Here is a 72089-nt window from a genome sequence, read left to right as displayed (position 1 = left end):
ATTTGCCTGAGGTCAACGTGAATTCACAGGACTAGAAAATAATTTGCCTGATGACAACGTGAAATCATAGGCCTAGAAAACATAAATGCAAAAGACAACGTGAATTCATCGGCCTAGAAAAGAAGTTGCGCAAGACGACGTGATTTAATAGGGTAGATATTAAACTGCCTGGGGACAACATGAATTTTAGGCATAAAACATAATTTGCATGAAGACAATGTGATTTCGAATGACAACGTGAATTTATAGGCTTAGAACAACTTGAATCGGCCTAAAAATAATGTTCATATGAAACAAGATAGACAATAATTTGACAGAGGACATATTGCATTAAGACAATGTAATTGTAAATATAACGGAATTTGATAAGACTGTCATCAAAGTGAGAAGGGTTAAGGCTATAAAACCAGGTTTAATCGGCAACACTCCTTTTGCGTTAATTACTGTTTTTCAGGGGTATCATTTGCGCCAACTTTTGTTTTCTCAAATGTATCAATTTGCGCCAGTTTTCGGAACTCATTTGCGCCAATTTATCTGAACACATATTGATCGTACATATTAAAGATTAATATATATTTAGTATCATTTTTGTCTGAGTGGAAATCTTGCACATACGCTGTGTCTAAAATACTCCGGCAAATTTTTTTCGGACTCGATGGTATCTAACATCCGGCACAATGACGGAACACCAATAGACAGAATAAAGATAGGTTTCTCCTTATTTTCTTATTTTTTTTATGATATCGAATATATATACATATACAACTATTTTCTCTTGTGAGATACAATATTTTCTAGAAACGTTCTATACATGTATTAACGGAGAAATAAGTAAAAATGCACGCCAAAATGACGAATTGAGTGAACCTTGCCTCGAAATTGTTTAATTTCTCGTTACATTGTTCACATTGTACGGAAAGAAAGGTAGATACTGACACGGAAATTGCAAAACTAGTCATTATGAGCATCCCAATACTTGTATTTTTGTGTATGGAAGGAAAGAAATGGGTCATGTCAAATTAAAATACACCGGTTTTGTCAATGTTTACCACCCGGTTTTGTCATAGTTTTCACAATGCATAACCCATTTGAAAATGCCTGTACCAAGTCAGGAATATGACAGTTCTTGTCCATTCGTTTTTGATGCGTTTTGTTATTTGATTTTGCAATAAGATTATGGACTTTCCGAATTGATTTTCCTGTAAGTTCAGTATGTTTGTGATTTTACTTTTTTCCGTAGGGAAAAGTGAATTCATAGGTCTAAAAAGTATGAATTTGCATATATAAGGCAACGTGAACTCTCATGCCTCGAAAATAATTTGCCTGAACACAACGTGGCTTTAAAGGGATATAATTGAGCATGAATTTATTGTATTCTATTCTATTAACAGCAGTTTATTGGAAAATAAAGGATACTATGTATGTAGTTAAATGTACAAGTTAACTTATAGGTGTATGGTTCAAAACTTTTGTTTACAAAATTATTTATGTAAACCAATACCAGTTATTTATAAGACATGTATTACCAAAATAAGACTTTGTGGTCATGACTTAGCTATAGAATGTGGTCGCTATTCTGCACAATCTAATTAATCAAAGAGCTGATAGCTTTGAGGTGGAAGAAGGTGAATAAAAGGTAATTTGAATTACCATAAAAGCAGCCCCACTAACTCAGGCTGCTTTGTTCCATTTATTGTTTTTGAGATACGGAGGGACATATGAACCACCCCCTCTTTTTTTCTTCAAAAAAACTAAATATCACTAAAATAAAATTTTGAATCAAAACCAAAAAGTATACAGATCTTAAGATTAATATAACAAAGAAGTGTGTAAAGTTTTAAGCAATAATCATAAATTGTTTTTGAGATACGGCGCGACATGTAAAAAAACCCTCCCCCTTTTATACAAAATACAAAATAACTGAAAAATAAAATTTTGAATCATCACCAAAAAAGTATACAGATGTTTAGATTAATATAACTAAGAAGTGTGTAAAGTTTTAAGCAAAGAAGAAGAAGAAATCAAATGTCCTGAAATATTTATGTGAATTATTATCTTCCATCCATAGTTTGTCTTTACTTGTTTAAATGTAGTAAACAAATTAACATCCATTTAGACCATTATTTACATTTTCACACAGGCAGACTAATTTGGCTATAAATAGATGTCTGTGTAGAATCTCTAATCTAAAATCGTAATTGTTATAATTTTATTTCTTTAAATAATCAAATTCAAATTTATGAAAATAATCATGATTGATAAAATAGTATTGCATAAAGTTTACGTTTTCGGAAGACTATTTATGTTTAGGTCATGGTTCTAGAGGCTTCTTCACATATTTGTAAACAAACCAATATGGCCGCCACACATGATAACCTTTGCACATGTGCAACAAATAATTCTGACAAAAGTCAGATTTTTCTTGTCAAAAGGGATTTGTATTTATATTGCAATAAATTATTCAGAAGGAGGTACATTCAGTTTAGATTATATATCTTATTCTATGAGCATTTAGAGTTTAATCAAAATTCTCCCAACAGCAACGTACTACTCTTGTCAACTAAGTCTTGAATAATTTTATAAAAAGATTCAAACCATTTGAAGTAGAAGGGCATCTAATTCACATGACAAAGGAAAACAATGAATAAAGAAAACAATTTAATAAGAAGTAGATCCTTTCTATTTATTAAAAACTAAATCTTCTTGTCTACAAATTCGTAACTTCAAGGGCGAACATGTAAATAGGGCGAGTTGTCCCGATACCAAATTCAAGCATGCGTACTTCAAATATCTACAGTAAAAACATCCGGTTACAAGTAAACAAATAACGTTCATGTAGATGAGATGAAATTTAATAATTTACATAAATAAAAGGGCACATAGTTGCGATAGTGATTGTTTTTCAATCCTAATTTACAAATTAAATGATTCAGATGCTTAATCATGTGTAAAAATCGGTGTCAGGAATCAGAAGTTGTTATGAAATTGTAATACACAGAAACGAATGCGGCATACGGAGAATTCAATGATTTTAAAGTCGGCACCATTGGCCTTCAGAAGACTTGAAGTCTTCTTCCACCAAAAACCGATCTCTCATCGCTACCGTTTTCTGATATGTCGCGTGGGAGATCTAACGAAACCCGCTTTGGGGTCAAATGCGAGTGACCTCGTAGGTGTGTCTTTATCGGCCAATGAAATTGAGTCTTCCACGATCTTGAAAGTTTGTCGTAAGGTAAAGGGATGTAACTCATTTTATTTACGACGAAATTGTCAGTCAAAATAATTCATAAACTTTTTTGATTGGCTTATAAATAGGTCGTCAACTCATTTGCATATCGTTATAAATTCATAACTTCTAGTGCACTCACATGTGACCTCAAAGCGGGTTTCGTTAGATCTCCCACGCGACATATCAGAAAACGGGAGCGATGAGAGATCGGTTTTTAATTAGATTGTATTCTGCAATTACCTTCTGCTATCTATGTATACTTTGTGTAGTTTAAATGTTGTATGCCAATAGTTGTTATGACTTTGGTAAATAAAGATATAGATAGTATCAATGCATTACATTAAATCACTAAATCACTATTTGTTCTATTATATTCCATCTTTCAAACTATCAAGCGTTCAATTTGTTTTACTATAACTTAGCTTAGATATGGGAAGATGTATCATGAGTGACAATGAGAAACTGACTCTCAATCCAAGTAACAATTTATAAAGGTAACCATTATAGGTCAACGTATATATATACGGCCTTCATCACAGAGCCTTGGCCCACATCGAACAGTAAGCTATAATGGGCCCCAGAAATTACTAGTGTAAAACCATTCAAACAGGAAACGGTCTAATCTATATAAAAGCGATTCTATCACTGCAGCAAGTGTGATACGCTGTTTTCGCTATAACTGTTGAGTTAAAACCGTGACATCGCGTTGATTAATATATTATAAGAAAAATAATCAACCGGTTAAGTATAAATCGAAAAAGAATTAGAAATATATACATGTTTAGTCTTAGTTGCATGATTTTTTTTATTAGTTGTTAGTGGCTTTGAACTAGCTGTCAGATAACTGCGAGTACTCTCAGATCTGTTCATTGTGTCTTTTTGAGTCGGGATGTATAAGTACCGGGCCACGTCCACTTGTATTTTTATCAATCTGATGAGTTAAGCCTTTTTCAACTGATTTTTATAGTTCGTTCTTATGTTGTACTGTTTTACCACTGTCCCAGGTTAGGGGGAGGATTGGGATCCCGCTAACAAGTTTAACCCCGCCACAATATTTATGTATGTGCCTGTCCAAAGTCAGGAGCCTGTAATTCAGTGGTTGTCGTTTGTTTATGTGTTACATATTTGTTTTTCGTTCATTTTTTTTTTACATAAATAAGGCCGTTAGTTTTCTCGTTTGAATTGTTTTACATTGTCTTATCGGAGCATTTTATAGCTCACTATGCGGCATGGGCTTCGCTCATTGTTGAAGGCCGTACGGTGACCTATAGTTGTTAATGTCTGTGTCATTTTGGTCTTTTGTGGATAGTTGTCTCATTGACAATCATACCACATCTTCTTTTTTATATGTACATGTATATTTTTTTTATTTTTTTTTATTTTAATATTTCATGATAGAATAATATCACATTCTTAATTAAATTTCCTGACTCATATGGTCTTGTCTTTCTAGAGAGTCAATTAATTTTCTGAATCTGTCATCAGTCAGAGCTGGTTTATCCGTCATAGTTTTTTCTCTCTGAAGCAATTTTGTTCTTCTCTTTTCAAAACCAAGAGCTGAACTTAAATCGTTCAATGTCTTATCTGTTTTCAATAATAATCGCATAGGTAGTGACATTGTAAGTTTCAATAAAAGTTCATCTGTGGACAGCTTTTCTGTCGAATTAAGTAACTTGATCGTTGAATTTCGTCTCGCTTCATAATCTCTCATCTTACTTAATTCAAGTTTAATATCATCCGTCAACGACGTATTTGTTTCTCCCATTAATTTCATTAACATAGAATGATCATTTTCATCCTGATCTGCAAGCTCTAAATTTTCCCTTACGGGCATAGAAATAGTTTCATTGTCATTTATATATGATCCATTACTGTTTTTGTTTTGACCAGTTGTCAGTAAGCTCAGTTCATTTTCTTCTGTTTTCTTTTTCCTTTTATTCTTTATATTCCTTCCATCCTTATCTTTGTCAGTTAATTGTTTCTTGTCTTTACATTTTTTTTTCACGTCACAATTTGTGTAGTTCGCCTCGGTAGTTGTTTCTAAAGGAATCAGTATTGGGTTAGGCTTGACTTCTTCGTTTGCACTTCCATGTCTCATGACTGGCGATTCTGACAATACTGGAGTGGGGATAAGATTGGACTGTTTTTGTAGCTCTATAAGTGTTCTTTGTTTCTTAAGCTTTTTCTTTGGTTTGTTACTCTTTGGTCGAATGCGTTCAACAATTTTTGGAAACAAAGCACTAGCCATTGTTGATATATCTCCCTACAACATATCAATATCAAATTGTTTATTATAGTGACATCTGTTTTATAAAAGTAAACACTATATCAATAACCGGTTGTAATTACATGTATCAGCACCCGGCCCTTTGGACCTATAAGTCACTTTAGACATGCCAAAATCTGCTATGAAATTTTAATAAAGCGAAAATGTATTTTATATTCATGATAGTTGACTTAAGTTGTATTTGTATTATAATTTAAGATTAATTTTTTTTTATAGTCTCTCATAACTCTTTATGTAGTGGCTCTTGTTGTTAATTTGTGTTTTAAAAAGCTGTATATTTTATATGTAACAAGTGGTGAGACTTTAATAAAGTATTTGTATTGTCTTGTCTTGTCTGTATACATACAAAAATTAAATCATTTACAGAAAGAACAAAATTTAATACTAATGTGATACTAACTGATATATTCCATGTAAATGATAATATATATAAAAAAGCAGATGTGGTGTGAATGACAATGAGACTACAAGAGATAAGTCTGTAAATACAGGTTACAAGTGTTTGCGTTCATTTTTTTTTTTTTATATATATTCTGCAATAGCACGAATTTGTTCATTTAAGTTTGATTGAAACCCTCTTAAAAGTTGACATCTCGAAAAATATTTTCGCAAAGAAAAACACCTAAAAAACCTAGTCGGCATTCCAATTATTTGCGCATGTCTTGACAAATTAATACATGTCCCTTGTAATTACGTTCTAATAACTGCATCTGTGTTTACATATTTCTCTATTAAAGGTTTAGATGAAAGCAATTTATAATTTGTTTTTAGTTATTTGTTTGCGCATTCTCTGTTTTGTTTTATACTGGGATTTTAATGTACACTGTTCAAGGCGTGATGATACAATATTTTTTGTAATTTTAAGTTTGTCATTAAATCATAATATATAATTTCCTTGTATTGAATGTCAATTGGCTAGATACAAACCTTGTTGCCGTTGGATTGGTTAACAGATCTTGAATTTGAAGTTGGAGTATTTGCAGACGAAGGAATTTCTGGCAGTGAAAAGGTTTTCTCCTTTCTTGGGCTTTCTTTCTCATTTCTTAGTTTTGCAAACCTACAATATTTCAACAAAATTACAGTTTTCTAGACAACGAGGATTATCATGGAAAGGGTTAAATGTACAATTTACAATATCTTTTGAATTTAAGACGGAAAATACTAAAACTCTGCATTGCAGTGTTTTTTTAGTGACATTTGTATCTTGTGTCGAATGCTGTCAAATGTGTTTTGCTGCTAATCCATCGAGCATGTAGCGTTTAAAATAATAGCGATGTCTATTATTGTTGGGTTTGCCTCATGTCACAGTTTGGTAACATTCTAAGGGGAAAAGACACGCACACAAAAAGAACATTATCGTCAGCAAGACAGGTACAAAGTGATGTATTTTCCTTGGAATAAAATGCTAAGTTTTGTAGCTGACCTAAAGCATCATCCAAATGAACTCAACAATCATGGATCTAAATGAAATATCTGTAACTGAACAATGTAGTTAATGGTAAGTGGTGAAAGAGAGATAACTTCGACAAAAAACGTCATTTCATGTTTTGGGATTTGATCGGATAGTTGAAAAGTTTGTGTGCGTGGATTATAACCATATAATTACATTGAACATGTATTGTTTTTCGTTCAATTGTAATTTGTGAATCTTGATGCTCGTATATTTTGCCGCAAGATCATCACTTGTGCAGTGCACTTGGTACCGTTACTATACAAAAGGTTTGATTTTTCTATTTCATAAACGCAACCAACTTAATTGCGAGTTCAGGGAAGATCACCATTCATAACTTAAAATTTGTTCTTTTATAGCGTATTTAATTAAAAATAATTAAAAAGTTTAAAAAAAAAAAAATTAATAAACGTATGTTGTTCAAAGGTGTAATTAATGTTTATAATTTAGGTCAGTAGCGTATTAAACTTGAAATCGGCGATATATAAAACTCTTCCCATGTATATAGTAAGTCACTTAGATGAAGAAATCAGTGGATATTCCAATAGCGCATATTTATGCATATGAAAAATGAATATTATATACATGGGAAGAGTTAATTAAACATTTTGTAGACTTTTACCAACCGATTTGCCGAGTCCATCTACAATGCCGTCCGAACTGCGTTTGTGGCAAAAGACTTGCGAGTCAATGCTTTCAAAACCAGAAACTGTAGCCGGTGCTCTGAAAGTATGTTGCAAAACAGACTTTCCAAATATTTCTGTTATCTTAAAAATCATAGCTACCATGGGGGTGACGAGTTGCGAATGTGAGCGATGCAACAGTGAGTTATCACTTTTAAAAACCTACCTGAGAACAACTATGGGACAATCGCGTTTAAACGGACTTGTGTTGATGCATGTGTGCACTACAGTTTGGAACTAAACATAACACAAATTATAGATAACTTTGCAAGAAAACACCCGCGACGCATGATTTTGAATGACCTGATAAACGACTCTTTGTTAAATTAGTAAATTTTGAACAATTTTACGTAGAACTATTTTTTACCGATTCGGAACATTTTAGCTAAACTTTTTTTACAGCTTGCCTAATTCAGATGACAGTTGAATGTTGTGCTATTTTAGATTGCAAGATATTGTATACAGTCTTAAATAAAAATCAGTTTTACATGTCTTTAAACTCCTTTACCTAGGAATATGTGCATTGCATGGTGTTGTCCAAATTCATGATCTTCCATAATGTCGAAGGTATTTTTTAACCTTTTTCATACCATTCAATATTTATTTGGGACCATCCCCAAATTTTTTTCTGGATCCGCCACTGATATTCATGTTTAAAGCAAGCACAAACACATGAAAATTATAGAGCATTTATGTACCTTAATTCGTCGTTGTCATCAAAAGCCTTCTCGATGAAGAATTTGCGCTGTTTCCAGAACATTTCTGAAGCCCGTAGTTTTTGTTCCTTGTCTAACTTTTTCAATTTCTTCTCCAACGTTTTATCATCGAACGGATTTTTATTTGTGATAGCATTTCCTATAAAGAAAAGTCGTGTAAAAATGTGACGTGCATCAACAATAACAAAAGTCAATTAAACATAAAGTTGCCTAATAATCAAAATATTTAATAATAGATAACAAAACAATTAGTTAATTAACATCTATTGTAAACATTAAATGAGAGTGCAAGATACAACGAGTCATTACCATGATTACGTTACGTTCCTTATTATAGCTAATATTAACATTCTTACAAAACTACGAAGTCAGGTACATTGAAACTTAATGTTGAAGTTGGTTGCTTCTCTGATATACCAAGAGAAATGCGTCTTTGTGTTGATAATGAATTCCATTTTGTATCGGTATGTCCAGCACAAAGAATATTGTTTTTGCCACGCTATAATTGTGCATGGCCTAATATTTTTTAACTATCTTGTTTGTTGAAAGCTTATTCTAGATATCTGACAATTAAGCTCTGTAACTATTTGAAGAGTGCACGGAAAACTAGATCTGGTATTATTGGTTAGTTACAACATGTGTGTTCTTATTGTATTCAATACAGGACAATCCTATGTTATAAGTCTTTTGTCACAGTATGTATATTTTATGTATTGCCATAGCATGTTATATATAATTTTGCAAATAAAATACTGTTTAATGTGTTTTTTTAAAGCACTATCATAATGTATAGATATAGAATAACAACGTAGGCTACAAAAATGTGAAACACACAATATTTTATAATATATTAGTACAACAACAAGGATCTTTGGGAATTATGTAGACGGCGAGAACAGAAAAGTAAAAAACTTGAGCATATACAATTCTTGAGGCTTCAAATTACGAATTCAAGTTAAAAAAAATACTAAATTGATAACTAAACTAATCCTGCGAAAAATTATGATTTTATTTTATGTATATCCAATTGGTGAACTTGTTCAGCTAAATCTCTGTGCACTTTAAATGTATCAAAAACAAAACTATAAACCCTACAACTAGGATAATTTAGTTTTATACAAATATAGCATAGCAAAACTACAAGAATGACTTAGATTATGATGATATAAACTATATCTACAAGTAATTAAAACTATAACAAAATCTGCAACAAACAAACAACCTACCATACTGTGACTTGCAGAAACTATTAAGTATTGCCTGCATTTGACCTGCATCCGCCAATTTTGAAGACGTTTTCTTTTTCTTAACTGCTGTACTTGCTTCCGTGGTCATTTTTCTCTATCTAGGTATTTTGAATTTTGACAAATAAAACTTTGTTAACATTTAAAAGTCGGTTGATTTAATTACAATATATTGAATAATTACAACTTCTATTATCAAGTAATGCTAATCCTACTTAATAACGTTTTCTAAATCTCATTAAACGGTAATCTAACACATTTTTTTTTATAAAGTTGTTGATATAAACAGTATAATAGTAAACATGGAGATATATGGAATTTCACCATAGAGACTTATTGAATAATATTCTATAATACTTTGTTCATGCTAATTGTCTCCCTTTATTAAATATTTGAAAGTATTTACGTTACGTAATACTATTTTTATTGTGAGTCTTTAAATTCAAATTCAAATTCTTTATTTCCTAATCATAGGACCCTTTTAGGCATTAAAAAATTTAACACGATAATTCACACTTTCATACCAATCTTTCTCCCTCCGCTCACGTCTTTATGTTTAGTATGTATACATGACCGTATTCTGGTAAAAGCTTTATTCCCGTTTATACCCCTTTATTTCATGTTTTTATGAGATAAAAGTGATTGTCCCGCAACAAAATTATTTTAAATATTCATTTTAACTGTAATTGGTTATGCAATATTAAATCAGAATTAACTAGTGGCTTGATCATACAAGTAGTATAGTTGACATCAATTTTCCTGATATATGGAAAATGATGTGTTAAAAAATTAACCTGTTAAAATACGTTTTAATTAATGAAAGTAGCATTTCTTAGTCTCGAAAATATATCATTAATATAAAAATAAGGAGATGTGGTAGGATTGACAATGTAATGTTTGTTTAATATATTAACAGAGACATATATGTCTCTGATATTAATAAGGTATTTTTAAAATTGCAATATTAATCACATTTATGTCATCTTCAGTCAAACACTGAACTAAATATTCACACTACCCAAAACTGATTACACACACACACACACACACACACACACACACACACACAGTCTCTCACACACACACACAGTCTCTCACACACACACACAGTCTCTCACTCCATTGCTAACAGAGCTGATGTTTAGAGTAATGCCTCAGTATGTTCCGTACTGGACACGCATTAGCCACTGGACATTAAGCGACGAAATATCAATCACCTCGAGGAATAAAATAAAATTATTTGTTTTCCATAATGTGTATTCCGCACAAAGAAAAATAAACAGTTTTCATTCAGCTCTAATTCGTTAACGGACTCCGTAGCCACATATAGGGTTAGAGTTGTTTTGTCACAATCTCTTGACTGGTAATGACGTCTTAAACTAAATCCAATGGATGTTTTATGTGTTCTGCTTGATTATTTTGTCTTAGATGCATGATTTTTTTGGGTTGGTATTGGCTTTGAACTAGTCAATTTCAGTGGTTGTCGTTTGTTGCTGTGTAACATATTTGTTTTTCGTTCATTTTTTGTACATAAATTAAGCTGTTAGTTCTCCCTATTAAATTGTTTTACATTTTTCATTTCGGGTTTTATTCTTGACTGTGTAGTCCGAGATTACTCTGGCGTCCACAGCCCCAGCTTGTCTGGCAAAACAGCCGTTGGACGTCAGAGTAATCTCGGACTAGACTATGTGGTACGGGCTTTACTCATTGTTGAAGGCCGTACAATGACATATAGGTGATTATTTCGGTGTCATTTGGTCTCTTGTAAAGAGTTGTCTCATTGGCAATCATACCACATTTTATTTTTTATATATGACGTTGGTTTTCTAGTTTTCTCAATTCAATAATTCACATTTTTTTTCATATCGGTGACTTTTAAAGCCGACTATACATGTATGGTTTTTCTCATTATTGAAGGCTTTATGGTATACTATCATTACTCGCACCAATTTCATTTGAACTTTGGTGAAGAGTTGTCACATTGGCAATCATATATCACATCTGCCTATTTCCATATTAGAAACAACTGGCAACTATATGGAATAACTACACAAAACAAAGGACCAAGGACAGCATACGACCTCGAAGTATAGCGCAAAAATATTTCTAAAATAACTCAAGTACCACCACACTAAACATCTACAGTATACTGAATTATCTCATGGAATAGTAAGCATCGAACGATGTAACAATCATCCAATCAAAAGACAGAGGACTACGACGAACAATGAAGAGACATTTTATAAACATCTCAACCCTAAAACCAGAGATTTCTCTTACTAATCCAAACTGATCGTTTAAAACGTAAAAAAAAAAGAACAACAGATTATGGAGTCAGTTTTCCACTTAGTTACATTTTCTGTGTAAATCGATTATATCAATGCAAAGTGCTGCCGAGAAAAACTTTATTGGAAAAGAAATGTTTTAGAGATATAAGAAGATATGGTATGAGTGCCAATGAGACAACTTTCCATCCAAGTAACAATTTATAAAAGTAAACCATTATAGGTCAAGGTACGACCTTCAACATGGAGCCTTGGCTCACACCGAACAGCAAGCTATAAAGAGCCCCGAAATAACTAGTGTAAAACCATTCAAACGGAATAAAACAACGTGTATAACATATAACAACGAAAAACGAGGACACCTGAACTACATAAACAGACGCCAACCACTGTACATCAGATTCCTAACTTAGGAGAGGTGCAAACATTTGAAGCGGGATTAAACGTTTTAATGGTATCAAACCGTCTCCCTTTTCTGAAACAATAGTATAACATCACAACACAGAAAGACACACTATAAAATATCAATTGGAAGGTTTAACTTAAAACGTAGAATTGAACGGGGAATGCATCAAAGAGACCACAATCCTATTAAAGAGCAGAAAACAACCCAATGATCTTCAGTGCAGCCAGAAAATCCAAAAGCAAGGGCGATATACAGCTGGCCGCTGAACAATAATTTACTAGTATACTGGTTCAATGAAATGGACTTCACTCTAAACTCCGAAACATACCGGTATATAAAATTTATACTAGTATATTATATTGACAGCAGAGCATTTTGAGCGAGCGAGCGAGTTGCTTTCTCCAAGTTGTAACATGTTTGCTGATAACTCAGAATCAATTCGCCCCTCAGAATTTAACGGACTTTGGGTTATCTAACTGTTTGTACATAATGATAAGAATAAAGTTTCGTGTACGCTTTTGGAAATATTGCACATAATGTTTTAGATTCTGAAACGGTAAATTGAACAACATATTTTAAGTGGTATTCGTTAAAGTTGAAATTATGCCTTCGAATGTTTTACAGACCGTTTCTCATAATTTGATTTACCGATATGGAATATCTGTGTCAAAGATACAAGATAAATTCCTCTCGTCGGAGCTCCAATTGATGGCCCATTTTTAAACGATTGTGGTGTTAGGGAATGTGACTTATCACCAAAATGTGGCTTGCCCTTAACAGCACAAAGGGTGCCAATAGTTGGAATTGCTTATCTGTACGTAAGAGCTGATTAATTTTCATCCCAAAGTGTTTGTGGGGTTCCTGTTGCTCCCTGATCAGTTATCTGTGTAATGTTGGTTTTTGTTTTTGTTTGCCTATACATTTGTTTTTGAATGAAAAGCACTAGAAAATGATTAATAATATACTGATTTATATCACTACAATATAACAGTTATTACGTAGAGGTTGAATTTCCTGTCATTTATTCATCATCCACACACGAACTTGTCTCAGGAAAAAATATATCTCTGTACATTACCCTCAGTTTCAGGTATATAGATGGGTTTTTTTCTGAAACAAGTGCTTTTGACCATTCACAAGAACTTGCGATCATCCGATGTTCAGTACTTCAGTACTTTGATTTGCACTTAACAGTACATATATGTGTAAGATATATAGAAATGCTTAAATAGTAGTATTAATGTTACGATGGCATTTCTCTTGTAATATTGAAAAAAAATCATTGCATTTCATTTTTTTTTACGAATATGAGCAGTATGTTATTTTCAATACAGTATAATTACTACAAATTTTGAATTGTTGATTTAAGTACCACTCAGAGAATATGATATTAGCATCAAAGTAAACAGGAAGACACAATTTACATACTCTGGTTACTAGTAAAACATGCAGTAAACTAGTTATAATTTTCACTTCTCAACTATGGCATATAATATTTTACATAACACTCAGCAAGAAGGCTGCAATTTACAACTTATCAAAACAAACGAAGAGAAAATAAATAAGATGAAGTTTGGTACAGCATTTCTTCAAACCAAACCTGTGGAAAAGTTACTATGCATTGGTATTAGTGTTGGAATATTAATAATATTGGTCTTCTTCTTAGCAATAGGCATAGTCATATACTATTCTGGGAGATGTCATGGTACTACGTTGACTGATACTCAACTGAGACAGATGATGGTAGCTATCAACCAGGAGTCGCCTGATAATTCAGACAGACCTAAAGAGTCTACCTCGGAAAGTGAAGTAGATACTGGATTTGATAGTACGACACACGATACAACCCGAGATACTTCTTTGACCAGAACAATTGGCGGTAAGCTCATTGTCATTTTGTACGAGAAGTGAAATCAATTAAATGAATTTCACAACAATTTAAAGTAGAATTCAATTAAAATATCAATTTCACGATACAAAAAATACAAAACAAAAAAAAAAACAAATAAAAGAAGTATAGATATATCAATAAAATTACGACAAAACACATATTGAGTGAAGAACCAATTGTTCCCTGGATAACACACCAGCACATACATGTATACAACCATGATAAAGGAATGAATGACTGATTGCTTTAAACATTTCTTAATGTTCGGTGGGAAAATACTTATTTAGAACGAGAACAACTTAATCATAGATTCAATAAATTGATTCTGCGCACTGATTCGACTGTGATAAAAGCTGGAAACGGCAAAATGGTCACTGGTATGTTGGGTATGGATTGGAATTTGCCTTGCCACAGACCACATATGGAACCATAAATGAGTTGTTGCAGCAAGGTATATTTACCTTCAAGATCGTAGCACCCTCCCTTCATGAAGTTGTTGAATTATCCTTCCTCATTCCGACCGTTCCAGTGGCACGTATTTAAGCATCCTGCACAGCCAATCGGATGCTACAAAGTAGGGGTATAAGTGGTGGATGGAAGAAGTCAAGGAACTACCATTCAAGTTAGGCGTTCAGGTTAAATCACGAAAGATCGGAGCCTAATATACAATACACTTTCATCGTTTCAATATACATTTGACTTCAATTATTGTATATATTTTCTATGTGGTTCTAGGTCCGACATACATAAGATGGGGAAGGACAATTTGCAGGAATGACACAGAATTGGTTTACGATGGTAAGTTGTTTTAACTACGTGTTGCGTCAATGCGTGAATTCAAGTGGTGAAACGAATTAATGCTAGACATTTTATAAAATTTCAGAGTACTATATGTTACCTTTTTTTTTTGAAGACTCATTTTGAGTTGGATTCTTACGTGTTAGCTCATTATGTAGTTAATAGCCAACATTCGTCATTGACCAACCTTGCTATTTCCACGAACTGCGTGGACTTGCTTGATGGAAAAACAGAAAATATCCGATAGTGTTAAATTATATCGACAACACCCTCATGCGCTCAAAGGTGACATGCTCCTACGTGACAATTTGGACGGTTTTAACATGTACTACTGTGTCGGTTAAAAGCTCATATGTTGTCTCTGTGTGTATACCTTGCCGACTCTGAATAAAGCTTAAAGCTGCTACTCAGTTTGCCAAAAGAAATAAGTTGGACAAAGTGAATACAAGCTTATGTGTTCAATGATTTGAAATTCCCTATGCATACTGGAGATATATTTCCCTGAGTTTAAAATATATAAGTTATAACGTATTAAATGAAACCACGTAAACTTAATTCTAATTTCTTAATGACTTCCGAGTCCTTATAGCGCCTTTCATTATTTCATTGGTAAACATTACATTTCCTTTTTAAGGAGCTGTGATTGAACTTTATACCATAGTAATTATGTCAAGGGGTATGTTTCTCTACAATAAAACTACTGATTGAAACCCATGCAGTTTTCCTATATTAGATAAGACAAATAACCTGATGCATTTTCAAGTGTATAGGTTTGGTCTACAAGTATATAATTTATTTTGCTGAAAAAGGCAAATAAGATTTGACACAAGTTTTACCAACGTATGAAGTCTTCTCCTTTACACAATTGTAACATATACTTATCACACTGACAGCATTCACAGTTGAGAATATCTACTTTAAATTGCAATAACACGCACTACGAGATAAAAAAAAAACAACCAACATGCACCATCAATACAAATTGAGGGAAAAAAAAAAACGATCAATCGTTCCTAAAATCAGACTCAGTGCATATATTCCAAAAAAAAAATAAAATGAAACGTGTCCTCAAGGTCCCGAGGATCGAACATCATAAATCTAAATGCGCAATGTGACAGTTCAACATGTCCAAATGAAATGCAAAATTTTCAAACATGATAAAATTACAATAATAGTCCAAAGTTAAGTCAGGTGAAAGTAGTTTACAGTATCTTATTTGTATCTGTAGGTTACTCAGCAGGGAAGAAATGGGATAAATATGGTTCAGGTTCAAACTACTTGTGTCTAACGAAAATTCCAGAATGGGGAGATCTACAAACTATCTATACTATAAGTGAGCTGTATGGAGTGGAAATAGATGCTCCCGATGTAGCAGATAGTTTAGAAGTTCCTTGTTCTGTTTGTCGACTTTTATTCCGGTTCTCATTGGTGATGATTCCTGGACGGAAAACATGCCCTAAGGATTGGACCGTTGAATACTGGGGATATCTGATGTCAGAGTCATCACTGTACAAGAACAGAATGAGTACTGAATACGTGTGTGTAGACAACGAATGGGAGCACTATGGGACTACAAATAATGACAATGCAGTTTGGTATTTTACTAAAGGAATGTGTGGTTCACTTCCGTGTCCACCTTATATCAATGGTAAACTATTGGCATGCGTGGTTTGTTCGCGGTGATTGACTTTGTATTGGAGTATGCAAATGTTCAGTTAAAAACTACACAAAAAAAAGTCATACTATACATATACACGTTTTATAAAACAATGTTGAGAAGGGTAATTATCTAACAACTATACTATACTAAGTTGTTTCTGTAATGGACCATATAATTTAGTTTGTCAATACATAGGTGTAGCGTGATTGACATCTAGCTTGAAAGACTTCCGCTCTATTGTAAGGTACTGTCTGGGACTTTTATTGACCTTAGACTTGTTTTTGGGTCTATATCAAAGGCATCAATGTGCGTTTAATGAAAATAGCAATCCATGCGCTGTGTCGTCGCTTTTTTGCAATGTTTTTGTAGTGATTTTGTGTAATGAACAGATTGATTGATTAATTGACTGATGTTTGCTTTAGTCCAGTGTCAAATATTTCATACATGATAAGATAGTATACTCAAGGTAAGACGATGTCATGAATGGATACTTCATATTTTTTTGTTCTATTATTTACTAATTTTTTACTTATGTTTGATATCATTCCAAAAATGGAAGCATTTTAAAACTTTTGAGCCAGATTTAGAGAAAAAAAACATACCAAGATTCGACATCTCCAAATACAAGAAAATCAGTTGTGTCCTAGGGTCTTTGTTTTCAGTCGCTTTGCAAGTTATCATGCTCTAAGTACAAATGCTTAACTTTTTCAATATTTGCATTTTGACGAACTATCACAAAGACAAATGTTAAGAAATTAAAAAAAATAGCATGTAACGATATTACATGTGAAAAATGTTCTGATTCGTTTTGACCTCACCAATTTAAAAAAAACCAAAGAAGATCAAAACCAAATACTTTCTTATTCAATACAAAAAAAAAAAAAAAATATCAAATATTGTTGATCTGTCAATTATGGCTACTGAAAAAATATTCGAGAGATCCATGGATTCAATACACTTACACACAATTTATTACATGGAAACTAGAAAAATGCCCCCTTTTGGGCTCCCAATTCCTGAACAGTTTGGGACAATAACCACAAAACTCAATCAAAACCTTCCCTTTGTGATATTGAATGTTGTGGTACAATTTCAGAGATTTATACACACAAGTTATTTTCCTGCAACTACAAAAATGATTTTTATTGCCAATAATTCCTAAACTGTTGGAACCATTACCCCAAAATCAATCCCAGACTTTTTTTTTGTGGTATTGAACCTTCTGGTAAAATTTCATAGAGATCAATCCCTTTCACTAAAGTTATTGCTTGGAAGCTAAATTTGTCTTCGGACAACGATTGCATATCATTATTACTTATCCTCATCACTCCTAGTGGAACATTAGGATCACCACAAGATTTCGCCATCCAGATCTGTATTTAGCCTTTCTTTTAGCTTATCCCCAAGTCATATCAAGCTCCTTCAGTTCTGCTTCAATTGTTCGACGCCCAATGGTTTAAGGTCTTCCTCTCTATCTCTTTTCCATGTGCGTCCACCTGAGAGTTATTCTAGTTATATTGGATGCAGGCATCCCGAGAACATGCCCCAGCCATCTGAAGCGCCTCTGTCAATTTTTTTTTCAGGATACATTTGAAATTTCAGTTTGGCCAGAATATTTTGCAAATTCGTCTCAGAGAATTGTGGTGGAAACTTGAGAACGATCTCATATCTGTTTGTGTTACATATATGGATTTAAAAGATCTGACATTACTGTTATATATTATCATTATACCTTATCATTGTTTTCCTGTTGTATTGTATGGACTTCAAAATGGGTCATGGTCTTTGAAATGCAGATTACCACAGTTCCTAAATAAATTTAACTACCTGTCGGATTAATGTGCCCTCAGGTTTTAGACCCAAGTTTGATGTTGTTTTCAGTCACATTTCTTGAGTCTTTTTTTTTGCATTCAATTCTAGTAAAATTTTACTATATGATAGCAAAATCATTTTTGCGGTCATATAAAATGAACGCTTTGTGAACATACATATTGATCATTTGTTTCTGGCCTAAAACAAAATGTGCATGTGTGTTACTTAGAGACCTATCATTATTTCTGGTTTTCAGAGAAAATGTATAGCTTCCATAGACCACAAACCTGTATATGCATTTAGGATTGTTAAAGCCATAAATTTCATCAAAAAGTTATAACTTAGTTGTGCCAACTGTAACAGCTAGGAACAAAAACATCATCTTGGAATGCAAATTAACATAAATTGAAATAATGTGGTATGATGTAATACTAGTAAAGGAAAATTTATTAAATAATTTTAATTTGTTTATTTGATTTAAAAAGTCAATCACCAGAATCTCACAGTATCTGAGTAAATATTAGCATAAAGCATGGAACAATATATAGATATCAAATAACAATAACACATAAAACAATGACAAGTGCCACCTTAAGGTTCAGCATAATATTCACAGCATAGTGGATGCTCATTTCATATGATAATGGGACAGAAGGAATTTTTTTGGAGGATTGGATATTTATATTCCTTTTATACTCTGCATGGGGTTTTTTTCTGCAGCTACCTTGCAAGAAAATCTATTTTCTGCATTTTGTGTTTCAAATTGATTCCTTGTTATCCTGTTGTTGGTAAGAATTATTTATTTCATTTCTTTTACAATGTCAGAATATTAATTTCAAATTCCTCCTGGTCCCCTCCAGACAATCAAAAAGTCCTCCATAAGTCTATGTTAATATACTACAAGTTGACACAATATCAGTAAAAATGCGAAGTACATATTTTTGCCAATTTATAACACAATACAAGTCAAATAGATGCATAGATGGACTTGAAAAGCTTCAAAACTTAAGAAGGATAAATAACAAAACAATAATATAAAAAAAAAATATAATGTAAATGTCACTTCAACAATAAAACATGGAATCAGTCTGAAAGTTTTACTTCTATAAATTAAAAGAGCACCTTCTAAATGTTCATAGTGGTAAAACATGTGAGGTAATCTATGATAGGACGGATGGAATCTCAAGACCAAACTTAACAGTGTAATCTTTCAATATATAAATTAGAGGACGTGGTTTGATTGCCAATTTGACAACTCTGCACAAGAGACCAATGACACAGAAATTAACTATAGGTCACTGTACAGCCTTCAATAATGAGGAAAACATGAACTGTATAGTCAGCTATAAAAGCATATTCCAGAGGAAAATATGCTAAATTGTTTGAATACTAATTACTAAGCTATTTAGTTCTAGCTTTTATTGTTCTATCTTTCAGGCACCACATCCTGTTTGCTGTTACTTTGGATTTTAAATATGTTAAACAAATCTAATTTTTTCGTCATATATTTCTCCAATACTATTGACCATAATGATTTCATATATAGTCAGTAGATTTCTCTAAATAAAAGCAGGGCCTGTTAATTATGATATTTATGAACACTGATTTAAAAGGAGTAGGTCCGGTAAGGACCGATTTTGGCTTCAAATTTCAGTTTCATCTGACGAAAGATTTTGAACACTTTTTAAACACTTAAGTGTCTATTTTATATGATTCAATTAATTTATATGAAAGATTTTAACTTATTCAGTCATTAAAAACGATGCGATTCAAGCTAAAATATGAAAAATATACCAAACATGCGAAAAAATGTCACTTTTCAGTTGGTTTTTGTCAAAAACGAAAGTGGCCGCATCCGTGTTCGTCCTCAATCTTTATATATGTTATGTATTATCATAAAATACAACTTCCATTTCAATATTTTGGATGAACACGGATGCGGCCACTTTCGTTTTACACGGAAACCGTCTAAAATTTAAGTAAAATGCTGGAATTGTTAAAATTTCAGTAATTTAGCATGACTTAATGATGCTAGTAGTATCCAATATATGTGCATTGTATTGACAAAAACAGCCCATATTTATGTAGCAGAACCATACTACTATCCAATAAATAACTAAAGTTTACATTATAACAATTTTGTAAAATTGCAATATTTTGGGGCCAAAAAGGGGTCTTAATGAACCTACTCCTTTGGCAACTTACCTAACAAAATAAAAAAGTGACAGTTTAAACAATTTTGGTATATCAAAAAAATTCTGAATAAAAGAAAATGCACAAAGGATAAATTAAGACAAACATTTAAAATATGTAAAACTTTAAAATCAATATATATAAAAAATAATGAATAAATATTCAAAAATATAAATAATATAGTCATAACAAAAATCCCTTAAAGACCAAACAGCATATTGTTTAAGGGCTTTTGGAAGCACCACTTAAATTATCATAAAAAATCATTAAGACTTAATTTGTTTGTTTTTTGTTTTGCTCACCAAAAAGTGTCAGATTATCTTGTCAAATGGTGCACTTTAAATTAGTTTCTAAATTAAATATGATTTTCCTCAACACTTTAGGCAAGAAAACAGGGATGATTTGATTATAACTGGTTATTATTTTTAATCAAATGTGCAGATAATAAACTAATATTTAGTTTAGGGTCAACAAATGTGTGTAACACAGGAGAGCCTTAACAACTCGTCTGAGACATTGTTTATACAAATCTATGATATAAGTAATATTCATAAAATTAGGCAAGAATTGTACAAATGAGAGTGCTAATGATGCAATTTTCCATACAATCAATATTTCCAAGGGCATAACTCCTTCAAAATATTTGGAACTGCTCTGATGGTTCAAATGGGTCCAAGACATTGCTGATATCATCTAATAGTATACATTTCAAAACTATCTGACAAGAATTGTACACATGACAGTGCCAATGATGCACTTTTTCATATGATTATTTTTTCCAAGGGGCATAACTCTTTTGAAATTGATTGATTGGCATTGATTTCAAACTCCTCTGATATATTGTTGATATGAAAATATGATATAAGTAAAGTTTCATAAAGTCTGACAGGAATTGTACAAACCAGAGCACTAACAATGCTATTTTCTATATAATTAATGTTTCAAAGAGGCAGATTCTTTTTTCAAAATGATTAATCCTTACTAATTTTCGAACTTCTCTGAGACATTGTAATGATATTAATCTAGAATATAGAGTTCAAAAAAATATAGCAAGAATTGTGCATGTGAGAGCACTAATTATACCGGATAGATGGATGAAGGGACTGACTGATAGACAGATGGACATCACAGGGGTAAACAAATGATATAAAACATATATCATCTTTTCCAAAAGGTCTGTGACATTTAATTTTTAATAATATTCATTATACCTACCAGTGAAAATTGACATTTATTAAATTAGAATATAATTCGTGTTAACTAGTTCTCATCGCAAACATCTAGGTGATCTAGAAATAAAAACATCCCTAGGATGTCCGATCACCTTACCTGTGTAATACACACCACTACAGGTAAATATACAGGTATCTCATCAGTTTTAATTTTTGCGAGCTAGCGAACAGATGTTCTCGTCGCTGCAAAGTTTTCAAAAAAATTAGAAATTTAGTTTGTTTCTATTGAAGACTTTCTTTAAATAACAAAGTTTTAATAATATATCGTTTAAATTGAAAATTTAAATACATATGAGTATGGAATCCGATCTCGAGGTGCACGAGATTTCGGAGGAGGTAAACAAAGATACGCCATCTTTTTTACCGGCAAGTAAAGATATGTCCAGAACCAAGACCACTGGTAAGACGAAGAAAAAACCGTCAAAGTCAACTGCATTGCAGCAGGAATATGACAACAAGATAAAAGGTTTGCAAGACAATTTTGACAGTAAATTTGATACATTATTTAGCATGATGCAGTCGTTAGCCAATGTTAGAGGGGCAAATAACGAGAGTATAGTTCAGAATAGGGATACGCAAGGTATGCCCAGATCTGAAACTAATCCAGATTCAAGGGGTCAGAATAGAGAAACACAAGGTTTGCTCAGATCTGACACTCTTAGACCCATTATTCCACTAGTTTCGAATCTAGACGATGATTTGGGTTCTCCTAGAATTTCTAGGAATATTGATTTCGACGCAAGGTCGGAAATTTCTATCCATGTTAATCCGATAGAAAGGGATATACTTGGTGACATTCGCTCTGACAATGAGTCAGATAATGAGAGCGAAATTAGATTTGAGCAGTCAACAGGTCGTGTTGCTAGAAAAGGTGAAAGGTTTATGAAACATGTACAATTAAAATCTGTTTCAAATGATGTTAACAAAGATGTTGAGTTAAGCTCAGACAATATTACTAGACATAATGTTTTGTCAGAATTGTTTAGTGAGGATATTGCCTCAAGCAATGATAAAGGTAGTGTTGGGTTGATTATGGATCAGGCTCAAGTCACTATTTTGGAAAACTCCTGGCGGTGTCAGCACCCAGAGAAACTTTCCGCTTATAGAGAGGAATCCAGGAGTTGTTTTCCTGTGCATGATAGTGCTGTAGAGTTCTTGCAAGTTCCTAGTCTGGACGACTTGCTAGAGCCAATGATGAGAAAGAACCATGGGCCAAAGGCAGTAAAGTCATGGGATACTGGCCATAGGCAATTCTATACACAGCCTTTAAAACAAATTGAAAAACTTTCATATCAAGGACAAATGGCGTCTCGAATGAATGTGATTTCAGGCATGTATATGCAACAGACAATGGGTTCTTTGCTTGGGAAGCTTGAAAATTCTCCATCTTTAGAGCATGAGGAGAAAGAATCATGTTGTCAAATTGTGAAAGATTTGTTCTCAATGTCAACTAAGTCTTTGGACCAGTCGGGTAGGACTGGTGCATTCTTTCATTTAGTCAGACGTAAGGCTGCATCACATGAATCAGGTCTTGTGAATTTGTCTGATATAAAAGACAAAACTCAATATTTGCCTCTATCAGGAGAAGGTGTTTTTGGGAATGGTCTTAAGACATGCCTTGAAAAGCGCAAGGAACAAAAAGATCAATTGAATGATTTATTACCTGAACTAGGTCAGGGTAGGAAGAGAAGGGCAGATTTTGACCGAGATTGGCAAAATAAAACTCCCAAGTTCAATGTTGAGCATAATACTTTTAATGCCAATAAGACTAGAGGCTCAAATAACAATAGGTTCAATGTGCCTAAGACATCAAATAGTGGGAGACAGCCACAAAGAGACAATCAAGGCTATAAGGGTCCTGCAAAAGAGTCAAATAAGGACAAGACCAACAAAACTGGTCATAGTAGCTGGGGGTCTTTTCGGATCCCCAGAAAGAACAACAGTTGACTCAAAGGTAGGCTCATGTTTAATGATGTGTACAGAGATTCCGGTAGGGGGGCGTCTAAAATATTTTCTTCAAAATTGGAAAATGATAACAACAGATCAGTGGGTACTTTCTATAATAGAGGAAGGTTACAAACTGGAATTTCTTCAAAGACCTGCATGGACAGACATCAAGAAAACAATACTATCTCACAAAAACGCAGATATATTTTTGGCAGAAATAAATTCTTTATTAGAAAAAGATGCTATAGAAAAAGTATTTTTTCCGGAATCTCTCACAGGTTTTTACAGTACACTATTTCTGGTGCCAAAGAAAAACGGGAAAATGAGACCTGTGACAAATTTAAAACCATTAAATGCACATCTAAAGAAAGTCCATTTCAAGATGGACACAATGAGCAAAGTCATAAATCTAGTGAAACCAAAAGATTGGGCAATTTCAATAGATCTGAGCGATGCATATTTCCATGTACCAATTTTTCAGAAACATCGTCCGTACATGAGGTTTTGCATAGCAAATCAATGTTATCAATGGAAAGCAATGTGCTTTGGCCCAACATGTGCTCCTCGAATTTTTACAAAACTGGTGTCAGTAGTAGCTGCATATTTGAGAACTCAAAATATCAGAATGTCAGTATATTTAGACGATTGGTTGATAGTCAATCAAAACCAACATCAATTAGTTCAGGATCGTCTGAAATGTCTCAATCTGTTGGTTTCACTAGGCTTTATGATAAACATAGACAAATCGAGCCTAGTTCCAAGTCAAGTGATAACTTACTTAGGGGGAGTTTTTCATTTAGACAAGGGCCTAGTTTATCCAACAATGGAAAGGATAGAAAAAATACAGATATTACTAGGAAAAATGCTTTCAGGTCAGAATTTGGCTCTAGATTTTTTGAAAATTTTGGGGATGATGGCATCATGCATCGAATTGATTCCCAATGCTCGTCTGTTTATGAGACCCATCCAACTTCATTTGTTAAGTTTTTGGAGACCAGTCAGCAAAAATATGTTGGCACGTGTTCCATTGACACAACATCTGAAATCCCATCTTTTATGGTGGAAAAATTCAGCCAACACGCTGAAAGGCCGATATTTGCAATTGCCGAAAATCAATGTGACCATAACGACAGATGCTTCAATGAAAGGTTATGGGGGTCATATGAGAAAACAGATTTTTCAGGGAGTTTGGAACTCAGAACAGAAACTTTGGCACATAAATTGTTTGGAAATGAAAGCTGTAACTTTGACAGTTCAGCATTTTCTGAAAATTTTGAAGGGAAAATGTGTTCTGATAAGGAGCGACAACACAAGCGTAGTGCAATACATAAATCGTCAAGGGGGGACGAAATCACCAAATTTATGTTACTTGACTTGGGAGCTATGGCAGATAGCAATTCAAAACAACATAGTATTGAAAGCAGCCCATATTATGGGCAAGAAGAATGTTTTAGCAGATCATTTGAGTCGGGAAAAGGTTTGTCCGACAGAATGGTCTCTGAACAAGTCAATAGTGCAGCAGATATTTCAGATATGGGGAACTCCTTTGATAGATTTGTTTGCGTCATGGGAAAATCGCCAGACAGAAATCTTTTGCACTTGGATTCCTCATCCCAATGCTTTGGCCTTGGATGCTCTGACAATTCCTTGGGAGAACATGTACGCGTATGTGTTTCCCCCAATTTGTCTGATTCCAAGGATATTGCAATATATGAGGCAGTTCCACTGTCAGATTATCTTGATTGCGCCCCAGTGGCCAAGGAGACACTGGTACACAGAGATTTTACAGTTACTGATAGCATGCCTAATAAGACTACCAGTAATGGACAATTTGTTGTCTCAGTCCAAAATGAAAATGTTTCATCCAAATCCAGAAATATTAAATCTGACAGCATGGCTTCTTTCGACAGACGTTTTAAAACAGAGGCATTTTCTGAATCAGCAAGAACATTGCTCTCAGCTTCATGGCGCGATGGTACAAAAAAGGACTATTCCTCAAAATTCGAAAAGTTTAATAGCTGGTGTGGTGAGAGACAAATTGATCCATATTCAGCAAATTTAAATCAGATTGCCGATTTTTTGGCTTATTTATTTCATTCTGGTTTGCAATATAGGACAATAGCAGGTTATCGATCTATGTTATCTGCAGTGTTACCTCCAGTGCAAAATTTTCCTGTCGGCCAACACCCTAACATAGTTAGAATTATCAAAGGTGTTTTTAATTCTAGACCTCCAAAGGTTAAAATTCTGCCTGAATGGAATTTAGAATTATTGTTACTGGCTCTTGAGAAGAAACCTTTTGAGCCTATGCAAGAAGTTGATTTAAAGCATGTAACTTTAAAAACAGTGTTTTTAGTTGCCATAACTACATTCAGAAGATGTAGTGATTTGCAAAGTCTCCGTATTGATGACAAGTCAATGAGAGTTCAAAGTAAGGGTATTACTTTTGTAAGACATGGCTTAGCCAAGCAAGATAGACAAAAACATTTTGGAGAAAAATTATTTGTTCCCAGTTTTCCAGAGAAAACTTTAATAGATCCAAAAAGAGCTCTTTCAGTTTATTTGGATAAAACTAAGAATTTTCGGGGAAAGTTGAGTGAATCAGAAAGAATTAAGCTTTTTCTGGGAATAAATGAACCGCACAAACCGGTATCAACAGCAACTATTTCAAGTTGGATTGTACAGGCTATTAGAATAGCTTATAATGATGACAATATGAAAGTTAATGCACATTCCACACGTGCTATAGCTCCAAGTTGGGCTTTGTACAAGGGAGCTTCTTTGAAATCAATTTTAGATTCTGCCGACTGGGCAGTTGAATCAACTTTCGCAAAGTTTTATTTGCGAGATTTTGTTGCCAATAAAGTTTTAGAATAGGATATAAGCATACAAATTCATTTATTTGTATGATATTTTATTTGTATTTGCAGTATAACATGTAGCTGTATATAGATGTAAATAGTGGGTTGTTTGTTATGGTTGTAGTATTTTATCCTGTTGGAAAGATATTTGTTTGTGGATTTTTCTTGAAGAGAAGGAAATTCATCCACCACCGTTGAATGAATTCAACACTGCTTTGGAATCAGTGAGTATTCTAATTTAATAAATGTCAATTTTCACTGGTAGGTATAATGAATATTATTAAAAATGGAACAATTTGTTCCCAAGTTGAGATTTTTAATAATAGAGTTATACCTACCAGTGAAGGGGCCACCACCATCCCCCAGATGAATTTCGAGATACATGTAAGTGTAGATTGAAGGAACATGACAAAAATCAAAACTGATGAGATACCTGTATATTAACCTGTAGTGGTGTGTATTACACAGGTAAGGTGATCGGACATCCTAGGGATGTTTTTATTTCTAGATCACCTAGATGTTTGCGATGAGAACTAGTTAACACGAATTATATTCTAATTTAATAAATGTCAATTTTCACTGGTAGGTATAACTCTATTATTAAAAATCTCAACTTGGGAACAAATTGTTCCATTTTTAGGACTTTGTTTGATAGAGTATACAAATTTCTGTATATTATTTTAATTATACCTGGAATGTTTTCACCTTTGGTGGGAATCAAATAAACCATAGTTTTAAAAGATTAATGAAAACACTTAAAAATGTAAAAGATCTTTTATTCAATTTCAAAATAGAATCATGTTTCTAGGTTTATTTCTATAGACAAGCTAGAATTTGTTTTACATTTAAAGTAAAAAAAAAATACATAACTTTTATTTTTGGAAAAACAACATTGAGGTTGCTATAGAGACACAATGAAGTCAATAACCCCCTATTATAAATCACAGTTTGATAAGATTGTATAAATTTTTGCTCAAATTGTGAAAAACATGGACACAAAAATTTTAATAAAAATCCCATGCAGAGCTGAGGTGGCTGTTTGATCTTTAAAAGGAATAAAAAAATATATCACAGATCTTTGTAAAAATAACTTGTTATTAGATGAAGAAAAATAACACCCACAATAAATAAAAAGAAAATATAAATATCATAAATGACTGCATGCCATCATTTAATGATCCAGTACATACAATCAAAAGTAATCTCTGAAATGTGAAAACTGTCTAAGAAGAAAGTGTCTTATTGAGGTTTAGACCTATGTATTACCATATCTGTTACACCTTTCAATAAAGAGAGAAAGAGTCAAATATTTGATGTAGAATTTCCCCTGATATCATGTCTCTTGTAAGAGAAACTTCTTATTCACTGAACACCATATACCATAATATGATGTAATAATGAACCATTTGTATAAAATGTCATGCATATCTCCATTATCCACTTTAAATCTGGCATAACTGCTGCATTAGTGTGTGTAAGCATTGTATGTACATTATACAGTTGAAATTAAAGAACCTTAGTGAGCATGCTCACATACCCCACGTCCCCACATTGTCATTGGAGAAATTAAATAAGTGTAAGAAAAAAAAATTGTATAAGAAAAATTAATTTCCTGCCAATATGCACATCTAAATAGTATGTCCTTATTATCTACAAAATTTCTTGAAATTCTGTTGTGTGGTTTCAGAGGAGTTGAGATGACAAACTGTTGCAGAAGTACATTGAAGCAAATAAGTTTAAAGGGGTGTAACTCCTAGAAAAAAAATTGAATCACAATTTCCCGTCGATATGCACAACTACATAGTATGTCCTTATTATCTGAAAAGGTTTCGTGAAATTCTGTTGTGTGGTTTGAGAGGAGTTGCGATGACAAACTGTTGCAGTAGTTCATTATAGTAAATAAGTTCAAAGGGGCATAACTCCTAGAAAAAAAATTGAATCGCAATTTCCCATCGATATGCACAATTACATAGTATGTCCTTATTATCTGAAAAGGTTTCGTGAAATTCTGTTGTGTGGTTTGAGAGGAGTTGAGATGACAAACTGTTGCAGAAGTACATTATAGTAAATAAGTTCAAAGGGGTGTAACTCCTAGAAAAAAAATTGAATCGCAATTTCCTGTCGATATGCACAACTACATAGTATGTCCTTATTATCTGAAAAGGTTTCGTGAAATTCTGTTTTGTGGTTTGAGAGGAGTTGCAATGACAAACTGTTGCAGTAGTACATTAAAGTAAATAAGTTCAAAGGGGCGTAACTCCTAGAAAAAAAATTGAATCGCAATTTCCTGTCGATATGCACAACTACATAGTATGTCCTTATTATCTGAAAAGGTTTCGTGAAATTCTGTTGTGTGGTTTGAGAGGAGTTGCGATGACAAACTGTTGCAGTAGTTCATTATAGTAAATAAGTTCAAAGGGGCATAACTCCTAGAAAAAAAATTGAATCGCAATTTCCCATCGATATGCACAATTACATAGTATGTCCTTATTATCTGAAAAGGTTTCGTGAAATTCTGTTGTGTGGTTTGAGAGGAGTTGAGATGACAAACTGTTGCAGAAGTACATTATAGTAAATAAGTTCAAAGGGGTGTAACTCCTAGAAAAAAAATTGAATCGCAATTTCCTGTCGATATGCACAACTACATAGTATGTCCTTATTATCTGAAAAGGTTTCGTGAAATTCTGTTTTGTGGTTTGAGAGGAGTTGCAATGACAAACTGTTGCAGTAGTACATTAAAGTAAATAAGTTCAAAGGGGCGTAACTCCTAGAAAAAAAATTGAATCGCAATTTCCTGTCGATATGCACAACTACATAGTATGTCCTTATTATCTGAAAAGGTTTCGTGAAATTCTGTTGTGTGGTTTGAGAGGAGTTGCCATGACAAGAAACAGGACTGACGGACAGATGGACTGACGGACTGACTGACGAACGGACTGACGGACAGATGGACGGGTCAAAAACATTATACCCTCCGCAACTCGTTGCGTGGGGTATAATAAACGAACTTTAATTTTGCTATATGTTTTTAGTAACTGAATGTAGTTGAACTATAAATATAAAGCATAAAAAACTGACTGTCTGAATATTTCTACAAATAAAGAAATTAAAAGTATATTATGAAAATCAAGTGTTAACTTTTTTAACCAATCCTTTGAACAACCAAATAAAAATGTAGAATTCTAAATGCCATATTTAATAGACATATACATATTTAGAGTACATATGTAAAGCATCCAGTGCAAACAATACATAAAAGGCATTTTCAAAATCAATTGTAATAAGGTCCAAACTTAATAAAACTTAAAAGATCTCTTTCTCATAACAAAAAAATACAACTGTGCAACAGACACAACATACATTATACATCATGATTACAAATTGTAGTACATTGTAACATTTTGTTAGGGTTATATATGGTATTGAAAGGCAAGACCCAAGTCCAGTAAAGTAATACAAAAATAAAAACAAAATTGTAATATAAATGTTATATCAGCCATAAACCATAAAATTGTTCTGAAAGTTTCACTTCTTTAAAACAAAGGACAAATAGTTCACAATATAGATCAATATTCATGGACTTCATTTATTCACATACATGTACATTTGGTTCAATACAATAGGAAATCAATCCCACTGATATCTTTGTAAAATAGCCTTAACATGCTGACAACTTTGTTGAATAGTTTCAAAAGCAAACAATCAATTATTATTTTGATTTGTAGACAAAAAAGAAGACATTCAAAATATAAATTAAAAATAACCCTTTACAGGTCTCATTTGAACATAATCATGTATTCTGGATAGGCCTGACAATCATGGAAAATAACATACATAGCTGGATTTGAGGTGTCATTCACAACACAATCATATACAATTTGTGGTCCACTCTTTAGCGGAGGAGTTCTCATTCCATAACCTCCAATGGTATATTCTCCTGTCAACACTTTACATAGGTACATTCTTTTGTTCCCATTAGAGTCTGGTACTGAATATGTGCCTTGTGCAGAATAACTGGCATCTCTAGCAAAATACACACCGTCACCATATGCTGTAGCTATAGGAATACAAAGTAGACAATTTACTCAAAGGTATGTTCAGAAAAAAAATCCATCATTGTTCGCAGTAAGTAACCGGGACCTGTTAGTTTTCAAATGAGGTGTGTGTATTTGGTTGTATTAGGGGTGTTGAGCAATGTTTTATGGTATGCCAAAAAACAAATAAAAAAGCATCAAAGGCCATGTTGGTAGACCAAACTCTTCCAATATTGTATTCTTTTATGTTTATATTATCCTATTTCTTTGAAGTTTTTTTATTAATATTTTAAATACCAGTACTAGTATTGATTTTTTTTATTTGCATAATGAATTATATTATAATTTAAATAGTTATTTTTATTGTCAGTCTTTTTCCATTTGACAATGAAATTATTTGTCTATGTTTTGATTTAACCAATTGTATATTCTTTTTTTTTATATTACTTGAATGTGTGCTTTCCCATGAAAACTTGAAAAATTATCAATAACAAAAAAGTCATTATGGTACCATTACAAACCTTTCTATTGGGTAAATCATATAGAATGCACCAAATTTAACTAGTGGTTGAAATTTTAAGTTTTCCAATTACTGCATTCATTATTATGTTAATGCTCAGAATCACTGTGAACAATTGTATTTAATACTGTTGAGATTTTAAGTAAGAATTTAAACTGATGAGTTAATTTGCATTTATTGCAAAAAAATTGGTTCCAGTACAAATACTAACCATTTTTACCACAATAGCCTCTATTAAAGCCAAATCTATTGATACTGTCCATAGCATCCTTGGCAAATCCATGCCACAGTGAATTTTCATTCTGATGACCAGGTGGATTGGTACTATCAATAGACTTCTTCTTGGCTACATATTGTTGGTAAAGGGTTTTGTTTTGAATTCTGTGAATCTAAAAATTATTCATTCAATGAATGTGAAATGCAAAATTAAAGAAAAAAAATATGTACCAATGGGACATAATGTCCAGCTCACATATAAGTTTACATCATTAGGAACATGCAAACCAAAGTACAAGCTGATGTATGACCCTAATGTCATAGTAAAATTGAGAATAGAAAACAAACAACTTCAAATCCAGAACTATAGATGGACAGACTGACTGATATCATAATAATTTTATCTAAGGTACGGCATATTGCTCATCAACATAAATTTTCTAGTTTAACTAATTCTTTTAAATATATATATTACTAATTTTTGTATATTTTTGTTAAATTGTAACACGATTTCTATATCAACTATTTTCCTGCATTAAACTTTCTTTCGATACAGCAAATTCAACACTTGTACTAATGTGCATGCATAGTAAACATTTCAATTATTAATATCATTTGAAAAGCTGATTCAACATTTCGAGAATTTAAGATTCCTAAATTCAAGCTTGAATATGAAAAATTTCTCAAATATGCCACAAAGCTTCCTTTTTTTTATTTTAATTGGAATTGCAAGCATTCATGTTCAGTCTCAACATTTATATATGTTATGTATCATCATCAAATAAAACATTTTTTTACATATTAAGACTGAACACAAGGGTGGCCAATTCCATTTAAGACAAAAACATGTCTATAAATAAGCACAGATACTAAAGTTGTGAAGATTTCAGTCATTTTGTATGAAATAATGATGGAAGTATTTGATGCATGTGCATTGTTAAAAATAGACAATATTTATGTTATAAAAGTATTTTTCTTTCTAATAATTATCTTAAATTTACATTTATAACTAGTTTTTAAAATGCTACATTTTGGGGCCAAAAAGGGGTCTTAACAGTCCTAGCCTTTAGTAACTATGTTTATATAAAGATATATATAGGAAGGTGTGGTATGAGTACCAATGAGACAACAATCCATCCAAGTAACAATTTATAAAAGTAAACCATTATATGTTAAGGTACAGCCTTAAACACCGAACAGCAAGCTATAATAAGCCCCAAAAATTATTAGTGTAAAACCATTCAAACCAGAAAACCAACTGTCTAATCTATATTAGTCTTGCAACAGGTTACAAAAGTGAGACATTGTTAACCATTTAATATTTTTCAAATTCTTTACTTCTAGTATTGCGACAATCTCCTCTATTGGCCATTCAGGTCATTGACCAGAAGTAGAATAAGCATTCATTAAACCCTTAATATTTTTTACCTCAACTATTTGTCTTTGACTTCCTACACTTGAAAGGAATTTCTTGGACACTATTTGGAATTCATTTGTACTTGGTATCAGGGTAACAACTCTGCAGTTCTCTTTATCATCCATTAATTCCCAATCATCTGGAATCTTAAATGTAGTATCTGAAAAATGAATGGAAATTTCAAAATATTGTACTGAAAGTCCTTAAAATTGATTGTCCATTTTTTTCAAGAATAGTCACTCTTTGATGGTATTTCCTAGTATAATATTCGAAACATAAACATCTTTTGCACACAACATTAAAATTGTTTTTTGTGTTTCAACAATATGTACAGATCCAATAACATGAATTGTTTGGGTTTTTTTTGCTTTTAAAAAACTAAAAAGGAACAAACATAAATCTTTATTATTTAAAAATTAAATGATTTTTACTGGTCAATTTTGTAAAAACCTAAAACCTTACACATTTTCTAATTCTACACAAATGGGGAGGTACCGGTATTTCTGAAAAGAATTGAAAAACAATTTAAAATCCCACCTTTTCCACTGATTTTAGACTTCCGTAGAACCTTTACTCGATCATTCTTGTCATTTTTTGCATACTCTTCCATATCAGTAAAGTCAATGATAAACTTATTGCCATCTTTATCAGTGATACTTGATGAAGATTTCAGGTTCTCAAAGTCCTGTTCAAGCTGCAGGTTTGTTTTTGCAGGGTATTCTACTAACTCATCCTTATCGCCTTTCTTGCTGCATATGTAGTACCACTGTACACTCTCAGAAACTAGGTTTGCTTTAAGACCTGCCAGTCTATCTTGTTCTGCATCTTTAACAACCATGTTAGCCTTTTCCAAAGCTATTGATAAATTAACTGTGAAACCTTTCAATATAATTTTTTCTGATTTTTTATCAACCTTAATTTCAACACCACACAAAGCTTCTATTTTCTTTAATTCATCATCCTGAAGAAAAGAAAAAAAGTTAAATGAGTTTTTCATTATAACAAAACAAACAATTTAATACTACACTTTACTAAACCAAATTGCACAATCCTTTAAAAGAAATTCTAAAAAAGAATTTTCAAACTATAAACAAACAGGAATGAAATTGTCTCCAATAAATTTCAAAGTCGTCTTATTTTTTTCACTATGTGAATTTAGATTATTTTGTAGAAACAAATAACCCTTGACCTTGCTTTCTTTGACTATGCCGGATAGGTGTCTCATTGCCAGTCATAAAATTGAGAATTGAAATGGGGAATGTGTCAAAGAGACAACAACCCATCCATAGAGCAGACAACAGTCAAAGGCCACCAACGGGTCTTTATTTTATATCAACACAAACAAAGATGACAACCCCAAACAAAGCTATTGCATAGAAATTTTGTTTGTTTACGCCCACCCCCCCCCCCCCCCACCACCCCCCATTAATATGCATTCATTTCTAAGCATAAATGAAAATGTTAAATACTGCATTGTGTTTTGTCTATAAAATTGTCAATGCCTAAAGAATATGGCAACCATGGCGTTGAGATACTGGAACAATGGACATTAAATATAACCAACTGTGCAAGACCCTAATGGTTAGTCAAGGTCATAAAAAAACATCCTTAGGCTAGTCAACAAAAATAATTCAAAGCCAATTGGGAGCTTTAAACACAATAACTTTTAAATTACCTGTTCTTTTCTAAATTCCTTAAGTACTTTTCCAGCTTTGATTTCCTTGTCCTTGATCTCAGCAGAAATATTTTTCGCCAGAACTTTAACTGCTTTGTCTGTATCTGACTTCACTTTACCAAATATAACAAACTTGACATCAGACAACGCTGGAGCCTTTCCTGTATCTGTTTCCTTTAGTTCCCTTTCTATCCTTGTCTTACTCCTAGGACCTTAAAAATATATTTAACTGTGTAAGAATAAAACATATCTTAAATCTTTACAAAAACTACTTGTATATGTTTTACTTGACTGAATTCTAAATTTTATTTCCAGTTTAATCTTTAGCTGTATTATATATGCTATATATATAGTGTATTCCAGCAGATTTCTCTTTCCTTAGCATCAATACTTTTAAAAAAAGTAGATTCAGAAACTATTGTGAGGTTTTTTCATGCAAATAACTTTGTGTCTATTGCAAAAATTAGAACTCACAACCTGATATCTGATACAAACATAAATATCTGTATGCAGCTTTTCCTGAAATCTCAAAAATTAATCTCACAGTTATGTTAATTTTCCAAACATCAAATAATAAATGTACACAGCAACATCTGCATTAATAGTATGACATATGGTATAAAGAACTGAAATGTTTGCTGCAGATCTAAAAGTTTGCAGGAAGCCTTTGAATAATGTTTGTAGATGTTTGCAGCTAATTGAATGTCACACATGTACAGTAAGTTTCATATGTGCATGGACCCCTGGCATGGACCATAAAATACACATTATATAAATATAGAAAGATGTGGTATGAGTGCCAATGAGACAAATCTCCATCCATTTATAAAAGTAAACCACTATATGTCAAGGTACGACCTTCAACATATATATGCATGGAGCCTTGGCTCACAGTGACCGAACAGCAAGCTATAAAGGGCCCCAAAAATTACTAGTGTAAAACCATTATGTTCATTTACTATCTATTAAGAATATAACATTTTTATTTCATATCATTAATTAAAATTTTATTATCCATGGGAAAGATATACAGTAAAACCTGTACATTGTATAAACAGGCCGGCTACGGGACTATGAAAAAGGGCTGGTTTGGACAGTGAGTCAGTGAGCCGGTTTATTCAGGTTTCCTTTTTGACCGGAAGTAAATGACTTGTAACGTCCGATATTTTGAATGTAAAAGTTCTCTCTGATTGTCAATTATATCTGATAAATCAAAATACTTTCACTTTGTTTTTCATTGTTTGCATTTGCATCATAGTATTCGCGTTGTTTGGAGTGTGAGACGAGAGTTTTGATTTACTTCCAGGATCGTTAATTTGAAACATTTGAATGCCGATTAAAAAGCCAGAATATTATCAAACGTAATGTCATCACTATCGAAACATTGTCATACAGTGTACAATACCCATTGATTGTTGTCATCCGGGTGTTTTTCATTAGCAGGGTCATTGGTTTAGGGGTTCACAACAGGGAACCCAGGATTTCAAAATCACGATGTAAATTTCTTAATATCCAAGTTACAACGTAAATTCAATCCGAGATATATTCGGTGTGTCTTTTTGTTTAATTGACATGTTTATAATGTTTTAATAAATAATACAGCTCACTACTGTACGATTGTAAGTTCACAGTTTAACACCTGACTAATTGATTATCCTGAAAAGCCATATCGTATAAACAATTATGTTTTGATTGCATATAGATCATTGAAATTAATTAGACAAACCGGTTTTGACAGGTAATAATTAATGTAATTAAGAGTATTGGGACTGCATAATAAGACCAGAATTCGGAATAGACAGGGTCCGGTTTACAAAGGGTATTTTAACAAAGACGTAGAAGGGAAATACATGGGACTTTAATTTTTGGCCGGAATGGACAGGAAACCGGTTTATTCAGGGTCCAGTTTCCTCAGGTTTGACTGTAATAATGAAAATTCCTGTTTGATATGTTTGTATTTCTTAGAAAAGAGGAGAATTGAGAATTTATAAGCTAAGGGCGATCTTTCAATCAAATATCACTGTGGCTATTCCAAAATTTGACTCAATGATCAGTGTTGTTTTTTGTTTTTGTTACTTTATACCATATTTCATGTTAACTACTTTTATCAAACATATTTCAGGTTGACATTTTGCTGTAAAATTGATTTTGGCTATAGTATTTTTGTAATCTTTGACAATTTCACCAAAATACCATGTTGACCGTGTCCTATTAACACTCTATGTAAAAGTTGTTGGTGAAATTTTGAAATGATTAATATTTGTTGAAAATCTCATAAATTTTACCCAATCCCATATCTGCCACAACTTTATCTCCATACTGAGCAGGCTCTGCATTAATCTGATCTCTACATTTTCCTGTGGCATCAATGAATGATTTGAGCATACTATTTTCATATATTACTACATGTACTTCTTGTACATGTTGTGGACGGTATTGACTTATTACACCTAGCATGTCTGTAGCTACTTGATACACAGAAACATTGGCATTGGCTGTCCCTGGAGAAAAAAATCTTGTAAGGTTAATGTCAGTAAATATAGCTTGTAAGAGGGGTAATAACAACACTCTTCTTTAAAAGGCTCACTTTGAATAAAATATAAGTAAGAAAAATAGCTCATGTATATGGAAATAAGATACAAGATAACTTAGAATATGCCAGACAATAATTCAGATTTATACCTCCTGAAATTTTTGGCTTTGTACATGTCGCCACCATTGTCACAAGCATAGCATTATTTTGAATTGCTTTCTGTCACATCAGATTCTTTGTGTTCTGTCCATAGTCAGTAACCTATGAAAAATGATTATTATTGATTGCCCTCTGTTCTGTTTACAGTTTGGTTTTATTTGTTTAGAATGAGTTTCTCTTTGAATATTTTCACATTTTGTAATCTGGGGACCTTTTACAGCTTTTTACTATGCTGTTGATAGTCTTGTCCTTTGGTTATCATTGGACAGTTGTATCATTGGAAATCCAAGCGAACCAAATCCCTTTTTTCCCCTTCTGTTGTCTTTAAAATTGGAACTAGAATCTTGTACTGGGCTTTATATTTTTTTTATGGGAAGGACTGAAAATTTCCTTTCACAGGGTTATCACATTAAGGTAGCTCAATAAAAGATAAAGGGTTTTTACAAAGTCTTTTTAATTTAATGAAAATGTTTATCTATAAATGTTTATCTAATAGGTAAATATTTATAGATAAGCATTTTTTTTCTAGCAAGGATCAGAAAAATCTAACTGCAATTTGTATCAGTAGTTTTCAAGTCACAAGGAAACAAGTATTACCTAGAGCTGGAATTGCTACTTTATGTTTTTGTAGATCATCAGTCTTCTTGAGAACCTGGAATATTTTCCACTTTAGGTCTTTTGAGGTATTTAGCATATCTAAGTGAATAATTTTATCACATGGTAACTTTCCTCCAGATGTCACTACAAGCAGATCATTCTTCATTTTGTCTTCTGTAAATATTAAGGTGACATTGATGACTTCTATATTTAAACCTCTAATTTTGTAAGCAGCTCATATTGCAATTGTCTATTTAAAACTTGTAATTCTCAAACTATATTTTTATTTTCAAGTTTACTATATGGAGATTTAATGATCATGGAGCATCATTTGAGAAATTACAATCCTACAAAAATATTAAGAATGATGACTGCAAATTTTGTGTACATCTCCTTTTTTTGTAATATTTGTATGAATGTTACTGAGATTTAAGATGGAAAGTTTAATCTAAGATTAAGTAAGTTAATGAAACAAATATATATAATAACATAAAAATTGAAATTGAAAATCTATAAATTTTGAGTTATTGTTTACTATTTAAATTGTTAATATAGTGTAATTGTTGATGAAGTATAATTCATATTATATATATATGTCTTTAAAAAAAAGGTGTAAAATTTCGTAAGAAGTTTATACGTACTAATTTTGAGACAAAGATAAGTTGCCAAAAATATCCCTGTTTATAAATTTGATATTTTAGGCCAATCAGAACTAAGGTCCAGAAATATGAGAAAATAAAACCTTATGTATATGTTTGGTCAAATAAATCGGTAAATTTGAACTCTGTGTAAATATTCAGCAATACATTAATGTTACAAGGAAGTATATTTACTTTGTGTATTTAACTCTGTAGTGATATCTCTACCTCCTTTCTTCAGTATAGCCTGGGCAACTGCACCTGAAATTATAAAACATATTAGGCAACATTAAATTCCATATAAATTGTCCTACATTCATAAGGGAAATAATCCAAAACAAGGTAGCTATAGACATTCATTGTTGATAATGGAGGAAGGTTATTACAATATTTGGACAAATCCTGACACTGAGCCAAAAAAAAATTCAAGACTAGTGAATGCTACACATAACTTGACAAGAATCAAACAACAATTTGTTTTAAAGAAATATGTTCATTTAGGAATGTCTCCATAAAATGAGACTATTCAGATGTAATTATGTTCCGAAGATAATGTGCAATTAGAGCCGAATTTTCAAACTTTCAAAGTCGACTTGGAATAAAATGGCAATTCTAAAGTGAAGGGCTTCAATTTTTGTATAATAAGAAATAATTATTTCTAATAAGATTTCAATAGATCAATAATCCTCAACCTCAGGGTTTCAAAAATAATCCAAATCTATATTCAAATAATTAAATATTTACTTCTTTTTAAGTACATAAAAAGGTGTTATAAATTTATTATGGTGAGATGGTTTAACAAACCTCTAGACAAGTCACATTCTGTATTACTACTGTATACAAGAACATCAACTCCAACTGCAGTTATGTCCCCTTGGTAGATTTTGAGGTCAATCTTTCCAAAGTTTATTATGTGCTGTCTTCCATGTGATGTAGTTGGTCTTGTACTTCTAGGTCTCTCTAAAAGAAATAGTTAATTCTCTCTGTTTATACTGATCAAATATAACTCTTTACATTTAATTCATAGTTCATTAGGCATCCTATGGGAGTCAAATTGTTGACTATAGCTTGTACTGCTACAATATTTCTGTTGTGTACATAACATTACCACATATCCTCATTTGACCAAGATATTACAATTCCCTATTTATTGATAAAACTAAAAAAAAAAAAGTTAAATTGGATACCAAAGAAATAATAAGATGATTTATTGCTTAATACATGTAATGGTTTTTTCTTAGAATCAAAATGTGTCAATCAATGAGTCATTCAAGTGAAAGGTTTAGATAGTTATAAAACCAGGTTAAATCCACAATTTTCTACCTCAGCTGGGGCGTAGCTGGGTCCCTTTGAAGTGCACGCCAACCAGGGGGGGATAGCTCCCCAGATTTTGTTTTTGGCTAGACGCAAAATAGTGCCTTCTGACGGCCTACAGTTGGTTTGATTAGCAAATTATTAAGACTGTATTTGATCATTTTTTATTGAGAAACATCCTGAATATTTTTCAAAAACCTGCCCTTCGTATTTTTAGCTGCAGCAAAAACGTCCATGGCCTTGTCTATATTGACCTTAAAATCACGGTGGAACCCAAAGCCGATAATCTGTCATTTCTCATTGTGGAACGGATGTTCGTTTTCAAACGTTTCAGTACGCTAAACGACCTTTCAGCTGTACCACTAACAAAGGGCATTGTTAGGAGAACACGTACAGTATTGGTCAATAGGTCATTAGTTATTTGTTCGATCACACATGGAGGAAGATATTGTGCATTAAAACGGTTTTCTGAATTTAGAAGTCGAGAATCAAGTTCTGTGATCATATGATCCAGAAACGGATAGTAGAGAGAAATTCGCCAGTAATCCTTAGGTGTTTCAGCTGGATGGTTAGCTCTCGAGGTTTGTCTTCCACACCACCTAAGATCATTTTCAACTATACCAAAAAGCTCTGCTATATCTAGAGAGGTTTGGTATAGCTCGTTCCAAACATTATCATATAATTTTGCTCAGAACGCAACATTTCAGTAATGGACTAGTACTGCGGAACTTGATAAAGTCTTGAAAGGCTATTTTATTTTATTTTAAATGCGTTGACGCCTTAATATTTCGACAGGAAGGTGTCAAAACAGAACAATATGAAGTAGTCCTTCAAAACAATAATTTAAAGAGGGAATTCAGATTTGTATTTACCGTTATCGTAATTTACATATAAAAGAGGGGCGAAAGATACCAAAGGGACAGTCAAACTCATATAAAGTTTACTGTAATTCATTAAATTGTTCAGGGTCAGAACCAAAGTTGAGAGATAAAAATGGAACAAAAGTCAATTGGTCATTTTTTTGCCAAAATAATGTACGAAATTTACAACCCTTATCTAAACAAAAACATGGGTTTACAACCCCTGCAGCCCTGTTAGTTCAACGACGCGCATTATATATTTTTTTAATTGAAATGGAGTTAAAATACCTTGTCGGAAATTTGAAGGTGTGGACATCTTTCCATTTGTTGGGCAAAAGTTGTAACTTTACATCTTTTCCTAAGAATTTCGAATCTTTCAACAACGAAATATCTGGATAAGATGGTCCCAGATGTTTTTGTACTGGCTTTGACTTTACACTGATGTGGCACTTAAGCTAAGTTCAATCATCGTCAATTTTTGACGTTTCAGGGGTCTAAATTGTCCTGATTTGTTGCTGGGTGTTTCTGCATGACTATCACTGTTGGTAGGCATTTTTGTGAGAGAAAATAATGTCTAACGTTTGCCCTTTAGGCTAGTCACGCTTTAAACTGTTCATATTTTATACGCTGCTTTTTACGTCGAGTACCAGAAGAAAATTCTCGCAAATAAATTAAGAGCGATTTCGGTCAGGGTTGATTTTACAGACGGAAATATTATTGTGACGTTATTAAAATAGTTATACTGTATCGTTTTCTACTTTGCTTGGTTAAGTTAGATTTAATATTTTTTACCCGTTTGTATTTTTATTTTATTTTTCGGCGTAAATTATTTTTTTATACCCAGCGATGTGCACGCCATGGCGTGACAGCGTATATGGAGCTACGCCCCAGCTCAGGAAATCCCTGTACTTAGTCAGTATTAAATATGACAGATGTCCTTCAATGGTTTGATGTGTTTGAGCTTTTGATATTTCCAATGGATACAGTACTTTTTTATTTGAATTTTCCTTAGAGTTCAGTATTTTTGTTATTTCGCTTTTTAGTAGGTTTTACTTAAAACTATGTGTTCCATCACTGCAATGTTATATATAGGAAACATTTAGTGTGAAATCGCTTTGTTTGAAGTATGGGTTAAGTCCCCATTTACAGATTACTCAAGCCTTATCTAAGCAAAAGTCTAATAATAACCTGCTTGTGGAGGCTGTCTCTCTTTGCTAAACCGCTCTTTAGACCTGCCAGTATAGCTCACCCTTCTATTAAATTCATCATCAAATCCCTGTAATGCAAAGCATGCATTTATTTTCCTCAAATAGCTCTTTTAAAAATTCTTAAATGATGAAAATAGAATAAACATACAAGCATTTGGTCACTGTCAGAAATATATCAATATTTGTGTATGAGGGGTAGAAAGTGGAGAGGGCAAGGTTTACAATGCATGTTTGTTGTAAAAAAAGCATTTTCTACAAAAATGAGCCAATTTCTAGTGTTGTCCTTATAACATGTTTTATCTAGCATGTCTGAGAACGCTAATGAAATAAGCAAGCTGCGAGAAAAATGCAAAAATGCATTTACAATTTAGTAAACAAATATGTGAATCACTATAAAAAAAAAGAATGTATAGGGGTTTAGACCTTTTTTAATCTTCTATATTCCAGGTACAGTTATCAGTCTACAATCAATCTGGTAAACAGCCAAAGATATAATTTTCTTGAGAATTTAGGAGAAAAATGCATAAAAAACTTACTCTTTTTGGTAATTGCACTGGTTCTTTAACTTGTTGTAAATTGACATGCAAGTAGCTAAATCTAGTATTCCCTTATTTGAATAGTGCAAATTCTGAGTGCTATGCCAATAATGTAAAATATTAATATCTCCCCATACAAACCTTTATACTTGTATAGTCTTGATCATATACAACAAGCAAGACTTCTATTATTGTAGACCTTGGTGCACTTTCTGTAAAACTTTCTATACAGGAAAACATGTGTTTGGCTACTTGATCAACAGGATAACCAAGTTTACCAGTACCAAGAGATGGAAAGGCTATAGATTTATGTTGTTTCTTGGTTGAAACATTTAGACACTCTGTTATGAAAGTTTCCAGAATCTGAAAAAAATATATACAGCATTGAAAACATAGCCATGCATTGTTTGTATTTGTTCTTCTACTCATTAAAAATTTTCACACTGCATTTAGGTAAATACAATTTATATAAAAAGAGAGTTTGTTTAACTTTTTACAGCTCATTTTTTATCTTGAAAACAACTGTTGTCTTTTTAATAAATTCTATATAGTAATAAAATTTTATCACATCAATGCAATTATAAATTAAAATCTAACCAACCACTTGATTTACTCACTAACCCACTTTGTAACTAATAACAAGAATACTATTGGTATGCCAAGTCTATAACTAATAACTTTAATAATCATATTTTCAGCAATACCTTAATGGATGACTGGTCATGATGCCAGCTTGGTAGACATCCATGGAGTACGTTTTTACATGACAGCTTTCCACCTGTTGTTATAGCAAATTCTCCTTCTTTAATACCATTGGGATAATTCTGTGTACATTCATTCTGTAACCCCTGACCTCCAGCCCTCAGCACAGATTGTGACAATATACCATTTTCTAAATTCAGATTGCTTGAAGTGGAGTTTACTATAACATCAACCTGTATTAAAATTAGAGAAACTTGGTTTCTGTAACTACAAATATGCAGAAGAATATTACTAAAAAATATTGTATTACAGTAGGCTCCGGCAAATATACCCAAAATGTCAGCAAAAAGTATCCCATTACTTGATATTTTCAATAAGACGATAAATGTATATTGATTGATATTTGAGTTTTTGGTAACTTTTAACTAGTTTTCAGTAACTGTGCACACTCCTATATATGTACTCTGTCATTTGCCTATGTTGTTGTTTACTAGGTTCTGACAATAAGCACTCTCTTCTTATAGAATATTGTTGGTCATCTCAACAAGACTGACTTTCTCGCTTGAGCCGGTACAGCGAAAGTGAGAAAAGCAATTGAGTTGAGATGACCAGTGATAATCTGTTTATTGCCATTTTACCTATGACCCCGTTGTTAGTTTCGTTGACAATGGCATGTGCACCCTTAGTTTCTAGCTATAATTTTACATGTCAGTCTACTGCACTGAGAAAGGAAATTATCAGTCAGTAAGATCTAAGGATAATTTCATAAAATAGCAATACATATATATATTAAGTTTGTTCTATCTATGTTACCTTTTGTTGAGCCAACTGTCCTTTTACAACTCTCACTGAAATGTTCCCAAACTGAACGGTTCCTTCTCTACCTTTGTTACCATCATGACCTGGTTCTACAATGTAGTCAATTCAGATTTAGATATGACATATGGGATTACCAATTATCTATTGTTGAATACAGTATGTTGAGTTTTGTGTTGTTTGGTTGATTTTATTTATGAAAAGAGTAATTTCATAAAATCAAAGCACTGTAAGCGCTGTAGGCAGTTAACCAAAAACCAAGCCAAACATAATCTATGAACAAATCAGACAAATGTTTACTACTACAGGGATCAAAGGGGAGGTCTGACTGACCTGCCCATAGTAAATGTAAATGACAGGTCCCCCCACCTTCACCCCAAGTCCATGATGTCTAAGTTTGGAATAAAATGACAGGTACACATTGGTTAGGTCTAGCAACGTGATATGCATATGTGACGCCTATGCGATTGACCTTGTATGTCATTCAGTCTTTTTGAAATGACAATGACTATATGGTTTAGGAGTTGGTATATCTCAATCTTTTACAAGTTCTCAAAACACACACAAGAGGGGATGGGTGACCCTAGGGACTACCCCTATATTTCATTTGATTATTTTATATTGTCCCATACATGAATATATATATATATGGTTTAGTGGTGGGGATCTCAACCGTTATCAAGTTTTCAAAGAGGAGGGGTGGGGTGACCCCAGTGACTTCCCCTATATTTAATTTGATTTTTTATATTGTCCAATACATGAATATATATGGTTGAGGGGTGGGGATCTCATCTGTTTCCAAGTTATCAAACAGGAGGGGGTAGGGTGACCATAAATATATATGGTTTAATTTAAAGGTGGGGATCTCGACTGGTTCCAAGTTCTCAGACAGGAGCGGTGGGATGACCGTAGGGATTCCCCCTATATTTCATTTAATTTAGAGATGGGGATCTCAACTGTTTTCAAGTTCTCAAACAGGAGGGGTGGGGTGACCACAGGGACTCCCCCTATTTTTCATTTGATTTGTTATATAGTCTTATACATGAGTATATATGGTTAAGGGGTGAGGATCTTGACTGTTTCCAAGTTTTAAAAACACACACAAAATCGAGGGGGTGGGACGACCCTAGGGACTACCCCTATATTTCATATGATTTGTTATATTGTCCCATACATGAATATATATGGTTTAGGGGTGGGGATCTTGACCGTTATCAAGTTTTCAAACAGGAGGGTGTAAATTGACCCTATGGTCTCCCACTATAATTCATTTGATTTATTATATTGTCCCATACATGAATGTATATGGTTGAGGGGTGGGAATCTCATCTGTTTCAAAGTTATCAAACAGGAGGGGGTAGAGTGGCCCAAAGGACTCCACCTATATATCATATGATTTGCTTACATTCAGGTATCATATAAGTTAGTTGCACTATTTGTGAAAATAAAGTAAGAAACTTCCAGCTATTTTAACTGACCCATCAAAATTGAGGAAAAAAAACCCATTGAAATTGCAGTAAAATATTTACACTTTAAAAGCATCTAACATGTATTACAAACATTTATCACTGATAGAGAAAATTTATACTGTCAGCAGGAACATATATATATTGTTAGATATACTGTTCCCAGCTGTCACATTGTATTGGATTTTGACATTAAAATTTGTCAAAAAGTAATTTTGAGTTTCTTTACAAAATATTTTCTGCTTTTTCTTTCTTTACAAAATATTTTCTGCTTTTTCTTTCTTTTACATATATCTTTTGGTTTTCAATTCTAGTGTTTATATTTATTTACCATGCATAGATGTATTTTGTCACCTGTCTGAATTTTTTTTTATTTGATCGCCAAAACCCGGAATTACGCTTATCCGCTTCCGGAATCAGTTCCGATATTGTTCTTTTCATGGCATCCATTTTGTTTTCAATGTTGTTTTTGTCAGATACGATTTTACTCAAATTTACACATTTTTTGTCGGCGATTTTCTGTATAAAGCTAGCGGATGAACAAAATGAACATCGCTGTCATGAATAACAATGATGAAAATAAGTTTTGAGATCGTTTATTAATTAGGAGACTTTGATAAAAAGGTTTGCAAAGTTATTTTTTTTATTTTCTTTCAAATTGAACTTGGAAGGTCCGTCTGCAAAAGTGGAAGGTCGCAGACCTCGGACCACCGCTAATTTGAACCCCTGCCTCCAAATTTTGTCTTCTTATTTTGAAACATTTGTTCTTTGACTTCTTAGCCAAAAGCTCAAGGGATAATAAACTAAATAAGGATTCCTAATGTGCTCTTCTTCCTATGTGCAACTTCAAAACTTTTGGGTGATTCAACAATCATTTAAGGTTTTTCTGGTCATATTTTTTGTAATCCAGAATTAAAAGTATGAAAAAACTGTTCAATTAGTTATAAATAACATAATATCCAGCTAGATAATAACAATTGCCCGTATTTCAGCATTTATTGGGTGGAACACAAATCTAGGGTGCTCGCATAAGGCAGCTTAAGGTGGTACCCAACACTTTAACTAAAATTAATTTGGCTCCTTTAACTTTCTTAAAATTTTGAGAAAGTATTTACTTTGACCCTTTTACAAAAATATAAAAATTTCAAAAAATTTGAACCAACCGTTTTATCAGAAAAAATTACACTGGTTATATAGCAGTTTGACAAACACTTATTTTGATCATTGAGTAGCTTGATATTCCCTTAACAACACAACTTAATTAAAACGTTTAGCTGATTTTACAGAGTTATCTTCCTGTAGTGTTAGGTACCACCTTAACTGCCTAGAAAATAGTTATTTGGTAAATTGTCATTCAATTTTATTTAATGAACCCTATGTTCCTTACTGTGAAACTCACACGACTTAAGGAGAACTCAGAAACTGTATTTGAATGTTTTATGCAATATTTATAAATTCTATAAACCTTGATTAAGAAGAACTTAGTCCTCATTTTGTTATAAAAAAATTATCTATTCAATCAATATAAATCCCTAAATTTTCAAGGTATCACAATATAGTTAATCAATATGGCAGATTTAAGTTGTGAAATGAGAGTGGACCAGAAAATATATGAATAAGTTATACTTTTACTTGAAAACAGGGAAACTATATTTGGGGAGAACAAACTTTATTGTCATGATTGTTATGCGTTTACCTTTCTACATTGGCTAAAGGTATAGGGAGAGGGTTGAGATCTCATAAACATGTTTAACCCCGCCGCATTTTTGCGCCTCTGTCAGGAGCCTCTGGTTTTTGTTAGTCTTGTATAATTTTTAATTTTAGTTTCTTGTGTATAATTTGGAGTTTAGAATGGCATTCATTATCTCTGAACTAGTATATACATTTGTTTTTAAGGGTTACTTAAACAAAATTTTGATCTCCATTACCTGAAGGTTGTACATGGTTCTTCCAAGGGTTAATTGTTTCCTCTGGGTCAGCAAGGAGCTTGGCAGTACCAAGATATTTCTTCATCCCATCAACAAAAAGCTTAACTGTAACATCTTTGACATCACACAGATAAACATTCTTTATTTTACTTTTTAAATTCTGCTTGAAATAGTCCTGCACAGCTTCTACAATAACTTTAGTGGCTTTGTCTGTAGGATAACCGAAGATGCCTGTAGATATGGCTGGAATCGCAATGGATGACATTGAACGGTTGTGTGTTTCATCCATACTTGTCATAACACAATCTCGTAGATGGTCCTCTTCATTACTTCTGCCATTTTTCCAGACAGGTCCAAAAGCATGAGCTATCATTTTACATTTTAATTTTCCAGCTTTACTACAATAGACTTCACCTTCAGATAACTTTCCACTCTGTTTTACATGCTTTGTACATTCTGTCTGAATGTCCTTTCCTCCTAAAGAAAAAATGAAAAATATAAAAACTGCAATTAATATAGGTAAAGTATCAGTTTTGTTGTTGCAATGTAATACAAATAACCATACATTATTGGAGTACTCTCGAGTACAAGCTAGGATGCTAAGGCATCAAAAACAAGTACTCAAATTCACAATATTGAATTCAACAGTTTAACTCACAATGACTCTGCACAGTCTCAATATTTTGAACTGTCACATGACTGTCAACTGTTATAAAGAAGTATTATGTAGATTTGCGTGTAAACTGTAAAGCTAATGTGTGAGTCAACATATAATTAAGATCATTTATATAACTTTCAATTTATGTGTTTTTTTCATTGTTAGCATATATTTTCAATTGATCCTCAATCTTGCCTTAATCTTTTAGTTTCATATTGAATAATTGGTTGATTATGAAGAAGATTCAAATTCAATATTAGTAGTAAATATTGCATTCATATTCAGGACGATCAATGAACATGTTGTTGAAGAGATTTTAGTTGTGAAAAATGTGAGGAAAAAAAGTTGAATATCTGTTATCACTTCAATACCTTTATTGACAATAACTTTAGCTAGTCCTCCTCTGTGGTCTAGATCTTCATTAGCAGCATTCACAATAACATCTACTTCCAACTGAGTTATGTCCCCTAGAACAGCAACAACCAACCTGCCTGCCACATTACTCTTTGCTATCTGTGTAATACCAGTAGGGTTTATGAATGGTTGTTTAAACAATACAGTATCTCCATCTTTGGTCAGTTCATCTTCACCATCAATTAAGGTTTGGATGATGACTCCCACTTCTTTTTCTGTTGTACTAACTGTTCGTCTACCTTGATCAGTTTTAATAAATTTGAAGACACCAGGTTTAGATACTGTAAGTTCTTGAGTTGAAATTTCTTTAATAATATTTTCTACTTTTATTTTTGCTCCTTTAATACCTTTAGAATTCCCCATAATGACAACAGATTTTGCTCCAAGGCTGATTTGAACTTTATCTTTTTGAAATTCTTTTTCAATGGCTTCAAACTTGGATTTAAAATGTAAATTGATCACTTTCATTTCTCCTGGTGATAACTCTAAAGAGACATTCTCCACTGTATTATCCCGTAGAAAATCCTCAATGTCCTCCCTTATCATGCCAATTTTGCCTTCAAGGGTACATAAAATTACTATTTTTCCATCTGAGTCATGCAAAATTTGAACTATTTGATTTGGGCATTTGCCTTTAATTTTATCAACTAATTCCCTCCACTTGTCAGTTTTCATCAAAGAACTTTGAGCATCATCAATACTTACAGAGGATTCTACCACACTGTTTTTGTATATTTTTATACATTCATGGGCGTCCTTGTCAGACATTGCATACATTGTCAAACTTCCTTCAGATATTTCCCAAACACCAATTTTCTTCTTTTTCTTGAACTGCTCTTTAATAAAGTTTGAAACTTCAGATGATTCTACAAATTCTACCATTTGCTTAGATAATGATCCCACAGATACACAAGCAATATGCTGAATGTCTTCAAACATCTTTAGCTTAGCTTCCATGACATCTTTGCCTAAACCATCAAATGTGACTACAAGTTTGTCACTATCTGCTTCTACCTTAAGTTCTTTATAGGATTTCATAATCTTATTAGGAAAATCACGTAAAACCAAAATGGCAATTTGATGATATTTCAAAGAGGCCTTTTCTTTGACTTGTTGTTTCTTTTTCTCAATCTCAGCGGAGACTTCAGATATGATTGATTTGACTTTCTTTGAAAGATCAGTAACTTGTTTTTTGTATCCCATTATATAAATTTCATATTCCTTTTTCTCAACACTCAAAGCCACTAAATCAGGTTTGTCTATATTAACACTCCTTAGTTTATCAATCACTGGTGTCCATGCATCCTGCAACATTTCACATTTTTCTACATGTAAAGTAGCCACAAATGTTTTTAAGCACTTTCCAACATCATCTTCCCAAGTTTTGACAAGTTTCTTACAGTCTTTTGTATCAGCTGTAAGAGTACATATTATAGTTATTGTAGCACTTTTACCTGCAGGCCACTTTGGAATGCATGCATTGTATGGTTTTAAAACTTTGTTCACATCCTCTTTTGCTGTATCAGAATTACACAGGAACTGGACTATCTTGATATCAAGGTTTACACTCAGAGGGTCCAGTGGTTTAAATTTTGGTCCGTCTCCAGTAGCAGTGCCACCAAGACATTTATAGTATATCTCAACTTTGACAACACTTCCTTCTATTTTGTGTTCCTTTTTACAAGCTGTTAAAGGGGCTGAAATGATAATCAAAACATCAAATGAAAATTTAACTGCAATTTTGATTTTGGCCATAAAAATAACTTCTATGAGAGTCTTGGAAAGTAAAAGTAGAGGTAAAAATATGGCTATTGTTTCAAGACTCCAAGGTATACATGTAGGTTGTCTTAGCCTAATTATTTGGAACAACTTTTTGCTATTCAAGATTTGTTTATGCTTTTAAACTTCAAATTGATTTGGCTTTCCAATTCATTTTAGGTTAGATGTTTTAGTAACCATCTTTCCCAAACAAATATCTAACTCCTTTTATAAATTATTGTTTTTTTTTTTCTCTCCTATAGACGATTACAGGTTTTTGTAGAAATTATGAGAATTTCATGATTTGTTATTGTCCAAAAAGAAAATTGATCAAATGCAATTTTGCAACATAATAAGGTCTTTTCTAGATATATACTCAAATTTAACCTTGGCCTCACCTTCACAGTCCACAAAATCAACTATACAGGTATTATTCATATTGTCAAGGTCGACTTCCTCTACTCCTGTGACACCCGACTTTCTCTCATTGTCGAAGTAGAACATTACAGCATCTTTGGTTGTCCCTGGTTTAATATTTGATACAATAATTGACTTTGATACAGGAACAGATTCTACTTTCAGAAAACATCCATTAAGTTGTCTATTCTTACATTCACAAGTGAGCTTTTCTATGTCTGCCAAGAGAAAACAAAAGCTTTTATATCACTTAATTACACATCTTATGAACATTGATGAACCTTAAGGTGGTACCCAACACTTTCACTAAAATAAATTTGGCTCGTTTAATTTTTATAAAATTTTGTAAACAAAAATACAAAAATTTAAAAAATTTTGAACCAACCGTTTTGTCAGAAAAATTATACTGGTTATATAGCAATTTGACAAAAACCAATTTTGATCATTGAGAAGCTTCATATTCTTTTTACAACACAACGTAATTAAAACGTTAAGCTGACTTTACAGAGTTATCTCCCTGTAGTGTTAGGTACCACCTTAAGACAGTGAGTTAATTTACATAATTCTTGGACCATATAAATATTTGCTTAGAAGATATAACTTCATTTTTTTTTTACCTGTATAGCCAGTCAATGTTATCAAAAACTCCCATCATCATAACTTCATTTGTTTTTCAACAACAACAAAACAAATAATGGAGTTGGACATCACTTTTGTTGCAAATAAAAGAGAATAAGAACAATCACTATCGAGTATAAGTTTTATTTAAGTTTACAAAATTTAAAACAAAAATAAAAGTCTATGGAGCAATGCTTTGACAATTAATATTAAATCTGTACAAATAAACTTTATTTACAAAGGTTGATCTTGGATGTGTAACTTTGCTATTGTTTTATGAGTCTGAGTTATAATTGATGATTTTAAAATTTGCAAACATCAAGACAAACTTTTATCTGAAAGACAATGCATTTTCCTACTGTTTTTCCATATTCCTAAAGAAATATTTTTGAAAAGATACTAGAATTACTGACACTTTAATAAGTAACAATTTATATGTTATAAACAAGGGAGATAACTATTGCACAATTTTAATATTAATGGTTGGTTCAAATCAGTGAAGATATATAAAATTGGCATAAACAATTGTTTTAGATTAGTAATAAGAAAACGATAGTATGGAGATATTGAACTTAATTTACATGTATTAATTTATGCATTGATGATGAATTTTAGCCCTGACAAAAGCTGTGATTTAAGTAAATTAGTAAATGGTTGAAGTTGAAAAATCTACACTAATTTCATATATTCCCTTGTGGTGAACATCTAATATTGTTAAACAATAAAAAATATTATACCTGGTTGTGTTTTGAATTCAACAATAGCTGTGCCTTCAATATCTCCAAATATAAATTGTTTTACATCAGTTTTAGATCTGGCCTCGAGGTAGTTTCTTAGAGCTTCCTCTGTAGTTTTCATATTGAAGCCAGAAACAAAAGCTTGTTTTGGATAAGTAGCATCTGGTTGAAGAGGAATATGTTTTCTAACATATAAATCAGTCTGATCTAATCTGTGAGTCTTCGTCAAACAATCATCAACCACTGAAATCAAAAGGGATCTTCTAATTAAAAGTGAAAATTAAATTATGTTGAACATGCTGATCTACCAGAGAATATTTGGAAAATTTTAATTTTATCAATTTGTTACATGTCAATTCTTGATGTATGTTACCAAGAAATGTGCAGCTTATTGTCACATTGAAACATATAACATGTATGCCACATCTCTTTTTGTTTGTAGAAATGAGAGTGGTGTAGTACTGATAGTTTTCCCACATTTAGCAGCTTTTTATCTGGTTATCAAATCTCTCCTGGTAAAGAAACAGCAAACTTTACTTTATTCCATTCTCAATTTTCTCAGCAAAAACTCATGTAGAGTTTTGCAAGTCAGAACACTAGTCTACAAATATTTTGATATCATTATCCTAGTTTAACCATTCTAATGGTACATACCTTCTTCACTTTCAAATTTGATAAGGTACATTTCCTCTTCTTCAACATAGTCTAAACTCAAAACATCTGCATTAGCACCTCTTTTAGACTCGAAGTATAACTTAACACCATTTTTAGTAGAGAACTGGCTCATTCCTGTTACCTCAATAGTACATCTATTGTAATCCTCAACGTCTGGATCATCCTCCACATATATTTTTTCTATTAATATTGTTGTCTTTTCATCAAATAATAAAGGTGTTTTGGATAGAACTGCTTCTACAGCTACAACAAACATAAATCACACATGTGTTAATGTAAGACGAAAACCTCAAAAGCACGGAAGGCATTAATATTCAATATTCAAAGATAGGTAGGTCTGCAATAAAGTAAAGTATATTCTTGTTAAGGTTGTGAAAGATTTCCAAGGTTTTACCATGGTCGAGTGAATGGTGTTAATAGTTGTCTACCAAAGATTTCGTGCTGTCAAAAAACAAGAGGACAATTTTTCTTATTAACATTTCTCGATATTGACTTTATGGTACATAACATTTTATTAAAAGTTTTAAATATGAAAAGATTTATTTTAATTATCAATGCTAGTTTCCAAACAAAATGCACAAAGGTGTAGCATCAATATTCAAATACAATATCTTTATAAGGGGTAATTTAGAAAAAAATCTATCTACCTAAATATTGAAAGATTTGCTCTAACTGCTTTAGTTTTAGATCTATAACTAGCCAAAAACTGTATTTTACCTTTTGTTCTATTTATAGCAAAACATAAAAAATTTAAGTTGATACTTTTTAAAAGGAACATCGAGGTAAAGTTTGGTGACAATTAATTCAGTAGTTTCAGAGTTTAAAAAAAAAAGTTGATGACAAAAAGAGTAAAATGTGTCTTTCTCAAGGCCAATATCTTCTATAGGTGGTCATTTGATCCTTTCTGCTAAGTTGGCTTATCTGAAGATTTTTTTGTTCAGGACATTTTACTTTTAAAATTTCTATCCATCTGAATCTGATATTGTTTCTAGATAATAACCAAAAGTTGAAAAAACAACAAAAAAAACTTTTGTTTTACAAAACTTTTTTCTCGATTTTAAGGTGATGAAAAGGGGGTGCGGACTATAAATAGCTGTGTACTATACACGGCTGAATACTGTAACCAAGAAAACTAAACATTGATCAATGAACCATGAACCATGAAAATTAGGTCAAAGTCAGATGAACCACGCCAGACAGACATGCACAGCTTAAAATCCTTCTATATACAACACATATAGTTGGCCTAGTGTTTATTATTTAAGAAAAGCAGACCAAAACACAAAAATTAAAGATTGAGCAATGAACTGTAAAAATGAGGTTGACCTATTGCATGCATACCCGTAGCCAGGGGGGGTTCGGGGGGTTCGGACGAACCCCCCCTTGAAAACAAATAATGACTGTTAAAGTCAACGTTCTGTTCGAATTGTGACTGTAAAAGTCGAGTTTTTGAGGCCAACGAACCCCCCTTTGGAAATTCCTGGCTACGGGCCTGGCATGTATATAGTATTAGAGAAAATAAATGGGGAATGACTGTCCATTGGACACATATGATGCCCCTGCTTGCATATCATATAAAGAACAGTAAATATGACACTATCCAAATTTGTACTTGATCAGAGTTTTGTGGTAAGAAGTATTCGTTATGAGTCTCATAACATTTGGTTGAGGATATATTAAGTTAGAGAACTGAAACAAAAATCAAAACACTTTAGGCAGTTAACCAATTACCAAGGCAAACGTAATTATGAAAACTGTGGCAGTGTTGCTTCAATTGGTTTTTTTAAAGATTTGAAAGAACAAACATTAAAAATTTGTATATTGTACATTTATGTTTATTTAATGAATCGATTATTAAGGCAAATTAATTAATATTTCATCAAGGTTTTCAATGTATATTTTTTTAATGGTAAGTCTGCAGTGGTACAAGTTCGCAATGATTGCAGTTGTTCTAGCTAGTTGGTAGTTAACGTTGGTACCAGTTGACTCTAACATGTTTAAGTGGTACAAGTTGATGTAGAATGAGTTTGTTATAGTGTGAATGGACTTGCTTCCCTAGTACCTTCAGTACAAAAGTTATGAGATACAAATCAGACAAATATTTACTACTACAGGGATCAGAGGTGAGGTCTTATTGACCTGCCCATAGTAAATGTAAATGACCTCCACCTTCATCCCAAATCAATAATGTCACTCCATCCCAAGTTTGGAATAAAATGACAGCTGATTATAAAACAGTTGGTCAAAGATTCTTGCATGGGCTTGAAACTACTTGATAGATTTATATGTTTTCTTTAAAATGATCCGTAAATGGAAATTTGTATAGGCCCAGAAATAATAAAAAAAATAAGTAGAGTAAATTCAATTAACCTACACTTATTTTTAGCATCAATTAAATTTTATAATAAACAAGCAAAAATTGGATGCTGTTACAAAGTCTCCAAAACAAAGCTCCCATAAATCGTCATTCCCATGGTTGTCCAGTACACATTGGTTTAATCTAGTGAAGTGATATGCATATGTGATGCCTAGGAGATTGATCCTGTATGTCATTTGAATCTTCTTGAAATGACGAACAGGAATAAATATGGTTAGGGATGGTTATCTCAACTGTTTACAAGTTCTCAAAAAAGGGGGAGTGATCCCCAGGGGAATCACCCAATATTTCATTTGATTGTTTTATTGTCCCATATAAGAATATATAAGGTTTAGGGATTTGGATCTCAACCGTTTACAAGTTCTCAAACAGGAGGTGGTGGGATGACCCAAGGGACTCCCCCTATATTTCATTTTATTTGTTATATTGTCCAATACATGAACATTATATAGCTTAGGGGTGGGGGCCTTGACCATTTTCAAGTTACCTTACAAGTTCTCAAACAGAAGGGGGTTGGGTGACGAAGGGGATTCCCCCAAACAATGTTTATAAAGGGGCATAACCCAAGAACGGTAAAAGTGATGCCACCAAAATTCAAACTTAATTTATGTTTTGTGGTAATAATCATTGTGTATAAGTTTCATAACATTCAGTTGAACCAAACTAAAGTTAGAGAAACCAACTTTCGGACATACAGAGGTATGAACATACAAAAAAGTACGAAAGTACAGATTAGTACTGATGTACAGTTTGACACACCTACAGAAAGACAAGGGTAAAACTTAATGCCCCCTCTGCAAAAACATTAACACCCCACCTCATGTTCATGTGATTTTCCCAGTCAAGAATAAAGTATAAAAATAAAGTACTGAGCAAACCTTCTACTTCTTTAAATGTAACAAATGCAGTGTTTGATTCCTTTTCATAATCAACAAATTCCACATCGCGACCTCCACCTCCAGAGACTTTACGGCTTTCAAAGAAATGCTTGATTTCATCTTCTGTGACTTTGCTTGGCAAATTGGATACTTTTATTCTGTTAGTAGGAACATCTTCTAAATAAAAAGAAATTCAAGCATGTCAAGTCAAAGATTTGAAGAAATTACATGTCATAGATTAATCTGTAATAAAAATAAACTAAGTAATTTTAATACATATAAATATCTAAGATTGTACCACTGCATCAAATGTGATACAATATTTATCCACTCGAGACAGTTAAATTTTCAAATTTAGAAGGCGTGGCACCATGAGCGTTTTAAATATTTCAAATTAAATGACATGAGTGGATAAATATTAAATTGCATGATTTGGTGGTAGATTCTGTTTTCTAATAATTTAAATATAAATTTATAGACGATTTATGCAGGCAATAATTAATACTTTTTTTCAGAATGATTTGCAAAAAGATGTCTTCTTTCTATGTGACTACCAATTAATGTTACATGTCTCAATTTCAAGTATAGATACCTCACATTTTAATATAGGTACATTTAATAAATTGAGTCATCATGTGTTTACATCTAAATACTATTATATACCATGGTTCTTTCGAGTTAACATATTTAAACAAATGAATCTGAAGGATGAGTTTGTTTAAATATGTTAAATGAGTAAGACGACAAGCACATCCTAATTCTTACAGAAATGTTGTTTACGTACCGTGCCAGGAAATTTAAAAATGATCCTGATAAACTCATCAATCAATGGCATTACACAAGGTCATATTATTTCTGACTGTTTATGACGTCTTTACACTAAATCCATTAGATGTTGGATGTGTACTGATTGATAGTCTAAGATGCATGATTTTTTTTAATTAGTTGTTAATGGCTTTGAACTAGCTGTCAGTAACTGCAAGTACTCTCAGGTCTGTACTAAGTGTTGTTTTATTGTTGATATATACAAGTACCCAGCCACGTCTATTTGTATCCATCTGATGATATAAGCCTTTTGCAACTGATTTTATATTTCTCTTTTATGTTGTACTATTACACAACTGTCCCAGGTTAGGGGAGGGTTAGCATCCAGCTTACATGTTTAACCCAGCCACATTCTGCATGTATATGTGCCTGTCCCAAATCAGGAGCCTATAATTCAGTGGATGCATTGTTTGTTTATGTTGCATATTTGTTTTTCGTTCATTTTTTGTACATAAATTAGGCTTTTATAGCTGACTATAATATGGATGGGCTTTGCTCATTGTTGAAGGCTGTACTGTGACCTATAGTTGTTAATTTCTGTGTCATTTGATCTCTTATGGAGAGTTGTCTCATTGTCAATCATACTACATCTTCTTTTTTCTAAATTGATGTTATGTTATAAATTTTATTATTTAAATTATATTATATAAACACTATTTAAAGCACAATTGCCAAACACTTAAAACAGTGGAGGATCCAAGAGCGTAAATAGTATACTTCCCCCCTTTTTGATCGCAAAATATAATCTCATGTTTTTTACGATTTTGATATGATCTTTAGAGTAAAATTATCAAAAAATGTGTTCGTCTGGCTGACCACTTGGTTATATTTATTTGTTTTACTGGAATTAGACAACGCCAAAATTTTAAATGAATAAATTAGAATTTTTGCAAAGGAACAATTTTGTATTTATAATTTTCAGAACTGAAAAAAGAAAATTTCAGTATTATTTTTAAAAACTTAAGGAACTCGTGAAAAATCCTATCGTAAACTTGAAATAAGGTTTCTTGACTTAAAAGTGAGGTGTGTTGTGTTAAAAATGATTTATTGATTTTAGTTATAAAATAAAAACAAATTATAGCTATGTTCATGATCGTTCAATTTTATTATATTTACAATGACTTGACTGTTAGTGTTGCTATCCACCAATTGCAACTCATTCAAAATTTTGACCAAATTGCAATTTGTTTTATAAAATCAAATTGTTCAACTGGTCAGAAATTTGAACCAACTGCTGTAGAAAACCACAGCCAAGTCATGAAAGTGCAATGTGATAAAATAAAACATACTTACAATCCTATAAGACTTTAACTCCACTTTAATGATGTTGTGACAAAATTAGTTTATCAGTTTGTATAGTTATATTATATTCATTTCCATGCTGAAGGGGAACTGTTTATTTGAATTGCTATTAAATTGTCCAAACTAAGCTTTCATATAGTTTTTCTTTCTAAAAGTATTCTATATTTATAAGAATCAGACATTATGTGAATTAAAACATTTCATATTAAGTAAAATATGTGTAAAATTGCAATATATGTTTGTAGGAAGTTTCCATGGAGGAGATAATAACTTTTCTTTCAAAAAGTCTTTATTCAAAAGAATAATATTTTAGGTTATCTCCCCTGAAAACTTATCAATAGCCTATTGTTATTTCACACATATTTTTGTGTTCCTCTTCAGCATGGAAATGACTATAATATAACTATACAAACTGATAAACTAATTTTGTCACAACATCACTAAAGTTGAGTTAAAGTCAGGAAACCGAAGGTGTCATAACATTTAATTTCTAATTACTGTGCTCATTATTTCTGTGATTATACTTAAAAACATTGCCTTGTAATATTTTTGTGTAATATATGTAATATATCTGTTGTATATATATATGTTGAAGAATTGAATAAAGATAAAAAAAAAAGTCTTATAGGATTGTAAGTATATTTTATTTTATCACCTTGCACTTTCACATTTTGACTGAACAATTTGTTCAATATTCTGACCAGTTGAACAATTTTGTTTAATAAAACAAATGGCAATTTGGTCAAAATTTTGAATGAGTTGCAATTGGTGGAGAGCAACACTAACAGTCAAGTCACTGTAAGAGGCAATTATCTTTAAAAAAAAAAAATGGGGCAGAGCTTCAACCATTGAATAACATGAAAATGTATAATTGTTGTACAAATAGATAAGCTCTGCCTTCTTTCCTTTGGATTCTAGTTGAGCTGCATATCTAATTATGAAAGTATGGTACAGCATCAAATTTCAGATATAATATACCATGGTTTTCCGTCAACTACACTTTTTAAGCGAAGTATTTCATTAAAACATCAAAAGAAAAGATACAACTTATATTTAAATGTGGTATTAAAAACGAGGTTGGTGTTGGCACTGTTATTCAATGTATTAACCACAGATTCTTCAAAATTGTTCTCTTTTTATATAATGATTTTTTTTCTTTTTAAAATCTTACATAATAAGTACTTAAGATATATCAGAATACCAGTATTCCACCACATAATAATATCGAAAAAGCTGGTTAAATGAGTGCTAATTAGATAAGGAATAAAGCAAATATAGGTAGACCTTCTTCAATATTGAATAAGCAAAACAATTTTTAGTTATAGAGGTTGTATCCTTAAAATGGATGCATTATCTTATATATATATAAACATATACAATCCCGGCGAGGGAAGAACCAAAAATTTGCGAAAGCAAATTTACAGATCTAACATTGTTGGGTTGATGTTTAGACGAGTTGTATATACATTATGTACACAGCCATGTCTCACCATCATTGATGGCGATCCGATGGATACATCTGTTGTAGAGTTGTCACTGACTCAGACGTACATATATATATATATATATATATATATATATATCAGTCTAAAGATTTGCACAACGGTACTGATATAAGGTGTTATTAAACGAAAATGTTGTTATAAAATCGTGTTGACAAATATTTCGGCTCAACAAATGGCCTTCTTCTTGTGTCACAAGTTTTAACAATACTGATACATAATGTATAAGGTGTGAAAATAGATCAGGTGATAATACAGGTAAGTTTTGGTCGATTGATTTTAATCCTGAATATCATAATTTAAACAAAACACTATAAATCAATATACGTGACTGTGTATATTAACAATAAAAATAAGTGAAAACAAAACTTTTAGTATTTCTTATTGATGCCGTTTGGGTGATGTACATTAAGTTCCTTTATCCAAAAGCTTTCCCGAACCTGTCGCTGTGCATCACTCCAGTGAATGTTCTGTTCAATCACTAGAATTTTCATGCGGTTAAAGTCATCAAGTTTGTGATCTGACTGTCTGAAGTGCTGAGAGACTGGAAGAAGAGCATTCCATACAGTCAGGCACTTAGAGTCAAGCGAATATGCTCCAACACAGAAACAACTAAAAGACAACTGCGTAAACTTGAAACTCGCTTGAAAAAAAGGGGCTACAAACACAGAAATATCAAAAAAAGCTTTCAGAAAGCGGAGTCAATTCCGAGGAGTGAACTATTGGAATACAAAGTTAAAAAGAAAAGCAAAAGGACTCCATGTGTTCTAACTTATCACCCATCTCTCAAAAACAGCTTTGGTGTCATTCGTGAGCATTGGAAATCAGTTGAAAAGAATTCCAAACTGTCCAAGATTTTCCCTGAGCCTCCAATGATAGCTTTTAGGCAACCTAGTAGTCTACGGAACCTACTAGTGCGGGCTGAAGTGTCTGATAATAGAAGTACTTCTGGAGAATGTCGTTCGTGTGGAGAAAAACGCTGCAAATGCTGTTTACAGATGCAGCATTCGTCAACATTTCACAGTAAGGCAACCGAAAATAACTATAAGATATTTTGCAATGTTACCTGCAAAAGTATGAATGTTATTTACATACTAGAATGTTCGGATTGTGGCCTCCAATATGTTGGTGAATCAAAGCAGCCTTTCCACAAACGCCTCAATGGCCATAGGAGTGATATATCTAAGAAGCCACTTCTTCCAGTCTCTCAGCACTTCAGACAGTCAGATCACAAACTTGATGACTTTAACCGCATGAAAATTCTAGTGATTGAACAGAACATTCACTGGAGTGATGCACAGCGACAGGTTCGGGAAAGCTTTTGGATAAAGGAACTTAATGTACATCACCCAAACGGCATCAATAAGAAATACTAAAAGTTTTGTTTTCACTTATTTTTATTGTTAATATACACAGTCACGTATATTGATTTATAGTGTTTTGTTTAAATTATGATATTCAGGATTAAAATCAATCGACCAAAACTTACCTGTATTATCACCTGATCTATTTTCACACCTTATACATTATGTATCAGTATTGTTCAAACTTGTGACACAAGAAGAAGGCCATTTGTTGAGCCGAAATATTTGTCAACACGATTTTATAACAACATTTTCGTTTAATAACACCTTATATCAGTACCTTTGTGCAAATCTTTAGACTGATATAATTTTTTCCTTATCTGCATAGTATCGCCTATTCTAGACGATCCGGTACATAGTAAATTTGCTGGTTGGTCCTTTTTATAGACTTTTATATATATATATATATATATATATACGTCTGAGTATATATATGATGTTATTCTTATTTTTCTAAATCCTGATTGTAATAAATAATACCTACCTTCAATATCTTCATTTCCTTTAGAAACTGTAGTGGCCATTTTAGTTCTATTTTCAAAATATTTAAATTCTATAATCTGTCAAGAGGAAAAAAATGCATGCAGTCAGTGGTTGTGTTGCATTAAAATGTACAAAATGCTTTATTCATTTATTACTTTAATAGCATTTACATTTATTAGACATTCCAAAAGCTCAAATAATTGACAACAGTTCTGATAATATTTTCTTAGTATCAAAATTCAATACAATCATGTTGAATAAACAGCACATGATTTACCCGTCATGTTTTCTAAGAATAAAGTTAAACAACTTCTCAATTTCATATCAGAAATTTATGAAAAACTTAAGGGAAGTATTCTTAATAGATATAAACCAGGCACCAAAGTTTAATGATAACTGCTCAATGCACTTAAAAGATATTGTCCGAAAACTGGAAAATTCCCCCTTCTTTTTAATGAATTATAAACCCCATAACTCAGAAATGTAAAATCTAAAATTTCTAAAAATCAAAAGAGAGCTCACATCAATAGATATTAACAATTCACTTATGTTTCATGAGAACTGCTTAAAGAATTTTTCAGTTATTGTCCGAAAACTGGAAAATCACCCTTTTTTTTATTGAATAAAACCCCATAAGTACTCTGGATTCATTTATTTTCATGGATATCAATTTTCGAGGTTTGAGGAAAACTTGCATATTCTTGGATATTTAATTTCGTGTTTTCTGCAAAGTCTAACTGCATTCATTCCTTTAGAAAATTTGTAATTCGTTGAACATTTAAATTCCTGGTTCTCCTGTACCCACGAAAATTGGTATCCAACAAATATTAATGAATCCACAGTAACTCAGAAACGCAAAATCTAAAATTTATAAAAATCAAAAGAGGGCTCATGTCAATAAATAAAAGCAATTGACCAAAGTTTCTTGCTATTGTTAAATCAAAACGAAGAAAGCACTTTTATTTTTTGTCCTCAAACTGGAAAAAAACACTTTTTTAATGAATCTTTTAAACTTCATTTCTCAGAAACGTAAAATCTAAAATTTATGAAACATGAAAGGGAGCTTTCGTCAATATATAGGCGTTTTTCAATAAAAACGTATTTTCTTGTCCCAGCCACTTTAAAAAAAATGTGTTTGATCTTTGAAAGTAATTTTTTGTGCAGTCAGTACATTGAATTAGATTTAACATTTTTAGGCAAAGAAACAGTTTATTTTTTAGAGGCTTCGATAAGATATTAACTCCTGAATGGTCCAAAACAACCAAAATGGCATGTCCCTAGACGGCCTGTTCAACATTCATACTCTAAAATATCGTAAAAAAATGAAGAAATTAATGTTTTTTTTACTTTACATAAGTTCTTTAATAATTCAAAAGTATGTTCAGAGCCAACATATTCTAATAATTTAAAACATCTTTCAATATAGGTTTTTTAATTTCAGAAGGTATGTCCCTCACAAATTGTCCACTACGAAACGAAGTCATTAAAATTTGCCAATAAACAGTTTTATAAAATCAATGTAATTTTTGTTTGCAAGAGATATAAACATTAGGGTCTTACAAAAGAAGTGATGCTTTTATAACGGCAATTAAATTGTTGGTAAGAAAAATTGAGCACATCAAATGGACCAGAGTGATACCGTATTTTTGATAATGTCCCCTACGAAACGGGTCAAATCTCCTTCAGTATCTGGTTTTAAAATTATGAAAAAAATATCAGTGTACAGCTTGATAAATGCTTTGATGAATACAATCAGTCTTGTTACTATTGCAATATAGGGATTGTGGTGAAAAAATAAAGCATGCGAATACGTCCCTTACGAAACGGTCCCCTACGAAACAAGTATGGGAGAAAAACGTTTCGTAGTGGACACTACCACTACCATGGAGTCTTTTTTTAATCTTTTTTCAATTATATTCGTGCAAAACAAATAACAAGGGTTAGTTTCATGTAATTTTTATTATGTTTTTATTAACATATAATAGGGTTGATGTCAACTACGAAACTTTTTGTCCACTACGAAACGGTTTTATCCACTATGAAACGCATCAAAATGTCCACTACGTAACATGAGTTGAACCTTCATATGTGAAGTACTGTCTAATCTTTATCGATAAAAATGATTTTCTAATTCAGAAAAAAAATGATATTTTTCTAGTATTTAAAGTAAACAAACTGGAATGTCTATAGGAAACATTTAAAATTGAAAAAAAATATGTGTGTTTAGAAGAAGTTTCGTAGGGGACAAAAGTCGCCTACGAAACAGTACACAAATTATGAAAATAATATCATTTTAAAGAATATTTAAGACTGCACTTTTTGTTTACAAACAGGTCTATTATAGAGGTATTCAAAATAACTCTTGAAATTAAATTATAGACAAGTTGATTTTCCATTTTTTAAGGTCTGAAATGTACGCTTTTATTGAAAAACGCCCATATACAATTCACTAAAGTTTTATGCAAATTGGTAGTCCAAATAATTATGACCATGATGACGTCTTGAAAGGCTATTATAATTTTTTTCTTTGACGCCTTACTTCAAGTAAAAGTTGAAGTAAGGCGTTAAAGAAAAAAATATAATAGCCTTTTAAGACGTCATAATTATTTGGACTAGCAAATTGGGTAAAGCATTTTGAGTTAACATGGTTAATGTCATACGGACAACTGTATACCTTAATACGTCCAGTAAACGGGTGTAAAAAATTATAAAAAAACTGCCTGAGCTAGAGGTTTATACTTGTCCTCCATGTAATGCTTATAATATCAAATAGTCATTTTAAATTTAAGTTAAAGGAACAAAAGCAAGATTCGGAATGATGTAAAATTTACTTACTTCAAACGAAATAATTATAGATGTGTTCTACATTCAACTGTGGTGTCTCGTTGATTCGTTGTTTCTTCATTGTTTATCCAGACAACAGATCACTTCCTCTTTCCTAAAATTATTAAGGAACAATCTAATTATATAAAGGACTTTCCAAAAACGTCAAAGTGAAAGTAGAAAAAGTTCGAATTTGCAACATTAAGTAATACGTTCATTTAAGATTGTACGCGCTGCGAATTTGTAGAAGAAAACCGAAACCAAGTTATTTAAAAGACCATACAACAACGTAATCCTTCAAAGTTGTTCTAATCATTTAATGTTTTTTTTTATTTTGTAACTCATTTGATTGTATAATATAGCTCAAATTTTGTGCACCGTGATTAGTTCATAAAAAGATATAAATCTTATTATATAGTCCCTTATGGCAAGCCGTTGTGCAATTTATTCCCTATTTACTTCCATAATTACCGCGTATCAGCCCATAGACATAATTAAGTCATGTTCAGTGTGCACCGAATTTTTTAATATGTTATTTCTTCATAGACAGAAAAAATATTACAGTCATTCCTTAATTAATAAATATTTTTTAATATTAAGAAATAGGTTTTATTTTCTAATATTAAAAATTCGATTTATTAATATTAAAAAATAATATTTAATATTAAAAAATAGATCCTCTTTATTAATATTAAATAATCATTTTTTAATATTAATAAATAATTTTTCTAATATTAATGAATGGACTTATTTTTTATATAAAAAATGAATATTTAATATTAGATATTCAGGTTGATTTTTTAATAATATTATAGGGTTATTGCATGAATATTGGGGAATATTGTCCCGAGTAGAATTTTATATTGCACGAGCTTGCGAGTGCAATATATGTTCTACGAGGGACAATATTCCCCAATATTCATGCAATAACCCTTTTATTGTATAGCAATATAATATTTTAAAGTAAAACTTGGTTTAAACTAAGATTTAAACGTTGATGACGTCATGAATTTTGAAGATTTATTGCACTAGTGCAATATTAGAATTTATTGCACGCTAACTTTTGGTTACGTTCTGTGGGAAATATTATATTGCTATACAATAATAATAAATACGCCACCTATATATAAGAGTTTTTATTATCATACGTTACTGTAGCTGAATTAGATCAGTGGAAAATATGAATAACAAAAATAACACAAAACACCTGCTTTTATCCGGCAATCGGCCAATTATTGTATAGATAACAAGTTGAAAAATAAAGTTTTGTTTATTCTTACTTCTACAAATAAAGTCCCTTGTTACTCCAACTCCATATTGAGCAAAGATCAGCAAACGGTAACGAGAATATTACTGTTTCTGCCGTGACCACATCGCGGTCCGCGACAAGAGTTGCTTTTCGTTCTGTTTTTAAATCTTCCCGGAACTGGCAAAAATGTGTGATTTTAACAGGTAAATGTAATTACAGGTGACCAGATTATCAAAGCTTTACTTGTTATATTGCTAATATATGGCAGAAGTTTAATTTTGATAACAACTGCCCCAATAAATGTTGCCATATTAACCATGATAACAGGAAAAAAGTAATAAAAGTTACTTTCATGACTGTCCAATACCACGGCCGACACTCGGCTAACCGAGAGATTGGTCGGTTAATCTATATTGAGTATGCGGCTATATCGGCGGTTGGTCTGTTAATCGGGTTGGCTAAAGTCTGTTAATCAGGTGTTATCGAGAAAATCATTGAAAGTTCAGCATGTTTCATTGTATAACTTTTTAAAAATATTTTTATCAGAAAAAATATTCATGTCTAACAAAACAATTCAATGTACTGAATGCAGTGGTGTAATTATCATTTTTCTAGCTTCAATGTACGATCTATAAAATGAAAAGGCGGGTTACTCATCAATAAATTTATACACATTTTACACACACAAACTGTACACAAAATGACACGTTGGTTGAATTTACGTGCATGACATATTTTGAACATCGAGAAAAGACAGGTATTATGTTTGTTAACCATAATGAAATCATTGTGTGAAAAATCTTCACGAAAATCTGTATTTTGGTGACATAAATCAATCTTTATTTAAAACCTTGTCTGTTAATGGGTCGGATGTATAAAACTCAGTCTGTTAATTGGTCTGTTAAGAGTTATGAATGGCAATAAAAGTATAATTTTATTGCTATACAAGTACACACCCGTGATATCGCGGGTCCGTGACTGAATTAAAGTATATAACTATGCCTAAGCCTTATTTTAGTAATTGGTATTGTCATCTGATAAGTCATGTCGATTATAAGATACACAGTTTTCTCTGCTTTCAAATCTTTCTGTTTGAACCCGTCGACCTGGAACTTATCAATTATTGGAAATATTAGTTATTTGGAAAACAAAAGGTCCTGGCTATCCAGGAATGGATAAATTTTATTTCAAAAGCATTGTCCTATATTAGTTATCTTAGAAAGTCTTGCTGATTGCTGAATAAAACTACAACAGGGAACAATTTGACAATGATTGAATTTAGTAGTGTCAGTCCTTTGATTATGACCCGTGTATAGCAAAATCCTAAATACACCGTTTGATGGTGCGCCTGTCAAATGCGGAACGTACAGATAATGTAATAGCTGAATATACTATTTGTATCGGTATCGGATTCGACCCGGAACTTGTTAATTATTGGCAATATTAATTATGCTGAAAACAAAAGGGTCTGGAGTGGTGTAATTTTTAATCTACACCATTGTCCTAGTATATTAGTTATATATACAGTTGAATTCGTTGATTTGTCGTTTTTACCCGATGACGGCTGACAAATTGGACCTCGTAATTTTAGTATTATAGATGGGGTGTTATCGGATCAAATGGGTAGGCTCAAGACGAGCGGCTAAAATATACGGAAACAACACATGAGCAATGAAACATAAAATATACGGAAACAACACATGAACAATGAACAATTTAAACAATGGAAATTGAAAATTGATAAAAACGGTTTCAACAAGTGTAATATTAAAGTAATGTTAATTTCATCCAAGAATGGTCGCATAAGTCATGTGGATTCTGTTTAATTGTCATGAATAACACCAATTTGTCATCTACATTGGTAACCAGTCATGATATAGATCAGAGATAAACATCCTAATGTAACTAAACATCAGTAAGTAAAATATATTGGGATGCTAAAATACAAAGAATAGAGAAAGAATAATGAGTAAGATAAATAAAAGGTAAAAGGAAAAAAGTCACGGAGGAAACGTGACATAACAATTTAAAGAATACAGAAATACCCCCCCCCCCCCCACCACCAAATCCGAACCCTCATGGTATACACGATAATCTGGATGGAGTAGCAGAATATAGAATAATAGATAAGGACAGTAGAGAGTGATGCATTGCTAAAAAAGAGAGAAAAAGTAATAATTGTTTAAGAAACATTCCTGGGTGTTAAAACAGTAACAGATTTCGATGTACTCTAATTGGTGACAAATGCTAGAAGTTTACATGCGGACAACTGCCGTTCTCCTCTACACTTATGAAGAAAGAAACTAAACGGAATAAAATGTATTAAAACTCAAGATGACCAAATGTAGCTGCATTCACATTTCCATTTACTACTTGAGAATGATTTGTAAACAACATATGATTAAGTAATAGAAATAAAGAACCAATTGTACGATGCTATTGGATTAGGGTTAAACGTCCAGTGACAAATATCATGTGCATATGAGAATGACAACACGTTATATGTACCCTGTGTTGTATTAGAAAGACACTTTCAGTCGGATTTGAGAACGTGCTACTTTGAACAGACACAAAAATTGAGGCTGATTGAAAACGTTAATAATAAATTCATGCGTATTCCAGCGGCCAATCCATATCACACTATATTGAAGTGACACACCCTTCAATAAAATGCAAAGAAAGTAAAAATAAAAATGCTCTTACTAGTAAATCACAACCGAAATGAATGACAGACGGACATTTTTTTACAAAACTTAATGAACAATTGAAATCAAGATATTTGAGGTTTGCGTTATTTCGCATAGGTTTGCGTTACAACGCAAAGGTCTGCGTTTTATCGCAAAGGTTTGCATTATAACGCAAAAGGTTTGCGTTGTAACGCAAATATAGGACGAAAAATTTGAAAAAAAATGTTATGCGCTAATTCGCTTCCGTAGGATACTGTTGCCCCGTATTATCATTTTTTTTTACTCAGGAACATCTCATTCTTAACTTTTTCTATAGGAAAATATAAAGGTTACAAATTTAACTGTGGCTAAATTACTCTTAACTGACATAATTTCAATTGTCCAACCCATTAACAGACTTTATTCCCATAATTTTCACTAAAACGTGGTAATATTCACTTTTTATTACAATTATGAAATATTTACCAATGTAAATTTATGTTTTAGAACCAAAGTACTATTTTGTGTCCTTTAAATGATATCTAAAATTGTTTGTTCCGACTTTTATTTAAAAAATGCTATGCGTATAAGCATAAATACTACATACTTGCGCGACGCCTTTTGATTTTACTGAAAACTGCCTAGACTATGAAACGTTTTTACAAGTGGAAAATGTTCTATGATAGATATCATTTTGTGAGACAGTTTTCTTTTTTTGATTTGGTTCTTATAATATGCCCAAAATCTTTATATTTAATAGAGTTTAACATTAAATTGTGCGTTTTACTCTTAACAGACGTATAACCAACCCGATTAACAGACCAATCTCCCATATAGCCGCATACTCAATATAGATTAACCGACCAATCTCTCGGTTAGCCGAGTGTCGGCCGTGAATACAATAAATCAATTCATGCACGATAAAGAAATTTTGAAAGATTTAAATTCTTATACGGTTGTTTTGGTTTTTTTTTTTTTAATCTTTTCTCTAATCTTTTATTCTAATAATTATTTTTTACTTGAAAACTTTCAAGACACAATCCAGTGATAAGAAAACTGTTTCGTTTAATTAGATTTAAGAAGGTACATATCTTTTTAGACACTCATTTTTTTTATACGGAAATCTATAAAACATTTTTTTTTTATTATATTTTATGAAATTATTGTTAAAAATATTACTAAACATGAACATAGTAATAAAAGCTGCCCGTTAGTAATAACCATAAATGGTAAACAATAAAAGGTCATATGAAATAATCTTTCTACAATTATTATTAATTCAGAGCTCTTCAAGATAGTCGAAGAACACTAAGAAAAGAAAGTTCAATGAAAATGGACTTCACATTTAACTCCAAAACATATAAATGAACTAAAATTTAAAAAAAAACCCATACAAGACTCAGTAACAAAAGTCAGAGGCTCCTGATTAAGGACAGGCACACAAATGCCGTGGGGTTTACAGATATAGGAGGATGTGGTGTGGGTGCCAATGAGATAACTCTCCATCCAAATATCAATTTATAAAGGTAAAACCATTATAGGTCAAGGTACGGCCTTCAACACGGAGCCTTGGCTCACACCGAACAAAAAGCTATAAAAGACCCCAAAATTACTAGTGTAAAACCAATCAAACAGGAAAACCAACGGTCTTATCAATATAAGAAACGAGAAACGAGAAACACGTATAAATTACATAAACAAACGACTACTGTACATTAGATTCCTGACTTAGGACAGGTGCAAACATTTGCAGCACATGTATTGTGAGATATGAGATCAAGCATTCCTTATACCTCTAGCCAATGTAGAATAAAGAAATATATGCAAAATATACAAGTTTTCTGAGTCTAGACCACACAAGCGGTGACCAAAGATATCGGTCATCGTTTATTGAAAAAGGAAGAAATAGAAACCATTTCATCCAAAATTATATCGGAGGGTATAAAATAATCCGAGAGTTTTTTTTATAATACATTCTGCAAGGCAATACATTTTACGGCATGATGATACACTTTTATTACAATTACATATCGAAATTATCTAGACTGCAATAGGTATATTTTCATTTTCACCATACAGCCCGACGAAACATATACCCAAAAGACAGCTTCACAGTCCTTTTTAATAAAAAAAAATAAATTTTGATAAAGCAAAGCATGATATATTGACATTTCTGAAATAGTGATTAAAATATATTATTTCCTTACAAAAATGTGATTATAAGGTCCCTTGTGCTCTTGTAAACTCCTTTGTGGTCCTTTGTGCTCTTGTAAACTCCTTTGTGGTCCTTTGTGCTCTTGTAAACTCCTTTGTGGTCCTTTGTGCTCTTGTAAACTCCTTTGTGCTACATTAATATGTTTTTTTTCTCTACCTCCATATCCATGGCCCATGGTGTGAATTACTTACTTTGGTCAGCAGGTAATTATAGTTCAGGTGGTCTTTGTGTTAAACCAGACACCTCATACCATATGCTTCAAAACTTTTACAAGTCTGGTACTATGGGTAATATAAGAGACCATGCCTACCTCTACTTCTGGTCAACATGGAAAAAATCTTAGTTCCACCAGTGGAGAATAGGAAAGTTGGCATATTTGCCATACCAGGACACCGAAACTCCCAGTTTTTGCTGACACATACATAAAGGTCTAAGCTTTAATTGCTTTAATTGCTTTGGGACATGCCAACCTCTATCTCTATTTCGAAGGCACACGTAACAAATTTCTTAGTTTGGTCATTAACCTTTGCTGACAGACTCGTACAGTTGTAGGGTTTTAAATGCTATATTCCATTTCAGAGGCCATTACCATTTCTAGTACCACGACCCAAATGAAGAATCTCTTAGTTTTCCCAGCGGGTAAAAGTAAATATGATAAAAAAAAAAATGAGAATTTAGATTGGGAATGTGTCAAAGAGAACAACAACAGCCCGTACAAAGTACAGAAAACAGCCGAAATCCTGCTTCAGCCAAGTGCCATACCAGAATACCCAAATCCTATACTCTTTTCTAACACACTCAGAAGGGTCTACGGTATAAGTGCTATAGACCATTTTAGAGGCTTAACCTACCTATTTCTGGTAACACGGTCTACGCGAATAATGTCTTTGACCAGCGAAAAGTAGTAGAGATGGACTTTGTGTCATTTCAGGTTACCTCAACCCCACCCTTTGCCTTCAAATTATCAGGAGTCTAATGTGTGATTGCTTTGGGACATGTCTACCTCTACCTTTATTATCATGGCCCATGAAAATAAAATGCTTCGCTGAGCGCAGCCTGATACGACCGCAGAGGTTGAACTCTGAACAGTTGTGGCAAATTTGGACACAATATTTAAACTTGATTCTGTCTGAATTTGGATTGTGATCAATTTATTTACATAGTAAAGGTTTCCGACACAAAACAAATGTCAAGATCTTACAAATCTGTTGCACAATACTGTGCAATTAAAGATTCTTCTTGAAAGTTTTAAAAAACTTGAAATTTAAAAAAAATTGAAAAAAAATTGGAACCCTTTAAAAAAATTGGACTCCCCCCAAACTTTTTGACCCCCCTCCCATGGAGTTATTGTCTGGAAACTAGAACAATGCTTGTTTTTGGCCCTTTTTTGGTCTCCTAATTCCCGCATGAATTGGCCAATTACCCCCAAAACTCAATCCCAGCCTTCCTTTTGTAATATGGAACCTTGTGGTACAATGTAAGAGAGATCCATACACTTACACAAAAGTTATTGTCCAGAAACTACAACAATGCTAGTTTTTGGTCCCTTTTTGGTCCTTTATACCTAAACTGTTGGCACCATACCCCTCAAAATGAATCCAAACCTTCTACTTGTGGTATTAAACATTGTAGAACAATTTTAGAGCAATTGAAATACTTATACACAAGTTAATATACTGAATGCATGTTTTGAGCCCCTAATTCCAAAACGGTTGGGACCATCATCCCCAAAATCAATTCCAACTTCCCTTTTGTGGTATTGAACCTTCTTATTAAATTTTATAGAGATTCCTTGACTTAAACTACAGTTATTGT

At 32.4% G+C, this 72089-nt stretch overlaps 2 protein-coding genes and 1 long non-coding RNA gene across 3 annotated transcripts; 1 reads left to right on the top strand and 2 right to left on the bottom strand.

Moving 5' to 3' along the window:
* Positions 1 to 4589: 4589 nt before the first annotated feature.
* On the bottom strand, positions 4590 to 9744 carry LOC143048148 (uncharacterized). The gene is made up of 4 exons (XM_076221651.1): positions 9592 to 9744; positions 8348 to 8504; positions 6444 to 6573; positions 4590 to 5492 (listed from the first exon to the last, which is right to left on the bottom strand). Exons 1-4 carry the CDS (start codon positions 9698 to 9700, stop codon positions 4647 to 4649), a joined length of 1242 nt encoding a protein of 413 aa, XP_076077766.1. The 5' UTR covers positions 9701 to 9744; the 3' UTR covers positions 4590 to 4646.
* Positions 9745 to 13747: 4003 nt separating this feature from the next.
* LOC143048147 (uncharacterized) lies at positions 13748 to 19548 on the top strand. Its single transcript, XR_012969750.1, has 3 exons — positions 13748 to 14179; positions 14927 to 14989; positions 16218 to 19548. It is a non-coding gene; the product is annotated as an uncharacterized LOC143048147 (long non-coding RNA).
* A 7665-nt stretch (positions 19549 to 27213) lies between these two features.
* Positions 27214 to 64216, bottom strand: LOC143048146 (protein mono-ADP-ribosyltransferase PARP14-like). Its single transcript, XM_076221650.1, has 21 exons — positions 64157 to 64216; positions 61323 to 61398; positions 55846 to 56022; positions 52570 to 52833; positions 51916 to 52158; positions 50542 to 50778; positions 48343 to 50082; positions 47314 to 47790; positions 43917 to 44011; positions 43106 to 43336; positions 42543 to 42764; positions 41846 to 41933; positions 39288 to 39443; positions 38679 to 38744; positions 37846 to 38019; positions 36842 to 37057; positions 34557 to 34768; positions 33419 to 33842; positions 32893 to 33041; positions 31460 to 31637; positions 27214 to 30751 (listed from the first exon to the last, which is right to left on the bottom strand). The coding sequence occupies exons 2-21, from the start codon at positions 61360 to 61362 to the stop codon at positions 30471 to 30473; spliced, it is 5670 nt and encodes a 1889-aa protein (XP_076077765.1). The 5' UTR covers positions 61363 to 61398; positions 64157 to 64216; the 3' UTR covers positions 27214 to 30470.
* Positions 64217 to 72089: the final 7873 nt, after the last annotated feature.

This window comes from Mytilus galloprovincialis, chromosome 10 (assembly GCF_965363235.1).
Source record: "Mytilus galloprovincialis chromosome 10, xbMytGall1.hap1.1, whole genome shotgun sequence".
Taxonomy (NCBI): Eukaryota; Metazoa; Mollusca; class Bivalvia; order Mytilida; family Mytilidae; genus Mytilus; species Mytilus galloprovincialis.
This window is presented reverse-complemented; position numbering and strand designations above follow the sequence as displayed.

Excerpts from the sequence above, each read along its gene's own strand:
- LOC143048148 (XM_076221651.1), bottom strand. The coding sequence starts at position 9,700 with ATGACCACGGAAGCAAGTACAGCAGTTAAGAAAAAGAAAACGTCTTCA. Across the intron at positions 8,505-9,591 it reads TTTCTGCAAGTCACAGTATG|GAAATGCTATCACAAATAAA; the intron begins GTAGGTTGTTTG and ends TTTTCTTTATAG. Across the intron at positions 5,493-6,443 it reads ACCAATCCAACGGCAACAAG|GGAGATATATCAACAATGGC; the intron begins GTTTGTATCTAG and ends GATATGTTGTAG.
- LOC143048146 (XM_076221650.1), bottom strand. The coding sequence starts at position 61,362 with ATGGCCACTACAGTTTCTAAAGGAAATGAAGATATTGAAG. Across the intron at positions 50,083-50,541 it reads TGATTTTGTGGACTGTGAAG|CCCCTTTAACAGCTTGTAAA; the intron begins GTGAGGCCAAGG and ends TTATCATTTCAG. Across the intron at positions 38,745-39,287 it reads AGAATGTGACTTGTCTAGAG|GTGCAGTTGCCCAGGCTATA; the intron begins GTTTGTTAAACC and ends TTATAATTTCAG.